This window comes from Lycium barbarum, chromosome 6 (genome assembly GCF_019175385.1).
Source record: "Lycium barbarum isolate Lr01 chromosome 6, ASM1917538v2, whole genome shotgun sequence".
Classification (NCBI taxonomy): Eukaryota; Viridiplantae; Streptophyta; class Magnoliopsida; order Solanales; family Solanaceae; genus Lycium; species Lycium barbarum.
Window position 1 is genome coordinate 84,937,035 of NC_083342.1, and position 71,933 is coordinate 85,008,967.

Genomic DNA, 71,933 nt, shown 5'->3' on the forward strand with positions numbered 1-71,933 from the left:
TGAGATTTCAAAACTGCAATTCTCAGTCTGTTTTCAAAGTTCAGCTGCACATAGTCTTCTAATGTTGGCTAAGGGAATTAATCTTACAGGTCTTATACAGTTCAAGCAGGAAGGAGTAGGGATTCACAAGTGAAGACTACATCTAGCAGTTATAATGATACACAATCAAAGGAGAATATGCAGAACTGCATCATACCCTTATGAGTTTTTCTAATCAAACTATGCCAATTCCAAACAAGACTCAGGAAATGCACTGTCACTGAGAATCAATACAAGATAAGACACTAAGTAAAGGTTCAGGAACAACCCAGCTAATCAATAAACAGGAAAAGCATCTTCATATTTTCAAACTTACAGCCCCCTTTCCAAAAAAAATTCAAGCACAAGTAATAGATTTTCAGTCTGCTCATTTATCATTTTCAGTCTCTCAGCCTTTAAAACAGGTTCTCAGTTTTAAATGTGACAAAACAGTCAAAGAAAAGTAAGGGAAACATTTTCACAAGTATTCTAGGTAAGGCATATGCACATACAATCTGCACTTAGTCTCAAGTCAATTTGAAGTTTTTCAAAGATCCAAGATGTAGTGCATCCTCCCAAATAACAGGAATCCACATGTCTTTATTGTTGACACCCAATTTTGGCCCTTCTTTTTTGTTTAATTAATTTCATTATGCTTCTCAGTCGTGAGAATTCCCCAAAAATGAGTTTGGAATATTTTCACTAATTATTACGCTATTTTTCGAGATATATTTCTCTAAAGTTAAGGAATTATAGTTTCTTAGAAATTACCAAAAAAAAAACATCATATTTTATAATTATAAATGACTAAACATCATTTTTTTTATAATTAAAATCACTCGAAAAAAAATAATGTTGATATTCGTATATCAATATTGGCATTGGCATTTTTCCTTTAATCCTACTTATTACCGTATTAATTATCTTTTGCTCTATTTTTTAAACTAAATACGTATATTATATTACTTGTATTGTAATTTATATAGGTGATGCAATCCAAACTGATCAAGACATGTTCCAGCCGTCCCGGCCATTCACTAGGAGTCAGGCTATGGTCCTTCATGGTTTTCACCTAGCTTTAGAGAAGGAGTTTGCGTTTCAGGAGCCGTGGACACTACCTAGCCTGGGGAAGCAGCCTATGGACTTATTTGTGCTAGCCTATGGACCCACTTTGGAGTCCCATGCGTGTGGCTAATGATTTGGAGCCCTGTGAGGCCATATTTTAAAAGCCGACTTGTGGCTATTATTTTAAAGACTAGGTGTAGACTTTACCTATATAAGCTACACTTAGAACTATTTCTTATTTTAGAACCTATCTTGACATATATGAATATTGCACTTTTTCTCTCTAGTTGAGACTTGTGATTTGGTGGACTCCAAATTGTACAACCTTGTTTCGATCATTCAATTTGCAAGAGATTGTTATTCTCTTGAGGATTGTTGCATAAGATAGGTGCCTTTGATCCTTTTGGAAGGTAACTAGGACTAGTTCTTCTAGTTATTGTTCAATTGTTTATCAATTGTGTCTTCTTTCTATCTTGTCTTTATTTTCTTGCATCATTTGGTATCAATAGCCAGTCATAGATTTGTCCCTACAAATCTAGTCCTTGTTTTGTATCAAACTTTATTTAACCAAAAAAAAAAAACTGTTTTAGACGAATTTCTTAGTGTTCTTAGGGTTAAACTTCTTGATAGTTGTTGTTTTGGATGAAATTCGTGTTACTTGGAGTATTTGGGTGTTCTTGATCTGTTGGTGAATTTGATTTTGTTTTGTGTTTGAAGACATGTGTTCTTGGATGTTCATATGTTCAAGAAAAAGTTCATGAACTATTATTTTAAAGTCTCCAATCGTGCCATTAGATTAGGTATCTTGGGTGATCCATGGTGATATTTGGAAACTAGGCATCAAGATGGTCATTTTGGTATATCATTTGAAGTGTTTTGAATACTTGTGTTCTTGAGTGTTCATAAATATTTTGTGAATGTTCATGTGTGTTCTTGATAATTTCAGATTTACTAACTTTGTTTGATCTAATTTTGGTGATAAGTTAAGCTTTCAAGGTGTTAGGGAGTGTGAAAGCTATTTGGGAAGTCAAAGGGACTAGTCAAGAGTTAATTCCCAAGGAGTTGGTGCATTGAACCCCTCCAAAACGTGGAGAAGGGGGCTGCACTCATTAGAAGAAGTAAAAAATCAGTTTGGGGTGTGTGAAAGGGTGTACACGCAAACAAATAGTCAAACCATTAATTGACACAAGTTCCCAAGTCAATTCTTGGGAAGACTAACAGTCACCTTGAGAAAAGAGCGTCCAAGTTCCTAATTACCTCTTGGGAAAATGAGAAGTCAAGTGTGCAAGTCCCTAGTCATCTGTTGGGAAGACAAGAAGCTACATTGAAACTTGTAGTAATTAAATTCCAAGACAAGTTGGTCAAAGGATATTAATTAGTAAGACTTAGGGGTCTGCCTTGCACGTTTTAAGGGGGGTTGGGAAGCTTCTTAATCCTTTCTTTGTGACATAACTTCTAGCTAGTATTCATTGAGTAATTACCTACTCAAAGTTTACTAGTTCTTGAGCGATAACTTCTTTCGTGCTAATTCTTTTTAAACTTTTCTCGTTTTGATTCATAGTGAATTGTTTGACTCAGTGCGCCACATTTAAAGGAGTCGTCCGACTATAGAGTCCCATAAACTCACTCTAATCTCGAAGAGGTAGCAGCCTCTTTTGTCTACTGAAGTGATCGAAAAGGGGTTGGTCAATTCCGAGAAAGCCAATTACAACAAGTCTGGGTGAACCAAACCTTTACATTATTGAGGGAACCGAGCGCCACCCAAATAAAGTAAGGGAGTGAGTAAGGTGATTTCTAACCTTAACCCATTTCTTTAAGCTTTGTTGTGCAGGTACAATGGCAGGAGATGAAATTGTTGCAGAGGCACAAGGAGGAGTGACTATAGCCGACCTTGTGGTAGCAATGAACAACATGACAACTCAGTTGACGGCTAAGATAGACGGAGTGGAAACAAGGATGCAAGCCCTTGAACAAGGGGGAGCACCATTGGTTCCAGGGGACACCAGTTCTAGTACAATACCACCAGAGCAATTTAATGATGTGGCCCATCGACAAAGAATGAGGGAAGAAGCTGCCCGTAATGCTCATGCTATGGGAATTCCTCAAGTTCCTAGAGTTCAAAATCCCATACTTCCGGATCCTCATATTCAAGTGCAAGTACCTCCTATGAGGGCAAGGAGAATTTTGGTCCAAGTTGATGAAAATGTTGAGGTCCATGACTTAGAACAAGCCGAAGATGAGTTTGATCAACAGTATGTTCGGAGAGCCCAAGAACAAAGGGGCCAAAGGAGATATAGAGGAAGAGGAGGTCGAGGAGCATATGTTGGGAGAAATATTGAGCATGACTATGGCAACCATAATGATTATCCGGATCTGGTCCGAGGGAATCAAGGTAGAAGGGATACTAATCTTAACAATGTCAAGATCACTATTCCACCATTTAAAGGAACTAGTGATCCGGACAAGTACATCGATTGGAAGATTCGGATTGAGAGAATATTTGACACAAATGAACTTTCGGAGGAGCGGAAAGCGGTTTATGCCATTGCCTCTTTTGAAGGTTATGCTTCTACATGGTGGGAATCAGAAAAGCGAGTTCGGAGAAGACATGGTTTACTGGAACATCTTACTTGGGGACAATTGAAACATGTCATGGATGCTAAGTATGTCACTGCCAAGCATCGTCAAGAGCAGCTCCGAAGGCTCTATGAATTGAAGCAGGGTTCTAAGACCATAGAAGAGTTCTATGATGAGTTTGAGAAAGCAAGAATGGCTCTTGATCTTGAAGACGACGAGGAGCAGCTTATCATCCGATTCAAAGCTGGGTTGAACCGAGAAATCTCATCTCAATTGAGGTTACTCACTTACTATACTCTTGATGAGGTGTTCCAATCGGCTACAGAGGCAGAAAAGGGGGTCAGGGAGAACAAGACATTCAGATTGAAAGGAAGTGCCAATACTACTCCGTGGAGTAGGGGTAAGGATTTGAAGAGTCCAAGTTCGAGTGCTAGCCGTGATGTTAAAAGGCCACTTGAAAAGAATCCAACCAAATCTGAACCAAAGGACTCCAGAGGTAAAGCTCAACTCAATTCTCCTGGTGCTTCATCTATTCAATGTCATAAATGTAGGGGATATGGGCATATAGCCAAAGAGTGTCCTACTTGGAGGACCATGCTTATTCTTGATGATGGCACTGTTCAAGAACAAGAAAGTGAACCAGAAGATGGCAATGAAAAAGAACTTGATCATGGTCTTGAGAAACCGGAAGGAGAAGAGGAGGATGATCTGCCCGAAATGTTTCTTGTGGTGCGGAGAAATTTGAGCACTATAAGCTTGGAAAATGAAGAAGATGTGCAAAGGGAGAATCTTTTTCATGCTAGGTGTAGGGTAAAGGGGAAGGTTTGTTCATTGATTGTGGATGGAGGAAGTTGTGCTAATGTTGCTAGCCAAACTTTGGTTGAGCAATTGAAACTGCCTACATTGAAACATTCCCGACCCTACCGATTACAATGGCTCAATGAGTGTGGTGAATTGCGAGTTACAAAGCAGGTTTTGGTTAAGTTCAAGATAGGAGCTTACCAAGATGAGGTAAAATGTGATGTGGTACCAATGCAGGCATGCCATTTACTTTTGGGAAGGCCGTGGCAATATGACAGAGCTGCGATTCATGATGGCCGAGTCAACACATATGCAGTTCAAAGTGAAGGTAAGTGATAGAAGATTATTGTCGGATGAAGGAGTTGAAGGAAGCGGTTAAAGGTAAGGCTAGTATTGTGACTGATCCTAAGTCCACATCACCACCGCTAGGTAACGAAAAGGTATGTGCAATCATGCAACCGGGAGAGTACTTTAAAGGTAACGATGAAAACAAAATGATGATTTTCCTAGTGCATAAAGGTATTCTCTTGAGTGATAGCGATGATTTGTCTAATGCTAATCAATTTTCAAGTTTTGTTGAGAATCTTTTGCAGGATTTTGTGGATGTATTTCCCGAGGAGATGCCAAGTGGACTGCCTCCCTTGAGAGGAATTGAGCATCAAATAGATTTTGTGCCCGGATCCCAAATTCCGAACAAACCAGCCTATAGGTGTAATCCGGAAGACACCAAGGAACTCCAAAGGCAGGTTGATGAGCTCTTAAGCAAGGGGTTGGTGCGGGAAAGTTTGAGTCCGTGCGCCGTTCCGGTCATACTTGTGCCAAAGAAAGACGGAACGTGGAGAATGTGTGTCGATTGTAGAGCTGTCAACAAGATCACGGTAAAGTATCATCATCCTATTCCTAGGTTAGACGACATGTTAGATGATTTAAGTGGTTCTTGTTGGTTTTCCAAAATTGATCTTAGGTCCGGCTACCATCAAATCCTGATGAAACCGGGTGATGAATGGAAGACCGCATTCAAGACCAAGTTTGGTCTCTATGAATGGTTAGTGATGCCATTTGGCCTCTCTAACGCACTAAGTACTTTCATGAGATTGATGAATCATGTGCTTAAACCATTCATAAATAGGTTTGTTGTGGTTTATTTTGATGACATTCTTGTGTATAGTAAAACTGTGGATGAACATGCTGATCACTTAAGGCAAGTCTTTGATGTTTTGAGAAAAGAGAAATTGTATGCTAATCTGAAAAAGTGTGCCTTTTGTGTTGAGCATGTTGTTTTTCTTGGTTTTGTTGTGAGTGCTAGTGGCGTTGAAATCGATGAGTCAAAAGTAGAAGCTATTAGAGATTGGCCTACCCCGTCTAGTGTTACTCAAGTGAGAAGTTTTCACGGGTTGGCTAGTTTTTATAGGAGGTTTGTGAAAGACTTTAGCACCATAGCAGCGCCTTTGACTGAGTTGATAAAGAAAGAACAACCGTTTGTTTGGGAAGAGTCCCAAGAGAGAGCATTTAAGGAGTTGAAACATAGGCTTAGTTATGCCTCATTGTTACAACTACCCGACTTTGGTAAGACCTTTGAGATTGAGTGTGATGCTTCAGGGGTCGGGATAGGTGGAGTACTAATGCAAGAGGGGAAGCCTATAGCTTATTTCAGTGAGAAACTTAAGGGGGCAGCTTTGAACTATTCGACATATGATAAAGAGTTGTTCGCCTTAGTGAGAGCTTTAGCCCATTGGCAGCATTACTTGTGGCCGAAAGAGTTTGTGATTAGAAGTGACCATGAGTCTTTGAAACATCTTAGAGGCCAAGAGAAGCTGAATAAGAGACATGCTAAGTGGGTTGAGTTCATGGAGGGTTTTCCCTATGTGATTCATTACAAGAGAGGCAAAGAGAATGTAGTGGTCGATGCCTTATCTAGAAAGTTTTCCCTAGCTACCACTTTGACTTCTATATTTTTAGGATTTGAGAGCATAAAGTCTATGTATGAGCATGATCCTAAATTTAAGAGCATTCGTGAGGATCTAGTGAGTGGGAAGCGGGTAGAAAAATATCAGTGGCATGATGGCTATCTTTTTAAGAAGGGGAGGGTGTGCATACCCATGTCCTCGTGGAGGGAGTTACTGATTCGTGAGGCACATTGTGGAGGTTTGATGGGTCATTTTGGGGTGGATAAGACCTTAGGTATTCTTGAGGAGCAGTTTTTTTGGCCTAAGATGAGGCGAGATGTGATGCAATTTTGTGGTGCTTGTTTGGAATGTAAGCGAGCTAAGTCTAGGTCCAGTCCTCATGGTTTGTATACCCCTTTACCAGTTCCTACTAGCCCGTGGATTGATATATCTATGGATTTTGTTATGGGTTTACCTCGTTCTAGGGCTGGTCATGATAGTATCTATGTTGTTGTGGATAGATTTTCTAAGATGGCTCATTTCATCCCGTGTAAAAAGTGTGATGATGCGCTGCATGTTGCTTCTTTGTTTATTGCTAATGTGTTGAAATTGCATGGCGTGCCACGTACCATTGTTAGTAACAGGGACACGAAATTCTTGAGTCATTTCTGGAGATGTTTGTGGGGTGCACTTGGCACCAAGTTGTTGTTTTCGACTTCTTGTCATCCTCAAACGGATGGACAAACTGAAGTTGTGAATCGTACTTTGGGAGCTCTACTTAGGGCGATGACCAAAGGGAAATCAGGAAATTGGGTTGATCAATTACCCATCATTGAGTTTGCTTATAACCGTACGGTGCATAGAATGATAGGGAAATCTCCTTTTGAGTGTGTGTATGGTTTTAACCCCTTGATTCCATTGGATTTAATCCCTTTGTCTCGAGATGCTATTTTGAATGTTGAAGGTACAAGCAGGGCAGATTCATTGCTTAAACTTCATGCTAAGGTGAGACAAAATCTGGAAAAGGCATATGCTAAGGTGGCGTCCAAGGCGAACAAGGGAAGAAAGAAGTTAGAGTTACAAAAGGGCGACTGGGTTTGGGTGCATTTCAGGAAAGATATATTCCCGAACCAAAGAAAAGGAAAGCTGTCCGCGCGAGGAGATGGACCATTTAAAGTGTTGGAAAAGATTAACGATAATGCCTACGTCATTGATCTTCCAAGTGAGTATAATGTTTCAAGCACTTTCAATGTTTCTGACCTAGTTCCTTGTGTTTCAGGTGATGCAGTCGAAGGTGAAGACACGGCGATTTCGAGGACGAAATCTTTCCAAGAAAGGGAGGATGATGCAGTCCAAACTGATCAAGACATGTTCCAGCCGTCCCGGCCATTCACTCGAGGTCAGGCTATGGTCCTTCATGGTTTTCACCTAGCTTTAGAGAAGGAGTTTGCGTTTCAGGAGCCGTGGACACTACCTAGCCTGGGGAAGCAGCCTATGGACTTATTTGTGCTAGCCCATGGACCCACTTTGGAGTCCCATGCGTGTGGCTAATGATTTGGAGCCCTGTGAGGCCATATTTTAAAAGCCGACTTGTGGATATTATTTTAAAGACTAGGTGTAGACTTTACCTATATAAGCTACACTTAGAACTATTTCTGATTTTAGAACCTATCTTGACATATATGAATATTGCACTTTTTCTCTCTAGTTGAGACTTGTGATTTGGTGGACTCCAAATTGTACAACCTTGTTTCGATCATTCAATTTGCAAGAGATTGTTATTCTCTTGAGGATTGTTGCATAAGATAGGTGCCTTTGATCCTTTTGGAAGGTAACTAGGACTAGTTCTTCTAGTTATTGTTCAATTGTTTATCAATTGTGTCTTCTTTCTATCTTGTCTTTATTTTCTTGCATCAATAGGTGTATATTTTTGGGAATTAATTAGGACAAAGAAGCATATTTTAATTAATTGATAGAAGTAAAAAGGGATTAGGAATTAATTCATCTACCCATAATATTGGGCCAATTCCCTTTTCCTCATAAACCGAAATCTGTGGCCCAAAAAGATCCAACCCAAAACCCCATCGACCCGGCCCAAATAAACCAACTCTTTTCTCTCCCAAGAGAAAACCTAACGACAGCATCCAAGCGTAACCCTAACGTCACCTCGCCGCCGCCACCCTTTACCCATCGGACCATCAGTTAAAGCTGATTTCGGCGTCACTGACGCCGCCTCCCATCAACCCCTGTCCCTTTCTCCCCTTTTCTTCGAGGAATAGCTCGTCCAAGTCAAATCAGCCCCCTAATCAAGAAGCACGCAAGGATCTTTGGGTTTCTAGGCCGATCTTCTAACAATCCATAGGATAAAGGCTCGTTTCAATCCGTTGGAGCCTAAAACCATGAAGAAACCACTAGATTCGGACCTCTAGCCTTCAAATCGCTCCGAAAAGGTGAAAATCTGTCACTTTTTTTGTTCATCATTTCATTATTATTATTTTTTTGAAATTTCAGAATTCTCCCTCCTTTTTATTCAAAATTCAAGGGCAAAATCCCCTGGAAGAAGCTGTGGAAACCCCCTCTGCGTTTGCCTATAAATACGGTTGTTTTAGATAGGTTTTGAGAAGGCTGATGATTCCCTTTGAGATAGGCTCAGAATTTAAAAGAAAACTTTTATTTACTCTAAAAAGTTGAATTGGAAAATACCTTTCTTTTTCATAAGTCTTCATAACTAAAAATCCATAGTTCTTTCTAAGTTCTCAGAAAATCCTTTTTTTAACTCTATGTTCTTTTTGGTTGTATAATTTTGGTTGCTCTCGGCTAAGCAAAAAAACTACTTCGAGCGGATTCGGAGACTCGATGACGACAATAGCCTCAGTTCGCTGTCCCGGAGAAGGTAATCACATTTGTCTTCTCTTCATCTTTAATTTTGTAGAAATCGAAATGTAGTCGTTTTGTTGTTCTCAGCATTCTTTGGAGTTCGCTTGTTTGAATCTGCCCATACTTTATTTGTTATAAATAAACATGAGATAGTCATGGCAATCTATTAGCGTTTAAAGAAAATGATCGTTGAACTTGCTGAATACATGAATAGTAGTGTCGCTTGTCTAAAAATCTGTTGTGGCATCCCTTAAGGGACTGTTTTATCATGTAAAATCAAGCATGTAAAATGGCTAAAATAAATCATAACGTCAAAACAAATGTCCTGATTCGTTGGTAGTTAATTCTACTCTATACACATAGGTTCGAATAATCATTTTGTTTCCGTTAGTTTGAATCTGTCTACATCCCGTAATCTTCTTTTTACCATTAAGGCTGTAGCTATAGATGGCTTGAATCATGTTTTATCCTTCGTTCATGTCTTCAAAACCAGTTCTAGTATGGATCAATATTAAGATGTTTGTGTCAAATAGCTGTTTTCTACTTTCATTTGGACATGAGCATGAAACATTATTTGTTTGAGGGCATTGAAAGGTTAGCATTGTCCTTGTTTTAGTTAGCTTAAATAAAATGGTTGATAACATAGCCGCTGCTAATACGATTTCCTAAAGCTCTACTATAAAATTCATTTAGACCTTATGACTAAAAATATCATGCCGTGACTCCGTCTAGAAACCTATAAATATGATGCCTTATAACTGAAAAGAAAAGGTTACTAAGTTCGATCAAATAAAAGGGTGATGTTTTGTTCGAGAGAAAAAGTCCTTATTTTTAAGGAAAAGTTACTGTTTTGATATAAAAAGGAAGCTACTGTTTTTTTTTTAACTAAAAAGCTACTGTTTTTAACTAGAAAGGCTACTGTTTTCCGGTTAAAAAGTTACTATTTTGGTTGGAACCAAGTAAACAGGACATTCATGCTCATGGTGATTTACTAATAATGTGCAGCTGTGGTTGTTATTTCCCGCTTGAGCAGATGCTTAATTAGTATTTAGAGAGCAACTGGCTTTATAAACTATGTGAAATAATGGAGTTGAGTTTATTCAATTGAAAATAATAGCTTTAACTTGTTTTGGGAGGATGGTGGATGTAAAAATTCTTTATCTAAGCATGATTGATGAGTTAAGAGTCCTGGGACCCTTTTATTTTTTTTGTCGTCCAATGTCTTTAGTTGAGGTACATCATTAGGATTTGATTTAAGTCCATAGAACTAATTTCTCTCAAGAGTTGTGGTTATAAGGTCTTCAAAAAAAAAATGTGAACCTGTGGGAACAATCAAATGGCCTGTTTATAATTCTCCAGTTGAGTCTTTTATAAGCCATGATTGCATCATGTTAGACTTAAGACCCGAACATGTTTGAGTTGGATCGTCAGTTTAAAAATGGGTGCATAAAACCATTTGAATCATGTTCCTCTTTGAAATCAGTATAATAGTAACAAGACAGCTGAAGAGAGGATGACGTAGACAAGAATCAACCTCTTCCCGGTGAGGTTTTGATGTATCGCAGAATCCGAAAAGCAGCACCGGTCGAGTTATGGTATCATTGTAGAACTAGTCTCGGGTACTTTTTCTTCCAAATCTCAAACGAAATGACCAGAATAAACAAGAATAGTTGTTCACGCGTTGAGTATTTCTTGAAGGGAGCAGTAGTTTGCTGTGCTACTTTGGAGGTTGTTGTGTGCGTGAAAATATGCTAATAAGGTTCTCTGCCCAACTTGCTTTTGTTTTGGCAAATACATACTTATAATTTTTGGGTTTTAGAACTTGGAGCCACAAATGCTTTAAGAACTTGAAAGGATCTCTTTTCCTTTTGTGAAGGTGTTTCTTTGTGTACTGGTTTGCTAATGGGATGATAAGTGTGTTGGCTTTTCTGATCACTCATATAGCATCATGGAAGTATTATAGATTTGGGAAGCCGAACATAATTTATTTTGAACCTATTTTGAAGTACCATAGCCTAGCATAACAATTAACTCTCATTTATTCACTAAAATGTTTGGTTTGGTTAGAATTGTTTGAACTCATTTGGTTGCCTATAATGGTTCTGTAAGTAAGAGACGTGCTACACGTAAAGGTGTGAAAATTGTTCAACTTTTAAATACTGTAGAGCTTAGGTTCGGCGCATAATGCGCATAAGTTAAATCATGGTGTGTTTGCTTTATTTTGAGACGTTTACTTAAGTCGGGTTGAACTCTTTCCAAAGTTGGCTGAATATTTGGTGCTAAATCTAGTAAATTATTTGTTCTTAATGGCATGTTTTACTCATTAGATTTTGGCATTATTATGATCAATTAAGGGTATCACTTATCCTTATCTTTATCCTGTTTTTTTTTAAGAGGAACCTTGGGAGCATTAGGAGTTATGGCAACTCCGGATTCTGCCCATATTAGAGAGCAGCCAGCAGCAGATTTATTTGCTCGTGTCTAGCTGTCTCCTACTTTCGCGTCAAGAGTCTCTGTCCTCCTTCCTCTCTTCAAATTTTTACACCTTTGTATCGGCTCATATACATGTTTATATTCTTGACTAACATTCTTTGGTATGTTTGTAGTGTATTTGTTTTCTGTTTGTGGGTGAACTAGTATGATAGTGAGTTTAAACGTTAGCTCCTTTTCCCCTTTTCGGGTATTAATCTTGACTTAGCTAGTACTTAGAATAGTGATCGTCAATTGCTCTTTTTGCTTTTGTTTATGCACCCTGCAGGTTATAAACATTTTTTTAACTAAGGATTAAAAACTTAAAGACTTCTTTTTATTAAAAATTTAGTTTACCCCCAATAGATTATTTCAGAATATTACTCAGCAGAGAAGAGATTTCCAAATGAGGAATGTCATGTCTCGAAAGAAACAGAGGAGTAGATTTTTTTATATATATAAGAAAAATGCAGATTTTTAGATCCCCAAAACACAGGCTTTAAAAGGTAAAAAATGCCTAATTTTTTATATCTCAAGTGCAGGAAGTTTTAGAGTTAAAACACACGCCTTTTAGGAGCTAAAACTCATTCTCTTATAAAACTTAGCTCCATTGCACCGGCTCAAATGGTTTTCAAAACATAAGGTCGAATCATTTTCTTTAGAAATACTAATTTTGAGCAGCTCAATCTGCAAGTTTAATAAAAGAACTCTATACGAGGGCTCAAGTATGGTGGCCCAAGCTATTTTACAAGACTGCAAGGTACATACTCTATTTTGTTTATACACATATATATATATATAATATCTTATTTTTTTATTTTTTTTCATCCAATCATCTTTACGCTATGTGTGTACTTATATATATCACGGTACTTATACATATTATTATATTTTCCATGACTATTTCTAAAATTATACCTTTTATACTATTTTTACATATGATAAACATATTCAATGTATATATTAGTTTCTCATAAAAAATATGTATTGTCATGCTCTATATTATATATATATATATACTGTCCTTAATAACCATATTTATACCTAATCTTCAAAAATACACATGTATTCTTTTGTAAACAATATACATGCCTAGTACATATAATTTTACAACTCGTATTAATTACTCTCCTTTACAATGAGTATGCCTACATACTATTATTTTTAAAAACACGTACCATACATATACTACCTTATTTCCATTGTTTTTTTTTTCTTGGTCGTCTTTACATTATATGCATCTATATAGTCTTCAATAACTATTTTTTAGTTACCCATGAATACATATCACATATATACGTTATTTTCTTATATATATATATATATATATATATATATATGTCTCCTTATTCTATATTATACATACTATTCTTATATAAAATAAACGTCATACATATTTCGTCACGCATATATTAGCATTAACTACTTCCTTTATAAATATGCATTTACTCACATAGTTATAATTACTTCAAAACCCCTTTTTTTTTATACAAATAGTTTTGAGAGAGTGGTTTCTTTCCTGCAATTCCTTAAATAAGTAATAATAAATAATCAAATAATCCCCTCTAGTGTTAATTAAGCTAAGTTTAAAGACTGTCTTCGGATAGGCTCTGAGGAATGCTTAACACATTCCCCTCGGGGTAAATAAAACCCCTACCTAGAATCTCACAGGTTTCAAAGACTAAAAAATGGAGTTTACTTTTTTATAAATGGTTTCCTAATATTTTCTAAAATTAGGTAGCGACTCTGAGAATTTTTCAAAACCAGAGAAAACGTAGCCTATAAGTTGTAAACTAGTTTTAATCCGTTGAAAATAGGGCATGACATACCAAAGGATCCAATAATCATTATATATGCAATGTCAACTCTGATCCAATACCAGTTTTAGGCTAAATGTTAATACTATGAAAGAATTCTGCCTAAGTGCAGGGTCTTAAGATGATAATTTTAGCTTAGTTTCATTCCTAGAATTTAAGCAAATAGGCCCAAACACCGATGTGGAATCAAGCAGGGTTCTATTGGGACACATAGAGTGATCCAGATAGACTTAACAACAGAGTTTTAAGCCATTTTAAACTAGTTTTAACCTGAAGCAGTTTCAAATACTAAATAAGCAGGTTTGTAAGTTTAACAAGCATTCCAGGCTTTAGTCAAGATATGTTGTGATGCGTTGGGAATTTTTTTCTAAAGTTTTTATATTTTTCGTACATTTTTTTATTATTTTATCTATTTATTATATATTTTTTGAATTAATAAACTTTAGCCATTTCTAGCCCCTCAAAATCACCTCAGCATATAGCAAGTATAATCAACAGAGTCTCTAGGACACCATAAGCTTGTTCTATGTCTAGAACTTGCACAAAAGAGCCACATATATAAGTAGGAACATATGAAGATCACAATGGGTGCATGAATGCTATCCTAAGCTAGGAATGAAATGTCAGGTGTAACATGGTTCAACAGTTGGCAAGGAGGAAGAATGCATATGAGACAATCTCATATTTCACAGGCAAATGACAAGGGGAGGTGCATCACAAAAGCAAGTATCACAGTCAATCTTTTAAACAGCCTTAGTCCTAGTTTAGATTTCCTACACCTAGTTTATCAGGTGATCATATTAGGTAAAGAGAACCAAGTAGTCCATAAGCAATATAAGTGCAAAATTAAGGTCATAGGTGACAAACCAATATGAGACAAGACAAATGGTTTGTAAGTCACAAGCAAATCAGAGGTGAAAAGGAACTTCAAGTAGGAAGAATGACAGGTTTCAAGAATTCCAAAACTGAGACAAAGTGGTTCATGGCACTATCCTAGGTGCAGGAGATGATTCAGTGGCAAGACTTGATTCAAACAAACAGACAAGGCTAGGTAACTAAACATTATAAGTAAATCAAGTGCAAACAGGATCACCTAAGCATGGTTTCAGTTTTAAGATTCATTTTAATCTACTAAGCAGTCATGTCAAACAAATAAACTGAATAAGCTATTAGCAATATCAGTGTAAGACACAAATGGCAACTTATGTGGACACTGCAGTCAAGTTACAAACAGGACATAGGGTAGGAACAGGATAAAATCACCAACAACACTAATCCTTTCTCTAGATCCATTAGTCTATTTTTTAGTCAAGAACACTAGTCCTTTCCCTGTAGTCTTGAAAATCAAATGTCAAAAATAAGAAGTTAAAGTACATTTTAGAAGTTCTCAGCATCAATAGGCTCCATTTAGTCTCTGATTTTTAGACTTAGGATGAAACAATCAGAATTACAAGTTTCAAGGTATATTATGGTCATAGTTTAGCATTCTAGGGTCAAAACAGGTTCATTTTTACAACTTTTAATCCTCAAAGGCCATACTTGGCTAGTCACCGTCTCAATCTCCAAAAGACAAATTCTGAGGAATGTCAAATTATAAATTGAAGCAAATAATAACATTCAGAGACAATTATCATCTAAAATAGATCACAATAGTCCTCAAACAGCACCTAGATGAACATAGTTTGGTCTAGATACTTAATTTCAAGGCAAGTTCCCATTTTCAGTCACATGGTTAGATAATTTTCCACAGACATCATATCAAACTACATAAAATTTAAGGCAGGGGACTTAGAGAGTGTATGACCTCTATCCTAGGTCATGAAGATGCACTAAGAACAAAACACATAGCAGATTATACCAGGATAGGATAAACAAGTTCATATTTTAGCTTATTTTTAAATAAAAGAGGGACAGAGTTGCATTTCAAAGAAGTTCTGCACCTTTAAAGCCATTTTCAAATTCTAACTATGCAAATCTCAGATGAGGCAAGAATAAATCCCCCATAAACTGATGAAAGCTCATTTTTAGCAGATATAGACCGCAATCTTTAATCAACTTCTCATAACACCTCCTAGGTTTCAAAATCTTTTTAAGACAAACACCAAATTCCATTTTTACTCCTATTAAACTACTCAAACAAGATAGCAAGTCCAGTCCAAGCTATTCAGTTTTCATTTAGAATAATATAAACACTTAAGCAGTCTTTCAAGACTTCAAATTAACAAAAACTAGATTATAGTGATGAGTTAAGATCATTTTCACAGAAGAAAGTTGTAAGTATGCCAACCCAAATCAAACTATCAAGCACTAGGCACTAGGGTATACCATTTTTTAGCAGTTTGACAACAAAGAAAGTAACATATCATAAACTCAAACCAAAAAGGCAGTTTCAACATATTGGATCTTCTGAGCAACACTTTTTTCAAGTTTTAAACAAAAAGCTTCATGACTTATTTTTGAAGGAAAGAAAACAGTTTTCAGTATATCAAACAAGTGTGCCCTCTTAAGCAACTAACAGAGAATCATACCAACTACACATGGGCAAAATAGAGTCTAGGAACAGAAATAAACATAGGAGTAATTCCCAGATTTCAGAACAACTGTGTCTTACTCACAAATCAAGCTAAATACTCCTATCCTATCAAAACAGTCTCCAAAAATCACCACTACTTCAACACACAAAGCTAAAATGAAAACATGATATTATGATATTACAGTTTCAAATACAAATCATAGCCAACTAAACTTCTTGTCATAGACATCTAACTAACTACCCTTAAAAATAAACTTTAAGAAAACTTAGACCCCCGTATTCAGTCATTTTCTTTCTATTCTTCAAACTAGTATGTTATAATATTTATTTAGCATAAAATTATCCAACACTTAGCTCATTTTATGACTTTGAATAGCAAAACAAACACAAAAATAACAATATTAAGCACTAGGTTGAGCATTCATGGCATTTCAAATGGTAAACAAGTTTTTAAAAAAGCATAATCAAGACTGGAAATAGGAAAAGAGGGTTAGAATGGGATTTACCTTTTATTGAGGCAACCTAAAGACCAAAATACGATTGAGACTTCAAACTTCAAATCACTAAACCCTTTTGATCCTCAAAAAATCCCCTTTCTTTTCTTTTTCTTCTTGTATATCTAGATATGTTGAATATATATATATTCTAAAAATTGTTTTTCATACATATATTTCTTGTATATATTTTATATTTTTTAGCCGATGCTTTTCTAATTTTCGCAAAAAGGTCCCTCTTCCAATTCCTCAACTTGATATTTATAGCTTTTTTCCAAATTAGGGAATCCTAGGATAGAATGGACACCTCATCCTAAGCCCCCCCCCCCCCCCCCCCCATAAAATGTTAAAATTGTACCCTATATCAGATAATTCAAAATTTTCCATACAGGACAACAAAATACAACTCATTTGTAGCCTAAAATCTATCCAAATAATCAAATAAAAATCTGAAAAAATCAAAATAGTACAAACAGCCTATATTCCAACGGTATTGTTGTACTAATTAGTACAATGGGATAAACTCCCCAATTCGTGTACCTTGATGTAGGAAATTTCCCCTAGGTTTGATTTTATGGTGCTAAGGTGCACAAGATGGCCAAGGGTTCGTGACCCTGCCCATGGCAACCTTAACCCAATCAAACCCGAGTAACATCCTAGTTCTAGGAATTAATTTAGATAGCAAAACAAATATTCGAAGGGAATTGAACCTGGAAACCATGAAAGCACATGGTTAAGGCCAACAACCCTCAAACAATTAGTGAAAATAAGCCCAAAATTGTCAAGAACCGAAGGTGCGAACCAAACCCTAACAATGTCGCCTCATCGCCTGAAAATGGGAAGGGTGACGGGCTGCGAAGAGAATGAATTGGGGGGGGGGGGGGGGGGGGGGTTGGCAGTTGCTAAGGCTATAGATCCTCTGTGTCTTACAGTAGCTAATAAAGCACGATATAAAAAGCTTTTACCAGTCCTGCCAGGACCGTCAATAAAGAATCCTCCTGGTTTATTCGCAAATACTCTGTCAAGATTTATATTGTAAGCCCTTTTTTGCTCAATGTTTAATTTGTTTTGCAATAATAGATCTTCAACATTAATAGTGATATTTCTTTCGTAATGAACATCTTTAGCTTCTTTTGTTGTTGAAGATGGTTTGATAAATTCTAGAATTAGTCCAAATTCATTAATATCATGGCCCATTGAATGAAGAATATCATTAATATTTCTTAACACTTTGAAACGGATTTCCCTTGCATTTAGGTCCAAAAACTTCTTGAAGTCTTCGGACATTGGGCTTTCAAACCTTTCCCATTATTCTCTGGGGTTAGTTGGATTACAATAGATCAACAACAGCAAATAATTGCCTTAAACTGGATGGCATTTGATAACTTGTAGCTTCAGACATGCATTCTACCAAATTACTATCACAAAGTAATAGTCCTCTTTTTTTCTGCAGCTTCTCTAAATGTATTATAATGCACTCCATTTACAGTTCGCAGATCTTCATATGATTTTGGCCCTCTTACATTCATTAAAAGCAGTCTAAGATAGTATCTTTCGCCTTCGGTTGGATGACATGTCACAACACGACCAATTACATTTCCTTGTTTACGACGTATCCACATTTTATTGTTGAACATACAAAGTGTTCTGGAAACTCACGATATAATAAAATTCAGGTCCATAGCATCTTTGTTTACTCTATTCATTAAAAAAAAACTCAGTTAACATTATTTTTTCAATCATGGGATTATTTACAATTTTACTAATATTGTCTATACTTTTGAAGGAAACAAATTGTTGTCCTTCAAGATGTAGTTGAAGATGGTATACACTTGGGAGTCATTTCACTGATAGGAAAAGTGAATATTCTCCATGCAGCCTCAGGTGGTGACACCCACTTGGCAGATTGGTATTCTTTTATTTCATCTATCTCCATGTCTGTGTCATTAGCATGTATATGAAATGCAATTTTATCATGTCCTTCGCAAATGTACTTATAAATGTACTTAACGACTTTAATATCAGAACAAATCTCTACATTCAAGACAATTGAACTTACAAAGTAAATATGAATTATAAGGAACAACCGATGAATTATCAAGAAAGTGTCCTCTAATTTTCACACTCCTTCCTGTGTTTCGTCTTCTATAAATTGGGTATGAATTCTTTCCTTTAGTTGTTTGTTTTGCAAACACTTTTGGATATTTATTTTTACAATAACCCTTTTTTCATACAGGAATTTGTTGTATTCAAATTACCACAAGGACCATGCATCACGTGTTCCATAACAAGTGAATATAGATAGTGGTTTGTTCTTTCATCAAGCAATTCAGCACATACAAATCGATTATATGCTTCAGGAGTTAGTAATTTGTATTTCTCATCAACTATAATAAGAAAATGAGCATGTGGTTTCAAATTCCACCATATACATATATGCTGCAACTTTACCAAATATATGTCTTTTTAGTATGTTGTTCTTTAATTCTTCTAATTTTGCTCTAAACACTCGACTAACCAAATCAGGTCTATTTTGTAGTTCATCTGTCGACAAAAGGTTTGCTTTTATTTCAGGCCGAGAAGGATTACATGTCATAGTCAAAAATATATCAGGTTTCCCAAAATGTTGCACTAATACAATAGCATCCATATACCGTCTACGCATATCTCTTGGGCCTCCTGTGAGGCTGAGTGGAAGTATTCGTTGTTTTCCTATATGTGAAGCTTCTCTTTCCCCACGTTGTAGAATATCTAAGATTCCTTGTAATATATCAACTCTGAATAAATCTAGATTAAAAGAAGGAAAGTCTAATCATTGGCTTTCAATTTTTATCCATTCATCCACTACGTATTGTTGGAATAATCTTCCTGAATGTAAGATTATATTTCATCAAATTAGTTTTCATCATCTCTAATTTGAAGTTTGTAACAATAATATTCACGACAAGAAATAGTGTCTCTTTTTCGTTTGCCTTCTTGCATAACCTCGGTTTCCATATCAAGCAGCCCATCAATTGAGCACATATTCATTACACTCGGCAATTGTTCTTTCTCACAATATATTCACATTGATGTATTATTAGAATGCTTAATTTTCTTAATACCACAATGCCATCCATTTTGACCATATGGGAACAACAATGGATATTGCAATGGATCATAACAATCGTAATAATAATTTACTAACTGACTTCTATCACTTTTTGTATATATTCGAATGTGTGGCATAGGAATAGAGTTATTAATATCTTGTTCTACCCATATCCCCGCAACTTCTTGTACATTTGGTAAGTTATATATACATTGATCTAAACCAACATCACACTTAAGTGCAATGTAAAAATCAGATAGTTGTGGAACACCTATTAAAGATTTCAAAAACATAGAGTACGGATTAATTTTTAATATATCCATCAAACATCTCACAATATATTCGTTCAGTTTATTTGAACATGCCATTCAATTTCTTACTTCATTTTCACTATCAAAGAATTATAACTGGAGGTTTTTTCCTTTTTTATCAGTAGGAATCAAGTCATTTATGAAATGATACATCTGCCCTTGAACTCGAAAGGTATAAATACTATTATTCCTTTTTGCTAAATATTTGTCATAATTTACTCCAAGGGAGGTAAAAACAAATATGTTATTGTATGTTCTAATGTAAGTTCAAAAATGTTTTGATTCCTCAGTATTTCCCAAATAAAGATTTTTTAATTCTGTTTGAATTTCATGTGAAGTTAAATGAACAGAACCATTGCTCCAACAAAATCCAGGTGGTTCATATTCAAATTTTTTTGCCCCACCAAATTGACGTTTTGGTACATCTTTTAATTTAACATAAGTGACTTCTGCTTGCATATTACTTGAGCTGCCAGGTTCTGTGAAACCATACCTTGCATATGCAAACTCTAGAATGAGCAGATATTAATCTAGAAAAAGTGTAAGTAATATTGTTTTTAATAGAATTTTTTAAACAAATCTTGAGTTCACCTACGCTAATACTTTGTAAGTGATATTTTCAATAAAATATTATATTTATGTAATGAGAGTTTGGTTCTCTACTTGTTCCTGATAGAAGCGATGAGTCTCTCGTAATAAGAGAACTCTGTTCGACAGAAACATTAGCAGTACCAGAAGATGATGCATTAGTTGAATCATTATTGATTGAACTTTCAGAGAAGCGTCGTCTTTTCAATTCAGCTCTTTTTGCTCGACGTTGTGCCAAAAGGGCCTCTTTTTCATCAGGTGGTATCAATCTATATAATTCGCGTCTCCTAGAATTTTTGTCAAAATTTGTTTTTGCAAAGGTCTACGCATTTTAGGATTTATACTACCTGACATTCTGCGGCTGGAATATTTTATGAAGACTTGAAAAAGCAATAAACTCAAAATTTAGTCACATATTTCATATCAATCAGTAATATATTAATGGATGGCATGTAAGTAAAATTTCACTGGACATACATGACAATCAAAAAAGAAAGTGTGGCATAGATATAGATGTCGGCTATTTCATAATACGAAGAAGTTAATAGGCAAAAATAGAAAAAGAAAGTAAGTAGATGAGCGGTACTTACCACACAATGAAATATTACAGATATCCACGAACAAAGAGATGTTACAACGAAGAGCAGAAACTGTAAAGGAAATGAAACAAAAGATTATGAAAAAGGTATAAATAATAGACAACTATATTCAAAGAAAGATAACAAAATGAGGCAGACAGACAAGTAACACTTTTTGATAAAAAGAGTAGTAATGGAGAAGATGCAATGGAAGTAATAGGTGGTATTGTTCATCCAGCATCTGAGATTAACCAGCCAGTTGGGCTGCTTTGGCTATTCTTTTTTTATTGAAAAGAAGTCGGATGTCTACTCCCAATCTCACAACTACATTGTAAATGTAATACAATGTGTTTTTTAAGTTGAAAGGTGTATTATTTATCCTAGACAAATCTCTGTTGTTAAGGCATTGTTATATAATCATAATGTGAAAGGGATAAAGTAATGATTTTTAAGTACTGCCAGTAGAAACACAACATATTGCCAATTAAGAAATATGGTTTTTTATGCTTTAGCATGCAAGCTTGATTTTCATTGATATAACATTCATTTATTTTAAGCGACTTAATTAGGATCCATATATATAAGAGACTTTTGGGAGGAACATCAAAGTTGACTTACTAATAAGAACATACTCATATTTTTTGTTACATATGAACCAATACCAATAGGTTTTTTGTCATGGTTTATATTATCTTTATTTATTTACTTGCAGTCTATAAGTAAGTCAAGCAAGACAATGACATGTCTTGTGGTAGAAAAAGAGCGCTCTGCAAATTTGGTCACTTCTTTAGTCAATAAAAGAATTTTGATTTGTTTTTTTGGGATAAGTTTGATGTTAAAGTATTATCTCGGTTTGATACTACCATATTTTAGAGAAAAAAAAAATATTTATAGAATGCACTGAGTAATTCGAAGTGCAAAAAATCAATATACACAAGATGATTTTGGAGTACTACTCGATTTAAAGGAAAAATTGAATAGTAAGCTAATACCAAAAGTTACTCGTGCATTCGAAAAATCATCTCTACAATCCAATAGAAAAGGTACCACCAGATTATTTATGTACAAGAAAATATCTAGCTCCCTGAGTTTGGGAAGTTCGGAGAGAAACCACAAAGCAAGGAAACAAAGGTAAATGATAAAAAAATAAAGAGAAATTTTGGGAAAAATATGAAAGATGAGCAAACACAAAGTTGTAACCTGCAATATAATCCATAACTTTTTACAACATTTCAAACTACAAATATCAGTTGCGACTCACCTCACCTTATTATCAATTTATATACAAACGTTCTTGCCACAAAACTAATTTTAACACTGTATTTCAAGATTAGACACTGGTTTTTCTTTTTTTCTTTTTTTATAGAGAAATCTATGTTTATCTCATGAGATTCAGCCATGAAGATCAGATAGAAGTTGAAAGATTTTGATGAAGATTAGATAGAAGTTGGAAGATTTTGATGAAGATTAAACAAAAATCGAGAGAAACATAAAGGGATTGAATGAAAGTGCTTACCTAAAGTGGAAGACCCCGATGAGAATGGTTTTTGATCTGTTGCAGAGTATGGAAGTGTTCTGATAAAAGCGATGGAAACCAATGGATAGGGATAATTTATTTATGTTAGGACCGCTGATTCTAGAAAAGTCATATGTATTTGTCGTGGTGAGATAGTCTCTAGAAAAGTCTTATGTATTTGTAGAGGTGAGATAGTCTCTAGAAAAGTCCTATGTATTTGTAGAAGTGAGATAGCTACGCGGAGAGACTGTATTTGATATTTAATAATAAGATTTATAATTGTAATGAAATGACTGAAATGCCTTTGGTCATTCCATTGTTTGCTCCTCTCTAGTAGAAATAAAAATAGAAATAGTAGCATGGAACGGAGACACCTGTGGTTGAATTTTCACTTAGACACATCAATTAAGACTAGCACCTATTGAGCACTCAGATTACATTAAATTTGTTTCAATTTAACACTTTTTTGACAATCAGCTAAAATTACAAATTGTCTGCAATACACTTGCGGGTGATGTGGCATGATGACTAATTAAAAGAGAACATGTGGCATTTGGGTGCAGAATAATAATTTAAAAATAAATTATAAGAAAAAAGAAAAAAATTATTTTCAGCAAAAAAATAAATGAAAATACCTATTTTCTAACCCCACCTATCCCTCCCCTTCTTCCCCTTTTCTGCCGGAGCTCCGTGGGCGAGCCACCTGAGCTCCAGTCAATCATAAATAACTGAAGTATCAACGAAACCATAGCGAATAATTAGGAAAAATTAGCGGCGATCAAAAGATTCTTATTATTCATGTATCTTGTGATCAGAGAATTCAATAATAATAGCACATTGACTTGAGATAAGGATTTTTTTTCCCTTCATATGTAATGGTGAAGCCGAAGTCAGCGCAGAACCCCAGAAAAGGGGATTGATCTGAAATCCATGCCAGTGAGATTTATCACTATGCACAAGTGTATTTTAGATGCTTTCTAAATTAAGGACGTGGAGTGGAGTGGGGTTTTGTTATGGATTTTCTCACGCCAAGAAAATACACAACGGAGAAAAACATGATGAAGAACAACCTATTTGTGAGATACAAAGGTAATGGAAGTGCATCTAATGCTTTGATAGAGGAATCTTTGTGGGTTTGAGGGGTTCGTCGGAAGGGTAAAAGGGCTTTACGGGTCGCCGGTGAATGTCCATTGTGAAAGTTTCTGGCATCGGAATTACAAAGGAGAGAAGGGGAATTTGATAAGTATTGTTAGTAAGAAAGAAGAGAAGGAGACGGTTAGGATGGTGGTGGCGTTGTGGTGGTTTATGGTAGAGGAACTATTGGAAGGAAGGAGAAGGAAGAAGAAAAAAAAAAGTAAAATTGTAAAATTTAAGTCCTTCACGCGCCTGTTTTGTGTGAAAATTACACAACCTGCCAACTCAACAAAGATTGTCTAAATGACACAGTCTGACCCTAGCACAAGTGTCTAAATGAAACAAGATTTAGTTGAGGTGTCTAAGTGAAAAAAACTGTCAACCACAAGTGTCTCCCGATAGATTCGGCCTTAAATAATTGCAGAATTTAAATGGTTTGTAACTCAACTCCATTAGTATTTGGAATCAAAGGAAGTGTCAAGCTTTTTTGTTCAAAGAGAAATTATAAAAAAAAAAAAAAAAAAATTACTTACACCGTAATTGTGACACGCCACATATCATCTTCTAGAGTTTGATTAGTCCAAATCATATCTTAAATTTTTGAGAAAGAATGGCAAACCATATATTTATTTATAACCATACATCATGTTTGTGTCGCACTTCTAACTTAAGGATCAAATCATTCTTCATCCTTGTAAAAGTTACAAAACCAACTTAAATTGACAAACAAATTGGAATATTTATTTTGATTTCACTTAGAGAAATTAAAATTCTAACAACATTATTCTATTAATCTTTGGAGAAACTTCAACTCATTCAGTATATAAACTTTTAAAGGGTTCTAGTAAATCTTTTACAGTTGGACCATAATGGATCCACTATTGACAAAACCAATTAGGAATGCCCTATTTATAAACATTGGCACATATTTTTATAAACCATGAATGTTTTCTATTAGGATTTTCATATAAAAAGACTTTATTAAAGTCTTCAACATAATCCCAATAGTTAAATTTAACTGGGATTTTATGTTCAAGATGGATATAATCCTTTTCCTTTAAAGTACCTATTCCCCATTCATTTGGAGAGAAAAAAAAATTATAATGATTTTAGAAAAGTTATAAACTTTTTTGCTCGTAGCAGGATAAAAATGTTGAAATTCTGTTGATCCTAAAGATGAAAGAACCAGCTCATAATTCATATAGTATTTATAAGTGATTGTAGCATATGATCCTACATCAAAATACATTTGCATTATTTGCAAAGGTTCATCTCTCCACTGGAGGTCTTCATTTTCTATGAGAATTATTAATTCTCTGTTGTCATTCTGTTCATATGAATAGGTGTCCTCATGATCATCATCGGTGAGGGCATTAGAATATGATGGTGGCATATTATCCTTCTTCTGCTGGACTTCTATAAAAGCCAAATATTCTTCATATGTAATTTGCTTCCTACTATTACGGGAAGATCCTGCAATATTATCAGCTATTAGCTTTTTGTTTCCCATTTGGGACAGTGCCTCGACCTGTTTCTTTGGATGTGGTTCCTCTACCTCCCCTTCCTCTATTAGAGTTAGGGCTAGATTGTGGCCTTATCCTGCCAATAAGATGAATAAGAGTTATGAACTCATATATTCTTTGGTGAGAAAATCAGGGAGACTATTATCTGACCCTTTTTTATAATGAATTTCGAAATCAAATGGGGCTAATAATGTCTGGCATCTTGCAAACATTTGTTTAGATATTCAAAAATGTTAAATATATCACGAATTCACAATGATTCAATGAATGTGAGATTTTTGTTACTAATCTTTTCTTCTTCCAATAATTCAGTTACTAATATATTCTCTTAAATTGAATCCTTCCTTTTCCTAATCTGAAACACTTCATACATCATCCAAGTGAAATTGGCAAGACCGACATATTATCGGTAGTTCTGTAAGTTACATGATAGATTACTTTTATTTTGAATTTGATTCTGTTTTGTTATTTGAAATTGCCGAAGCCGACTTATTATCGGCGTTCGTTAGTGACATTTATATGAAATTACTAATTTATGTAAGAAGAGGTTGAAGGAGAAATGAGGACTCCATGAGAATTCTGATTTCTAGGTCTTTGCTATTTCTGTTGATGCCTCTATTTTTTTGGAGACAGGCGAATGGAGGAAGTATTGCATTTGGTTTGACTGAAGCTTCGAAAAGAGGCATTGGCTATGAGCATACTCAAGTGTTGAGTTGCAGGATGAGATTCTTGAGAATAACCTCTTGCATGATTTGATAAATAGTTGCATAAAATGATTTTAGAAAAGTTATAAACTTTTTTGCTAGTAGCAGGGTAAAAATGTTGAAATTCTGCTGATCCTAAAGATGAAAGAACTAGCTCATAATTCATATAGTATTTATAAGTGATTGCAGCATATGATCCTGCATCAAAATACCTTTGCATTATTTGCCAAGGTTCATCTCTCCATTGGAGGTCTTCATTTTCTATGAGAATTAATTCTCTGTTATCATTCTGTTCATATGAATTAGTGTCCTCATGATTATCATCGGTGAGGGCATTGGAATATGATGGTGTCATATTATCCTTCTTCTGTTGGGCTTCTATAAAAGCCAAATATTCTTCATATGTAATTTGCTCCTGCTATTACTCGAATATCCTGCAATATTATCAACTATTAGCTTTTTGTTTCCCATTTGGGCTAGAATAGTGCCTCGACCTGTTCCTTTAGATGTGGTTCCTCTATCTCCCCTTCCTTTATTAGAGTTAGGGCTAGATTGCGGTCTCATCCTGCAAATAAGATGAATAAGAGTTATGAACTCAAATATTCTCTGGTGAGAAAATCAGGGAAAATATTATCTAACCCTTTTTTATAATGAATTTCGAAATCAAATGAGGCTAATGCCTGCCATCTTGCAAACATTTGTTTAGAAACATCATGTTTACAAGTATTTATTAAACATAAATTTAGCCGCTTGGCGATCAGTTTTTATTAAAAACTTTTGATTACATAAATCTCCTTGAAATTTAAGAACACATTTTACTATAGCAAGAATTTCTCTAGCCACAGTAGCATAATTTTTCTGGCTATTATTCCATTTACCAGAATAAAATTGGACCAAATATTCTTGCTTCCCTTCTGGGGAATATTGTTTCAATATCCCTCCATAGCCAATATCAGAGGCATCTGTTTCAATAATTTTTTGCCAACTAGGATTGGCCAATGTAAGACAAGGAAGGTTATTAACCTTCTCTTTGATTTTGTGAACTGCTTGGGTATGATCATCAGTCCATGGTTTAGAAATCTTTTTTAATCTATCATATAAAATAGATGTATCTTTTGTCAAATCTTTATAAAATGGGGAAATATCATTTAAGCTTCCAAGAAATTGTTGAAGCTGAGTTTTATCAGTAATAATATCAGGAAATTTAGAAGAAAATTCAATACTCTATTAATTGGAATAATTCTTCCCTTTTCAATGTTATGACCTAAAAATCTGACTTTTGTTTGGAAAAGAGACATTTTTTGTATAGATATAACCAAACCATTTTGAATAATAATTTTCTTGAATATATTAAGATACTTAAAATGCATTTCTATAGTATTTGAGAATACTAGAATGTCATCTATATAAACAATAATAAAATTGCTATAAGACATAAAAATATCATTCATAATTTTTGAAATTCTGAAGGGGCATTTTTTAATCCAAATGGCAAAACATTCCATTCGAATTGCCCAATATGGACATTAAAAGCAGTTTTGTATTTATCTGCTTCGACAATTTGAATTTGCTAATATCCCGATTTTAGATCAGATTTAGAAAATATAATAGCATTATGGAGACGTTCCAGTAAATCCTTTTTATTAGGAATCGGATATCGAATCCATTTTAAAACATTATTAAGGGGCTTATAATTAATAACTAATCTAGGAACTCCACGTTCCTGTTCAGCATGTTTATTAATATAAAAAGTTGTGCATGACCATGGAGATTTTGAAGATCTTATAAGACCCTTTTGTAAAAGAGAAGAAATCTCATTTTTACATAATTCTAAATAGTCAGAATTCATTTAACATGGTCTTGCTTTAGTAGGGATATTATTTTCAGAAAAAGAGTCTTCATATGGAAGAGTATCAATATGTTTTTTCCTATCCCAAAAAGCATTAGGATGATCACTACAAATTTGTAATGAAAATGATTTTTTATAAAATCTATTTTTCCTTGTAATTTAGGATTTTGCAAAATCTCGTCAATATTAAGAGTATATATTTCTTGTTTTAGAAAATTGACTTGTTGATGTTTATTCATCAACCTATCTTTGATTTCATTTATAATCCGTGAAAATGGTTCAGTTATAAACTGAAATTCAATTGTTTTTCCTTCAAAGGTTTCTATAATACCTTTGTATCCCATTTCTAGATAGGAAATATTTTTTGAAAAAACGAGGTTCCCAAAATCATTTGATTGGAAATATCTTTTACCAATACAAAACTCTCTGGTGTATAGACTCTGTCTTGACAAATATAAACTTTTGGTAATTTAAAGGTAATTCCCATTTTCTATCAATTAGCAAATCTAAGACGATGGGTAGTTTTATAAAAATATTTTGAAGGAATTAATCCTTCTTGGATACAATTTAAATCAGCTCCGCTATCAACTAAAGCAGTAAATTCTTTTTTGAAATTATAATCAATTAAAAGAGTAACTTTTATAAAAAAAACTTTTGCGAAGTAATAAATTCCAGAGTTTTCAGAAATTTTCCTTCTTTACTGTTACTTCCTTCCGCAGATATATGTTCTGCAATATTATCTGCAGGGATTTCCATAACTTATTTCCCCCTATCCTCGATTCTAGATATTCTCTCATCTAAAATCATATTATGTTGTTTAAGGGTGGAATCTCCTGTTTGATATTATCAATCTCTTTTTCCAAATCTTGGGTTGCGGCTGGAGTAGTTATAATATTTCTCCGTTATTGAAGAAGTTTTTTAACTTCTGACATGGTGTATGGACCTGGTGATTCTTATATCTGAATACCAGTCTGAATTTCTAGCTTCTTGGGTGCTGCATTCACCTTATCACTAATTTGGGACCTAAGTAATAAATCCACAAGGTTATTACCATCTAAAACATTGATATTAGTATCTTGGAATTGGGAGAAGAGATTATAAAAAACATCCTCTTCTTTATTACCCTTGCTAGTGCATGGCTGTCCCATTTGACATGGTGCACATTCTTCATCTGAACTGGTAGAGGTATAATCCTCATTCTCAAGAATTCTAAGATCTTCATTTGATGAAGAGTCCTCCGAATTATCAGACTCAGGACCAGAATCTTCCGGTTCTGAATTTAATAAAATCTTGTATAAAGATTCTTTTAGGTCATCATCAATATCAAGGTTCTTAATCTTTTCCTTAACTTTGCAATTTTTGTAAAAATGACCAACACTGCCACACTTATAACAGGCTTTTGGATTTAACATAATCCTTTCTTTTCTTGAACTCTTTTTTCCGCTTTGCTTTCTTTTTGCAAGCGTTTCTCTTTCCATACTTGGAAATCTTTCTTCTTTGTCTTGCGCCTATGAGGTGCCTTGGTTTGTGGAATATCCATACCAAATTGTCCACAAAATTCTCCTAATTGTTGTCTTTCATTCAGACCATGTCTCTTAATTTGCCGATTCAGCTTGATCTCATTGCATAAGGCTGAACCTTCCTACATACATGTTCCTATTAACTTTCCATAAGTATAATTATCATAAGTGATACTAGCTTCCCCTTTCCTAAGAGCTTTTCTAACTCTTTCCGCAAAAAACGCGGGTAATCCATCTATAAATTTTGATTTCCAATGAGTGTCATCGCACTCAGGTAATTCCATAACCCGACAAAGGAATACATCCTTATACCACTTAAATGAGGTAAGGGTTTTGCATCTTAAATTATGAAGCATGCTCCTAATGGTCTCATAATTATCCGACCATCTTCCTGAAAAATGCTCTATAATATTAATAACCAATGAATAAACAACATTTGGAACTAGAACTGGTGCTTGAGAAGTTCCTTGCTCCCTTTTTACAGCATTCAGAATATTACCACGCTGTTCTTGGGTTAAATAATTATCCCACCAACCTTTTAATTGGCCAGTAAAACCAACAATAATCATATCTGCTATAGTTCGCTCATTATTTTTATTAACCTTACTTATTGTATTATACATCAACATTCTATGTATGGTATAATAAATCTGACTTTCACTATAATCATATATGTTGCATTCATAGATTTCTTTACCACTATAACTATTGGTAATAATATGCTCATGCACCTCTAATAAGACATCTTAAGGAGTAGGCCTAGGATAATAGTGCATCCTTTGAGCAGGTATATTAGCATAATATTCATCTATTTTATTAATATCCGCTGCAACCTTGACCTTGTAATCCATATTAGGAAAATTATCATCATCCTCTGCTATCAAAGGACTAATATTTAAATTTTTAAATTTCTCATCAAGCATTTGCTCTAATTTTGAAAAAAGTTTTAATTTAAAATCTTTCATTTCAGATGGGGACTATAAACTTGGAGTACCAACAACTTCCTGCTTTTTTCCCTTATTAAGGGTAGAATCATGTAATTTTTCTATATGAGAAAATAGTCGGTCAATTCTATCATGTAGTGAAAGAATTTGTTCACCCAAAATATTCATGTAAATATTAGCATAGTTTTGTTGCTTTAACATATTATTAATATGTATAGCAGTAACTTGTAAAGTATCATTTTTAAATAATTTTGAAAAAGCTGCAAAATAAAGAACTTTGTCATCCTTTCCAATTTGAAAAGATTGTTGTGGAGGAAATATAGTATGAATAATCTCTCCACGAGTCAATTTATATTCTCGTTCTAAAATCGAAATATAATTTCTTGCGTACTTAGTCCATGAACCAAGGGACAAACAATATGATTGTATTGACTTTGGAAAGATCCTTATAGAAGTCTTCTTGGAAAAATGTTTTCTCATCATTATTAAAACTTTGGAAAAACCATTTTCTAAATGGTTCCCATATGGGCATATAAAATTCATTACTAATTTTTTCTCTTGCGGGTGATCCCCGACTAAAATCAATTTTTTGGACTTGATCCATTAAATATCATTAAAATCCACGTCAGACGCTGTTAATTTAGTGTCTTGAATACCATTGACAATATTATCTTGATCAATTTTAAGACTACTGATTCTATTATTATCAGTTTCTCTAATTTGAGAAGTAGAAGCTCTAGATGGAGACTGAGCAATATAATCAACTGGTGAAGTATAAGAATGACATGAAGAATTTGATCTAGTTAGTCTAGATATGGTGCTGATGATATGACTTTCAGCTTTATCTAATAAAGATGGAGGTTCATCAAATCTTAATTTAATAGTCCCACTTAGGGCTTGCTCAATTTCAGAAATATCAGTATTTATATTATTTTGAGGAGGTGCTGCTCTTTCTATGACCCACTCTTTGGGAAAATCAATTTCATCCCATTTGATAGGTCTTCGAGTAACAACTTTGGATTTGTCAAAATTAGTCTCTATTAAAATAGTTTCATTTTTTAAATCCATAATTTTACACATAGGATTCATAGTATATAATGGTTTAAAATATATTCTATAACATATACATATACCTTTGTACCAGGCATATAATCATAGCCATGTAATTTAACACTTAATATTAAAACGTCTAAAGAATTATCATCCTATAAAGATACCTGCAAATTAGGATAAGCATTAAAATATACAGGGCCATAAGCCAAACTGGTTTGAACTGTTCTTATGAGGGATTTTTTCCAATTTCGGTTCCTACCATCTTGTAAAGCTGCTATAAAGCTTTCCGGTAAACCTCTTAATGTAAGTGGTTTAAATGCAACTTGTACTAACCCAATATGCATAAATCTATGAGTTTCCCTATAATGGGCTAAATCATTTTCAGATAATAACCTAAAAGTAGCATGGTCACTATTAACTGTAATTGTTTCTTCTGTGGTTTTTACCACTTGTTTGAGACCTAATTTTTCAAAAGTACCCATTTAATAGATTAATCTGGACTGAATTTTAGGGGTAGTCCACTTATTTAAGCAGGTCCAATTGCCTACTCATTCTTTCATTATTAATAATATAATAAATATATACGCTTTGTTACCGAAAGAAAAAAATCATGATTTTTGATAGTTTTGAGAGTAATAGCCTGTTTGGCCAAGCTTCTAAAATCAGCTTATTTTAAAAAGTACTTTTTTTTAAAAGTATTTTTCAAAAAAACACTTTTGGCGAAAAACAGTTTGTGTTTGGTCAATTAATTAAAAAAATACTTTTGAGCAGTCATTAGTGTTTGACCAAACTTTTAAAAAGTGCTTCTATTTGTATTTTTCTCAAAAATACTTTTCAAAAAAGTGCTTTTGGGCAAAAATTGTTTTTTTAGCTTCTGAAAAACTGCTTCTGCTACTCTCCGGAAACACTTATTTTCTCTCAAAAGCTTGGCCAAACACCTCACTTTTTTTTTCTTCAAATAAGCACTTATTGAAAAAATAAGTACCTTTGGGGGAAAAATAAATTTGACCAAACAGGCTATAAGATATGAATAAAAAAATAGGAGGAGAGAGCGTGTCATGTTTAAAGTTGATAAAGGAATTGATTTTTTGAGCTTTTTTTCCCCATAGATTTTAAAGGAAGAAATGAGTTTTGACCAAATCGTAAACTATAATAGTATAAATATAACATATAGGTAAAGAATTTTATACAATAGGGTGCAAAATAGAAAAATCGAACTACTGCATCTGATTCATAATAAATGTCCATTTAGCCTTTTTATTTCGATTCAAATAAGTGTCTATTTATATAATCAAGAAGAAATTAATTTTATTTTTCTAGATTTATCCTTATTAAGTGTTAAGTGACCGATGTCAATGTGTTACATTAGTTGTCATATGCAAATTTTAATTAAGAATAATTTAGTTAAAATATCTATTTTTAAAAAGATGTAGTAAAAGCTATATAACATGATTTTAGAATTTCACTGCACAACCATTATTTAGGTGACCCAAAAAAAAAAAAAAAAGTATATGTTGAGAATAAAAAATTATTTCCATATTAAAGGTGAGTGCCTAAAAAAAAAAGGTTTCCTTTAAAAACGCCGTGGCAGCCATTAACTAACGAGTACTCTTAAACCCTAAACCCTAGCTGTGTTTGATAAAGTGAGAGAGAGAGAGAGAGAGGAAAAGAAGAAAAGGCAAAAATTGAAGGAAAGAAAGGCATGTCAAGGCCTCATTTGTTGCAAGAGAAAGACTACTCAGCTCTAAAAGAGCTTTTCAGCCACCATATTGAGTCCTTTGATCACATGCTTGATAATGGACTTGAAACCATGCTTTTGAATATCAAACCTGTTCAAGTTGTTGATTCCTATTCGAAGCTCAAGCTTAGAAATATCCTTTTTTTTTTTTTTTGTTCTTTACAGTTTTTTATTCTTGCCTGCGTTTATTCACCGATTCCTTTTTTATTTTCTCAAGAAAGCTGAAAATTTAATATTAAAGATTGCATTTTTAGGTATGTAAATTGAAAGCCTTAGGCCTTTTGAATTTAGGATACACTTTGCTGCTGCTATGAGTTGATTTTTCTCTGTTTGTGGTCACGTAGAAAGAGAAACATGATTATTGAAACCGAAAGTTTTCCTTTAAAGATTTGGAAGCATATTGGAGTAGGGATAGCATGATTGCATATATACCTGTGGTTCTACATTTAAATTGGAGGGACCCCAAATGAGATGGGACTTGTTTCATTTGTCAAACAGGATACTGAGCAGCTAGAGATTTTTAACTATCTTATTTTCGTTTCCATCGTGTAATTGAAGACCTAAGCATTGTGTATTGAATCATGTTGAAGTTAGGATATAATTTTCTATCATCAGTATTTGAAAACCAAAAAAATATTTTATTTGAGATATATTTCAGAATTGGAGAAGATAGCAGCATACTAAGTATCAATTTATAGTAGGAAAACAGAGGGACTGTGAAAGAGATGGACTCTTGGTAGTGAGTATGACATGATAAATTCTGAAGAAAGGTTCATTCTCTGCGGTCATTTGCTTGTCAGAACGTATTGAAAACAGTTTGGTAGTGCTTCCTGCATGGGATAAAGTTTCAAATGTTTGAGGTAGCCTTAGCTGTGATTTTAATTAGTACAGGAATGAGGTAAGTGCTGTGTGTATGCTTCTTTTGTTACTTATCATCAATCTTAAGTTCCATCATTTGTTTAATAGTTTTTCTTAACCTGAGAATACTATGGTTCGGCAAACCTGAGATATTCCCCCCTCAAAAGGAACGCACTTCCAAGACCATGCATGATGCTTTGTATCCGTTTGAGGTTAGATTTTATGTTCACGTAGTTTTGTTAGTGGATATCCAGGCCTGCATCTAATTTATGGTCTTTTGTGTTTGTCAAACAGTGTAGACAAGCTAAACTTTCATATACAGGAAAGTTTTTGGTGGATATCTGTTTCCAGTATGAGGATGGAGCTGTGATCAGGGAGAAATTTAATTTTGGGCAGTTCCCTATCATGTTGAAGGTGATTTTTATATTTCCCTAAATTTCAGCTAATTTCTGCTGAAAATGTTGCAAGTTAAGAAAAAGAAAAAAGACATGATGGGATAGTTACCAAAAAAAAAAAAGGAATTCAATGGTGGACCCCTTAAAAGTGATTCTGATCATGTATCCTAGCGTATACATGTGTTTTAATCCGGCATCTATATGTTGCAGAGGTTTAAGTAAGCGCTCAATTGTAGAATCATCAATAGGAAATGTGTTGCCTCCATTTTTCCCTTTTAATGACAGTACTATTGTTAGTGCTTGCATGACCTTTATTTGTTCATTTTTCCTCTTTAGTCAAAGCTATGTCACTTGAGAGCTACTGATGACTCCAAAAAGTTAATTGCTCACAAGGAAGAGCCATCAGAAATGGGCGGGTGAGAGCTGAAATTCTAATGATCAATCTATTTATCCTCACTCTACCCAGCTCCTTTTTTCTGTTGGTTCTGGGAGTCCTGCCTTTTCCATTAGGAATTGTAAAACTTGTGAAGAATCTATCATATTTTTGTAACTTAGAGATAATTTTTGGGCTTATTCACAGATATTTTGTTCTTAAAGGGCTTGAGAGAGTCATTCGGCTTATAATTTTGCCAAAGAGAAACTATGTGAGTCTTCCTTTCTTATTTATTCTTCGGCTATGGCGAAGTTTTAACACTTGGATGACAATATCACTGGTTTCTCTATGTTTACTCCACTGTAATTTTCTTTTCGTGTGATTCATTGGTTTCATTTATCATTTTATCCCCAGCCAATGAGTATGGCACGGAATTCATTTCGTGATAGGCGAGAAGGATATTCTGATAAAGCTGTCGTCATAAGGTTCTTTCTCTACACTCTTACTGATGACCAGTTCATGTAGCTAGTTGCATTTGGTTCTGCATTGGTGCTTGTTTATGAAGAGATGCTATCTTGCTTGTGATAGTTTCTAAAGACCATGGAGTACATGTCTCCCAAAATAAATATGGTCTCCGAAAAAGGGTATTCTCAAGAACATTGTGTACTAGAAATATTTTATTAGAGATTCTTGTGCTGACAAATAGCATAAAAAAGAAAGCAAGCTATGTGCTATGACTAACGCCAGTAAGACATCTGAAAACAGATAAAAGTTTCCAGCTATTTAAAACATCAAGTAAAATAACAGGGAAGGATGAAGGAAGGGGTGGGAGCATGAAGAGGTGAGATCCTATTCTGTCATGCTGAGAGGGTTGGTTGAATTCTTAGTCTTTCCTCTTGTGATAGGGTTCCAATAGTAACTACTTAATAATTCCATCTGCAGTGATTGTCTTGACCCGGGACTGCCTAAAATAGTTCTTCATAAGTACTAAAAAATTGTTTTACATTTATTTTGAGACCAAGGAAAAGTTCCTTTAGGAGTTGTATATTTTACCAATAACCAATCAGTACAGCGTAAATCTTTTATATATCAATCAAAATTACAAAAGCTGATTTGAGGCTGCCTGATTGACCATATTGGTTTTTTCTGGCTCACTGGAGGATAGAGGGATTTGGATAAGTTTGATGCTTTCTTAATACTTCTCTCAGGAAGAATCTTTGCTTATTTACTTGGCAAAATAAACTAGGATAAAATAAATGTCAAAATGTTTTTCCTGTCTATTTTATGATACTGCTTCGGTTCTTAATTCGTTGGGCTCACATGTATTTTGGCACAAAACTAATCCCTCTAATTGGATTTCAGATGTGTAAGAGAAGATCAGTCTGCAGTCTCACTTAAATTGTATTATCTGAACAATGGAAGTGCAAGACTTGGATTCTGGTAACTAAAACTACGCATGATTGAACTGTCTTCTTGTATGATGTCTGAAACATCCTTCTTGCTATCTGCTTGCAGGATACAAGGAAGGGAATACTTGCTTCCTGTTGGTATCATATTAAAGGTAAGCTGGTATGCTCTAGTCTTGTTAGATTTCTCTTTGAGAGACTAGAATTTTTTAATATAATCCAATATGTGAAACTTGCAATCAAGTTTTACATAAAAACGCGGAGCTATCAATTATAACTATCCTTTGAAGTAATGGAAAAGTAACTAGGAATCATGGCAATTTGCCGAGTGCGATCTGACATCCAGGTGATTATGACGTTCTAATCTGCAACAATTGGAGGAATCTTAGTTGTTAACTATTCAGTATTCTAGAACATAAGGATTAACATAGCCTATTTTGATTTATGAAAGTTCTAACAATAATAATAATATTATTCCGTAGTGATTGTTAATATTCTTTTATATTCATTTCAAGTTGAACGGTAAGTATTTTTTTTTTTTTTTGGGCATTTTGAAATTCTTTTTATTACAATTCTATCTCTGATTCTATGTGAATTTGGTCTCCTTATATAGTGTTGGGCAATCCTCACTTTATGAGCTTGCTTTCGGGGTCGAGTTAGGCGAAAAGTCTTCTTTACCATCTCAATGTCTAATTGTTCAATAGAATGGTTAGTTATAACTAAGAGACAATATACGGGATGTAAATGACACTTAAACTTGATCACTGCTTTTCATGAACTGTAAATACCTACCAGCACTTCTTTTTTTATGCTGGTTCTGTTTGTAATAATATTTTAACCATATTAAAATAAAAATAATGAGACATAATATGCTGGTTAAATTGTGCTACAGATGTAAATTTTCAAAATTAACCAGCTATATCATTCTATGATTCTATCAGAAGATGTAGTGCTGGCAGAGGATTATCTATAAAGTCGGTTACATTATTGTTAAGGCAGCATCAGGAGGCTGACTTAAAAACTATTGTAATGTATTTAGTTTTAACACAAGTTTTTCCTTTGAACTCTGGGTTTGGTTTGCATAGTAGATTCATCCAGCTACGCTTGTTTATTCTGCTAGATTTCTTACTGCATTTATCTGTCCCCAGGCCCTTGTGGACACCACTGATCACGAGATATACGTCAATTTAACATGTTGCTACAATGAAGAATGTGACCGTGTAAAGGGATCAGTTGGAACCCAGCTTGTCGGTGAACGAGCAAAAATTATTCTGGATGAAGTTCAGGCTTTATCTCTTTTTACCCGCGCACAGTGCCTGCAGCATATTGGTACTTGTTCCGTTTACTATCATGGTTAACTGTGATCTTATTACATGACTGTCGATTCCATATGATCAATCTTCCACTTTTCAGGGGAGCATTTCCAACCTGTTATGACTGGAATGCAAAATGATAGTTACAAAACTGTAAGTGTTATCTTGGTTGTACTTGACATGATTATAGTCAGAAGTCAGAACAGACATCTTTTTCTGGATAAGATACCCTGACATCACATCCTCTCCTCTCTCTCTCTCTCTCTCTCTCTCTCTCTCTCTCTCTCTCTCTCTCTCTCTCTTATCAGGTTGCTGATGCTGTGCTGAGAGACTACATATTTGTCCATCTGGATAACAATCATGATAAATTCAATCTATTTATGTTAGTTTTTTCTTTGGCAATTATCTTGTGATTTTATGCTAACTCTTCCACCTAGTTGTATTTTTGGCTATTAATATACTGATACTCCTGCTTTATTTAGCTTTATGTTGCAGAAGCTTTTTTCTCTGATAGATCAGACGTCTGTCCTAGACAATCCAGACTCTCTGCAAAATCAAGAAGTTTTGCTGCCGGGTCACTTAATTACCATATATCTTAAGGTTCAAACTGTGAAATTACCTTTTTGAGGAATAAATTTCTTGTGACATTGAATGTGATGGTGACATTGAATGTGATGCTTATATATTAAGTGCCTCATAGAAATGTATATAAATATTGTCATTCTTCACTGTGCTTAAAAAATCTTATATGCAGGATCAATTAAGTGGAGAGTTAAGTGATTATTCAATCATTCAACTATACCTCAAACACAAAATAGTTGGCTATTGCTATATGAATCATCTGTATACAATTATGCTCTATTCAGGCCCATTTCAGTTCAGTCCAGTACTGTGCGGTTTTTTAAGTAGCGAGTTAGGCAACATACAAGTGCTAAAGTTGTCAGCGACTGCTCATGGTTGCAGTACATGATATGGATGAATATTTTCTTTTCCTTGCACAAGGCACTTAAAAAAGTATGCGTGATGGTTTTAACTTTTAAGGACAATTGGCTACTCTCGACTGTCTTAGGTTTTGTGTAGTAACTGTTTGAATTTTGGGTGTAATATGGGATTATCAAAGAAATGGATGGATACTTATAATTCTTTAGCTCCTTGGAGCTATAACACAGTGTACAGTTAGACATCACTTCCTTAGTACTCTTTACTCGATTAAAAAAGCACTTTAAAGATCTTCTATTACATTCTGAGCTAGCAAGAGATTTCTTGCGAATTTTCTATTCTGTTTGGCACATGTTGGGTCATGCCTCTATTTACAAGACTGCATTACATCATGGTCTGGTTTGAAGATTGGAAAGGAAGATACAGAATTCTGAATAGTTTTCCACATTTCCTCATGTGCTGATGTTGTCAAAGTAGAGGAATAGGACATAAATTTGAGTGCTCCGCTGGTCCTGTTCATAATTCCAATTTTTAATGCTTAGACTTCTTGTATCTTAGGTATAAAGAAGGGGGTCAGAAAATTAGCACATTTCATGAACTTCTTCAGTTTCTACTTGGATTGTTTTTAGATCTTTTCACACTTCATACTTTGATTTTTACTTTTGCTTCTTCTGTCCTTCCACTTTCTTGGTGCTTTTATTTCCATTATTCATTCTCTTTTACTTGTTAGAAAAACATGAGGATGAGGATCATTCCCTTGATATTTATGAAACTAGTTGCATAAATTAAAGACTTGAGATGTCTTAACTTGTTTAAGTTCTTTTAACTTTTATATGCTCAAAATATAATTTCATTTAATTATTAATATGTTAATCTGATTGTATATGTTAAAATATATCTATAACATCGTCTAAAATAGTTGGCACCTGAATCTTTCAACATGTTGTCATTTGAGTTTATCATTTATTTGAGTCCTGATATATGCCATCTAATGGTTGGAAAGTTTCAGATCAAGTCTGGTTGATTTTGTGTTATAATTCGTGAAGCATTTTATGTGGCACATAGTATATTAAGTTTATATTCTAATTCTATTGTCGTATCTAATGTCTTTCTCGCTTGAGATATCCAATTTTATATATCAAGCAGCCTTTATAGCTCCAGACCATCATTGATCAGAAGGTCTTTTTTTCCCATTCGTGATTGTTATCTGCGTGTTTGCAGTACTGCGTTGATTGTATTAGCTTACAATCAATTTTTTTTTTCACGGAATTTGCAATCTTGATTTTGTCTTGACGTTCTCTAACACATTTACAGGAAAAGCTACAAGATTGGCTGCTTAGATTACAACGGTTACTTCAAGAAGAAACTGATGGTGAAAAAAAGAAGTTTGAGCTAAGTAGCTGTATGTTCCATTTACCTATTCAATCCATCTTAGTTTATATCATTTTCATAGATAGCTGTACATGGCTATGCTACGCCATTGTACGGTGGGGGCACCATCCGTGACATTTTGCTTCGCCCTATTTCTGGAAAAGCCATAACTTTAGGAGAGTCCAAATAACGAAACATTGGAAACTTGATTTCAAGGGCTAGAATTTTCATTTAGCATGTCAAAATTTGTCATAGATTGAGAATTTTGCTTTGTTGAAGTGGAGTAATTGTTCCGTGATAGAAAATGTCGCTCCCACTCTAATTACAAATTATGACCCAAGGACCAGACAGAAGACAGGCCCCACTATGATATCTCGGGAAGTTCTAGTTGACCTATTTAAGTCACTAGCTTCTTGCTATCTAGCGTGCCTATGCCTTAGTATACAGGGAATCTTTGTCCTACTTAGAATAGGATGGTTGTAAAGTAGGAATCAAGCTGAGTCTACTGCTTTGATCTTCACTGTTGACTTAAAAATGTCTTCTTTTGTGCTAAAGTACTCTTCGTCGCAGAATATTTCTCCCTGCAATCATTACTGATGCAAATATGACAATTGACGTGAGATTTTCATGCAAAACACTCGAAACTAACTTATTTTCAAGTTAAACATATATGGAATAAAGAAGATATTTCTTACTCGTCAAGTATATGTATTGTCCTAATATTATTTTTGAGTGGGTGTGGTCACACTAGTAAGAAGTAATTAATGTTCTGTTGCAAACCAATTCATTTCTGGTAGTAAGATTTTCAGTAATACTCTTCATCTTGTATTTTACGGTTTTACCTCTCAGGAAAACCTTTGCTAGTTAGAGGCAGAGGGGCATAAGTGAATTAGTGACTAAAAGCTACTTGCTTTTCTGTTAGTTTAATATTGCAAACAGAAGTACTAAAGTTCAGAATATTTGAGCTTCCCTTTTATTTTTCTTTAAATTATCTCAATTTTCAAAGATCAAATCCGGGCATACTGGATTCTAGAACTCGAGTAGAATTTGGGATTGACTTCATCTGCTTTTATGGCATATTGCAGTGGCAGACGTCAAGAAGGCTATTGAAAAAAATGGTCCCAAACAGATGGGCTTGGCTATTGAGAACATGTTAAAGACTGGGAGATTGGTTACACAATCAGGACTTGATTTACAGCAGGTATTTGGCTATGTAGCTTTTATGTGAAACACGAATAACTCTTTATTTGAAAAACTGTGAAGCACCAATAACTAGGAATCACATTGCAACAGATGCTTATTCTTCCTACCAGTCTTTTTCTTAAACTTCTTTGTCTTCTGAAAGGAAAGCTAGATTAGTATTCTCTATTTCATCTGATAACTACCATAAGATGTCATATAGCCTATAGGAGCGTAGACCTATCAAAAATAAAAAATGACAACATACAAGAGTACAACAACAACAACATACCCAGTTTAATCCCACAAGTGGGGTCTGGGGAAAGTCAACAATACAAGATAACTAACAGAAAGTGAACAGTTAATAATAGGAAAAAGGTTCTCAAGGAAGGAAAGCTAACTACTATTGCCAATCTAAAAAAAAAAAAGGAAGGAAAAGCTAACTAAAAAAAAGGGCAGCCCGGTGCACTAAGCTCCCGCTATGCGCGGGGTCCGGGGAAGGGCCGGACCACAAGAGTATTGTACGCAGCCTTACCTTGCTTTTCTGCAAGAGGCTATTTCCACGGTTCGAACCCGTGACCTCCTGGTCACATGGCAGCAACTTTACCAGTTACGCCAAGGCTCCCCTTCAAGGAAAAGCTAACTAAACTAACGGAAAATGAAAAAAAAAATCAATTGAATCACATCTGAAAATTCTGTTCTGTTCTGCCCCAAAGCTAACATACAGTCAATGCTGTATTAAAGAAGCTGCACCAAGTAGATTGGAGTACCAGTTTCCTCAGGGTTTTGGTCAGTGGGGAGAGCACAGTGGGTTAGGGGATGAGTTTGAACCAGTCCACTGTCAAAATCCTGATATATAAGTGGAGAAGGGTAGAAGGTGGGTCCGTTATCAACCGAGTTTCGAACCGTGCGCCACTGACACTCAGGGATTTCTCGGTTATGAAAATAAGAGGTAGGTTAGAATACCATAGTGAACAAGAACAACGTGCGCTGAAAGATATTGAATGTTTAGCGGTTTTCTACTTTTCTGTGTGTCTTTGTAAATCTTTACTCAACAATTTATGAGAATAGGGGTTTATCTTTAATATTAGTGGCAAAACTGAAACTGTCTTTTCCCTTAATGATAAATCAGTAGGGTTTATTATTGAGAAATGTTTTTTTTTTCATTCTAAAAGAAAGAACTGTATTCTAAGTGCACCAAATAATAGTTACTAGTTACTACATATGTGCAGACAGATTTTACTGCGAATTGCAATTTTGGCTTCTCTGATATTATACTTAGGTTAACATTATTTTATAGAAGGCACACCTTTACAATCATCTTCTCATGCGTATCTTCACTTGGCTGTTTTTTGGTTAGAGAGCTGGTATGACTGTCATGGCAGAAAGGTTAAATTTCCTCCGTTTCCTTTCACATTTTCGAGCGGTTCATCGAGGTGCCTCATTTGCTGGTCTTCGTACTACAAGTGTGCGGAAATTGTTGCCTGAGTATGTTGTCTTTTTGTCTGCGGGCCAATTGCTTTATTTTCACAAAAAATCACTTAAGTTTCTATTCATATTTCCTGGCACTTCCCGCTATTTTTCAGATCTTGGGGTTTCCTTTGTCCTGTTCATACACCTGATGGGGAGCCATGTGGTTTGCTTAATCATATGACTGCAGCTTGCCGTAAGTTCTTTTGTCTTGTGATATCAGTTGTTTCACCAACCTAAATTTGTGGATGTAATCTTGTTTTTACTCTTTTTTCCGTTAACTATGAAAGTTGCTCTTGCTCTCACTGTCCAAGGAACATTTATTTTCTTGCCCAGCTTGAGATGTTACAATGTCCCTTATGTTCTGCGTTAACAATAAATTATCTCCCCATCTTATTGATTCTTTGAGAGGTGAAATCCAGTCACTACTTTTTAGCAGAGTTTATATTTCTCCACTTAATACAATCATTCTGTCACCAGGCATAACATCATACTATGATTTGAAGGGCAATGTTAAAGACTTTTTCAAAATACGGATGTCCATATTGAATGTGCTGATTGCAATTGGAATGACACCATCATCACCAAAGCTTGTGCAAGCCGGTCCGCCTGAAGTGCTGTCTGTCCTACTGGATGGTCGTATCGTGGGCTCTATGCCATCGGATTTAGTTGAAAAAGCTGTTGCCCACTTGCGGAGATTAAAATTGTCATCAACATCAACGGTTTGTTCCTGATTGACTAAATCTAGCAAAGATCTTTTGCTTAGTGACTTATTATGCACTTACTGCACAGTAGATTCCAGTTGATTTGGAGGTTGGATACATCCCTTTGAGCATGAATGGAGCATATCCTGGCCTATATCTGTTCACATCTCCTTCTAGGTTTGTTCGTCCTGTAAGAAGTATCTCTGTACCTGCTGAAGAGGGCAATGATCTGGAACTCATTGGACCCTTTGAACAGGTGGGTTCTATGTATCTTGCTTTTTCCTTATGCCAAATTATATCCTTTTGTAGTAACAAACATGAATATCATGAACTTCATTACTAATGAGAACCTCTGATATAATGATTGCAAGGTTGTGTATTTGTAATGTAATGTGCAGGTGTATATGGAGATAAGCTGCCCGGATGGCGGAGATGGAGGAAGGAAACATTTATTCCCTGCCACACATCGAGAAATTCATCCAACTAATATTTTGAGTGTTGTTGGCAATCTTACACCTTGGTCTGATCATAATCAGAGTCCACGTAATATGTATCAGTGTCAGGTATTGAGTTAGTTTGAAATGATTTGTGGATAATGTTATATAGACTGCTGAGGCTTACGTTATTATATCTCAATGTTTCATCTATTGTGCAGATGGGTAAACAAACAATGGGTTTCTCCTCACAAGCATTAAATTGTCGTGCTGATCAAAAGTTATATCACCTTCAGGTTTGTCCTGATTATTATTTGCAATTCGATGTGTTCATGAGTGAGTTGTTGCCAGCCCTCAAGTTGAGTACAATGTCATACTTATTTGAAAGAGTTTTTGAAGTGTTCTGTTGAATTGTATGGAGAATTTGGTGCTTGAGTCAGCACTTTTCTGTAGTTTTCTTGTGGAAGGGATGTAGAGGCCCGAGGGCAAGCGATGTATGGGATTAGTGAAAGGAATTGCAATATGCTGTTTCATACAGCAGTGTATGGGAACGGAAGAAATAATGAAAGCATGGATGGATTATGGTGTAGTAGCTATGCTTTGAATTATGTCATATTTGAAATTGATACGTATGTTCTTGCTCTTGCATCTGGTGAAATGGAGTGTGACCAAAACTTAAATTACTTTTTCTCAAAAAAAGAGTATGACCAAGTGGTGTTTGCTATAGTGAATTGATTATTTGATGTGTTAAGCATCTACGGTATTATTTCTTTTTATCTTGTAAAAGTGCATAGCAAGCAAGCATTCAGCTGAAAGATTCTTTGGGATGGTGGGTAAGGTGGATCATCTTCGAATCAGATAGTTTTATGAGAGTTATCACTCAGTGTACGTTTAACTTATTCAATAAAACATTCTTTACGGTGTTGTTTTTGCATTGTTGAGTTACCTGTGGGAAAGTCTAGTTTCGCAGGTAGTTTTCTCCATTGACTTTACGGACTCGAATTTTTTAAAGCTGAGTTATAATTTTTTGTTGGGTGAGGTCTCTCTGTGGTCATTTCTAAGTAATTATGTGCCTTAAACTGGCTGTCATTTTCTTGTAACAGCTGTAACTGTTAAGATTTAAGAACTTATGTTGATAGTGTGTTCGTTTTTGAGATATTGTTTTATACCTTCTCTCTGATTTCTTTTGGGGGAAAATGGATCTTTACAGACTCCTCAAACTCCAATTGTGCGCACAAAAGCTTATGAGAAGTACTGCGTTGATGACTATCCATTAGGAACAAATGCAATTGTGGCAGTTTTGGCTTATTCAGGGTAAGAGTTCTGTACTGTGCCTCGTCTTTTTCTATCTGCGGAAACATAAAATACATATCTTCATGTTATGCAGATATGACATGGAGGATGCTATGGTCTTAAATAAATCATCTGTGGATCGTGGTTTGTGTCATGGGCATATATACCAGGTATCATTTTACCTTTTAACCTTTTAATAACCTGTTTGGGCTTTGGATTGATCCAAAAACGACTTTCTTGTGCAACCTATGTTTTTCCATACAATTTCATCTACTGAACTATGATTTTCCTCTTGGCGCTACATTGGTGGAGTCTTAAGTTTTTGAGCACCAAAGTTTTATCTATGACAAATTTTTGGAAGGATGATAAGATATTTGGGTCTTTAGGTAAAATGAGAGGAAAAACTATTGGGCTATTTTACAAGAGTAAAGCATCGATCTCTCAAATCTTCTTCTCATCAATTCAAAACCTTCTTTCTGAGACCACAAACAACACCATGAAGTTTGATACTTGATGGTCTTTTTGTTTGTGGTCTTTAGTCAGAGGGTTGGAGAATGGAAAACAGATTTATCTCTGTTCTTTTTCTTATTTTGGGTTTTTAAGTTCTTATGTATTTGATCCCTCCCTTGCTAAACTGCTTATCCTACTACTCCCTGTGGAGGCAAGTTTTCTGATCTTTTATGTGGACATCTTTTATTGACCAATGTGTGATCTTCTGATTTGCAGACAGAAACAATTGACTTGACTGAGCAAAGCGCCAAATCTGATCGTGCTCAGAGATTGTTTAGAAGAAGCAATTTGGATAAGTCATCTCATCAGCTGATTGATTCTGATGGTCTTCCATACGTGGGTCAGGTAATAGGATGTCTTTTCTTTTTTCTATTTTTTGGTGAGTCAAATTGCACCTGAACCAACATGAACATTTGATTGCAGAGGATTAATCCAAATGAGCCATATTGTACCATTTACAATGAAATAACGAGTCAGACAACTAGTATGAAGTTGAAGGGTTCGGAGCCTGTCGTTGTTGATTATGTTGCTGTCGATGTGAAAAATAAAACGCATCTCCAGAAGGTGAGCAATTCCTAGATGTATTTGACTTTGAGAAGGTACATCTCTGTTGTTTCTTTTCTGGGTTTCCAATCCACTTTGCTATTGTTATCCTCTTTGTATGGATATATAAACTGGTATAGTTCTTTTATCTTTTGCTTTCTATTTCTCTTGAATTTCGATTTGTATATACATTGGCCAAGAACTTTTACTATCTGATGCTTTATTATCATAGTCGTAGCAACTCAAAGCTAACTGTTTTTGGTAAGTAAGGGTAATTTCAGAAGATGCTCCTATTATGCTAGAGGTACTTGCGAACTGTATAGGGAAAAGTTCCCTATTACAGAACTCCATTCGATCATCTGTGTCAGTAGCAACACGTGTGTACTACAAAAAAACCTCAGACAGCAAAGTCCTATAGAATTGTAGCTTATACACAAAAAGGGTCCTATAGAACTTTATGATTGAATTTTCTTTTCCTTTTAAAGTTACAGAGTTCCTTTCATTCCGTGTTGTTCACATAATAGTTTGTAGAGTGATATCCCAGGTTTTGTGGCTTCTGCCCGTTCTGCAGCTTCTTAGAAACTGTTTCAGAATTCTAGGCATGGTCTATCTCTTATACCAAATAGATTCAGCATCGACTGCCAGAGCTTATAAGTTACTTTACAGTGGTTGAAGTGTTGAATTGCATCCTCTCCTGTGTCTTTATGTAAGAAACAGCGATTAATATGTATACATTTCCTTAGTATTAAATTCAGCAATCAAATTATCTCCCTAAGCTGCTTTCTAGACCAGAAAGGTTCACTTTCTTGAGTGCTTTGTTGCCGGTACAGTAGAAGCTGGAAAGTGCCTATTCCCCCTTTACATCTCAAAGTTGTGCTTGTCATTTTGAAGAGCCATGGTCTAGAGTTGGCGTAAAACACACTCCATGTACCCCGTCATACATACACGATATTTATTACTCCCTCCGTCCCAATTTATGTTGATTCTTTCCTTTTTAATATGTCCCGAAAAGAATGTCACCTTTCTATAATTAGAAACAACTTAACTTTAAAATTCCCACCCTTAATGAAATGATTTATAGACACACAAATGTCTAAGATTTGTTTTAGACCACAAATTTCAAAAGTCGTCCTTTGTTTCTTAAACTTTGTGCCAAGTCAAATGGTGCCACATAAATTGGGACTGAGGGAGTACTACTTTTAGATGCACATTATTTTTCGCTATACGTTATCTGGGGGGAGGTGATTAGATAGGAGATGACACTACTTCAGCTGACTGAGGACATGACCTTAGATAGGAAGATTTGGAGATCGAGGATTGTGATAGAAGGTTAGTAGGTAGTTGAGTTTTGTCGGGCTGTGGGTGTGAGAGGTGGGGGGCTAGCCTTTCCAGCTCCTCTTCTCCTTTTCTTAGTAGTAGTATTTAGGTATCACATAGATTATTAGCCTTATCTGTGTATTACTATGTGTTGCTCCATTTGTGTTATATCTTGATATTTTGTTGTTTTAATTTTCTTGCAATCCTGCATTAACTACCCTCCCCAGACCCCACTTGTGGGATTACACTGGGTATGTTGTTGTTGTTGTTACATTGATTTAGCACCTGTGATGTCTATGAAATATTTGGCATGCAAGTTAATTAAAAAAATTGATCTAGATCCATAAGTTTGGCAATGAATCGAAAGAAATCCTGATTAACGCCAACCTTTACGAAGCAGGGACCGTATACAAACTGGATTCAACTAGATCAATATAAACTTCAAACTATATTGCAAAGTAAGATCTGCTTAGATCTCATCATGATCTTAGAGTTCCGAAGCAAACCCATATGCTCTTGGCTTAAATACATCTTTCATCCTGGTTGAATTTCTGAAAGCGTGTGTTTATGAGTAATGCCCTTCATGTCTAATGGTTGATTTAAGAACTGTTGAGACGCAAAATAAAGTTTTGTGGTGTTAGGATAAAGCTTCCGGCAGGTGGAACATTAACCTAAAATCTTTTGAACAAAGGAGGGGAGAGTGTAAGTGAATAATTTAGTCAATGAAGCTTCCAAAGGTGGATACCTCCCATAATAAAATTTACAGAAAACCTGATAATGAAATAGTCCGTTCGTAATCGTATAATGCTGCTGATTTGCTTAAAAAGTGAATAACATCTGTATTTCTTCCTTATTTGTTTGCTATCATAGCTTACACTGGCCTTCAACCTCTTTAGATGTCGATCTGAATTGCTTCTTCTGGTCAATACAATTTTCTCCTTCAATTAGTTCAAACAACTTCGTTATTCCTCGTTCTTTTTGCAACCACTGCTACATAAGATTTTCCAACACTTTGTACTTGGGGTTTCGGTATCATATTAAGAGCGCAACATGTGATGTGTGAGTTAGATGCACATCACTGGTTCGAACCCTGCCACAAACAAAATCTTGGTTTTTTTTAAGTAGAGAAGGGCAGAAGGGGCATGTACCCGTTATCTGCCGAGTTTCGGATCCTGCTCCATTGGTCCTTGGGGATTTCTCGGCTTTAAAGAAAAAAACTCCCAACACTTAAATGGTTGTCCTATCTGAGTCCAGTAGTTATATCTAGAACTCCAAGAGCTATAGTGTCTTCTGCCACCTCAGAGGCATATTATCATCAGCCAGCAGTTGCTATAGTCCCATATTGTAGGGCACTCAGATTCTGTATCAAGTTGATTCTTCTTGTCTGATTCAGATTCTTCCCAGATGCATTGTCATCCATCTTCTTGAAGACCCTTCCTACATCCTATTGGGTTCGTCTATGCTAGTTCTCATCCAGGATTATCGATGCCTCTTTTCCTCGAGTCCCTTGCTTTCGTTAGGTGAAAGAGATGAAAGTAGTTTTCATGAACTAAATGGGATTAATCTTTGGTGTAAAATTCAGTATCTTCAAATGTATAATATAGAGTTACACCTGGTTAGGGGATGGGAAGAGAAACGTGACGGAGCATAGGAATGGCACTTTTACTTTCCTTAGCCCCTTTGCTTTAAGATAGTAGTGTTGATTCACCTTGGCAAGTTGTTAATACCTATGCTGGAGAACGGATTTTGGAGTTGTTAGTTGGAAACAACTGGATGGCTGAACAGCATCCTGTTGGTTATTAGCTAACAACTTGGAAGACAACTGGTAAGGAGAGTGACATCAGTGTTTAAACTGTTTTTCCTGGTTGCTTTCTGTGATAACGTCTGGGTTTAAATTCCCCTAGATTGATTTGAGAACCTAACTTTTGACTTTGAAGTGGCCCATTGACTTCGATTCTTTCCTTGCTTCTGAGATTACTGATCTAACCATGGTACATAACTTAATGCTGTCCTCCCCCTCCCCTACCCAACTCCTCGAATTTATGCCTTCTCAATCTTTCTATAGAATATTATAGTGGATATCAGCAGCTTGTTAGTTATGAGAACTAGGAGGAGAATCACTTGATTTTGACCAGGAGTTGCATTTTATACCAAGTCCTTTAAAAGGCAAAACGGGAACCTACAGGACAAACCCTTTAGTGATTGACACGTCTGTGAATGAAACTTCTTGAGCTATGGATTACTTCAATTGTTTCTAGGGGTGTGTTCGGTATGGAGGAAAACATATTTTTCCCATGTTCGGGACAATAAATTCCACAAGAGGCATTCCGCATTGATTGTGTCCTCCCGACCCTCCAACACATCTCATCCTCACCTCCCGTAGTATTTGTCTAGATTATATACAAATGCTTTTAGGATGATATTTTTTGCTTATGTACCGAACACAAGAAAATAGGTAAGAACCCCACTTATTTTCCTTTGAAAAGCATTTTCCGCCATACCGGACACACCCTTGGTCTCTGATGTAATTGTACTGAACGTAGTGGTCCACCCTTCCCTGACAGGGTAAAAAAGAAAAACCAAAGCATAGCCTCTAGCCACCAACAGTCCATACTCATGAACTCAATGTTAGTTTTTATTTAGCATTGGTCTAGCATATATCACAAGTCTACGAAGTCTCTGTTGTTTGCTATAAGTTCTTCGTATTATTGCTGTTTCAATGTCTCTTTATTTCATTGTATTAAGGTAAGTCAATGTTTTCTTGGGGATTCATGTCTGCCTTGGAAGTTTCACAATTTTCATGTTCTTCAGGGCATTTTTGGGTACTATTCACTATTTGTCTTCTAAAGTATGGGATGGTTCCGGTGATGCAGCAGTTGAATGTTTATTGTGCCTGTCAAATTTTGCTACTATTGTTACTTCTCAGTTTTTTTTTTTGGGGGTTGTAATAACAAAAACTTTGTAGTTCATGATGGACAGTTGGACACATCCTCACTCTAAGCCCAAAAAAAAAAAAACTTACTCTGGTGTCATGACTTCAAAAAGCTTCATTCTTTCTGGGCAGGCGAACATACGATTTAGGAAGTCCAGGAATCCTGTAATTGGTGATAAATTTAGCAGCAGACATGGGCAGAAGGGTGTTTGCTCTCAATTATGGCCTGATATCGATATGCCCTTCTCAGGAGTTACAGGAATGAGGCCAGATCTTATTATTAATCCTCACGCTTTCCCTTCAAGGATGACGATTGCTATGCTGTTGGAGTCGATTGCTGCTAAGGTATGTCTGTTTTTGACTTCCGCCGCGTATGGTGTTATTTATTTCAAGCAAAAGTATCTGGCTACATGAAAAGCAAGTGATTATGTTGTAGCTCTCCAGATAATGATATCTCCAACTAGTTTCTGTAGTAGTTTATATTTAGTCTATTGGGTGATGGTTTTATATGCTGAAGACGTCTCTTGTTTATGGAGAATTTTTCATGTAGCTTGACATGGATTATTATATACGCTGAAGACTTTTTATATATATGCAATCTCCAACAGGGAGGTGCTTTACGTGGGAAGTTTGTTGATGCAACACCGTTTTCTAACACAGTGAAGGAAGGAGAATCAGAATCCAGTTCGCTGGTGGATGAACTTGGTTCCATGTTAGCGGCTTGTGGCTTCAATTACCATGGCGTTGAGGTACTATATAGTGGAGTATATGGGACAGAACTGACTTGTGAAATATTTATTGGGCCTGTTTATTATCAGCGTCTGCGACACATGGTTTCCGATAAATTTCAGGTTAGTATCACCTTGATGTTAGAACAAATAATCCTGATTATTCATCCTGCCCCTTTTGACCCTTTTACGCTGATTTATGTTCTCATCAGGGGTAGCAAACATGGACTCTGTTTGATGAATAACTGTTTAAATAACCACCTCCTGTGCTCGAGTCTGATGTGAACTGTTAAGTTTGAAAATTGGAAGCTAAAACATGATAAGAATCCGATGTTTGTGCTCAACATTGACTTCCAAATGAGACCAAGATCACTAAATGCTTCCTCTACCGAGTTTTCTTTCCTGTTTGAATGTTTCATGTTTAGTGTTTCTTATGACTCCGGGGTTGACAGATTTCATGCTAATGGGTCTCTTTACTGGTCTATCTTCTTCAACTTTAAATGGGATAATATTTACTGTGTAAAATCAAAGTTTATCCAGTGGAATCCGTCTCTCTTTAGTCCCACCATTTCACAGCGCCCCCCCCCCCCCCCCCCCCCCAAAAAAAAAAAAAAACCACACCCCAAAAAAAAAAAAACCGCTGAAAAAAAACAAAAAGGAAAAAAAGGGAAGGACAAAAACAATTACCCCACAGGTTATGTTTTGATAAATTGGACTTCTAAATATTCTTTACTTAACATGTCCTCATTCCTTGTCAGGTTAAATTGGATACTGAAATTGGCTTGTTTTGCTGTACAGGTCCGTTCTACTGGAATAGTAGACCAGGTGACTCGGCAGCCCATCAAGGGGAGAAAGCGTGGTGGAGGTGTCCGCTTTGGAGAAATGGAACGAGATTCACTCCTTGCTCATGGAGCAGCATACTTGCTGCATGATAGACTCCATACAAGCTCAGATCATCACATTGCAGATGTGTGCTCTCAATGTGGAAGTGTCCTAACATCATCATTGATCCAGGCACCGCCAAAACGAGCAGTGCAAGAGATTTTTGGTCTGCCGCCCGGTAGAGAACCCAAAAAGGTGACTTGTCTTGCTTGCTGTTCAAGTAAAGGAATGGAGACTGTTGCAATGCCGTATGTGTTTAAATATCTAGCGGCTGAATTGGCAGCCATGAACATCAAGATGACCCTCAAACTAAGTAATGAGGCTGGAGTACACGATTCTGGCAGTTGAAATATTCTAATGTCTAGAAGCAAGCAGAAGCTTGATGTCCATTACATCTGTAACTGTACTCTCCCAATCTGCAATATGTCCAAAAAAGGTTTGCAGCATGAGATTACTTGATTCTAGCAATGTTGATTTGGTTTTGACATCAAAAGACCAGTTTCCTAGTAGGTTACTGAGAAAGAAATTGTGCTGCAAATAAGATCTCAATAGTGCAGGAGGGGCAAGCTATGGAGATCTCTCATCAGTAAGAATCCCTAGCTGTACAAGTTTGTTGTCTGGCTCAAGTGGTGCAATGACCTTCCTGGCGTTACGAAGACGGCTTGGAGTGTAGAACAAAATATAGAACTATGTGCTTTATACTTTCTTTGTTATAGCCTTTTTGTACATTGTAGGGACTCTATGGTATCATTGTTGAGGCTCTCTTGCAGCCAATATTTTTGTTTGTCTCAGTAAACTTCAAATTGTTACTTTCATGAGATTAATTTTTTTTTATTTTTTGGTCACACAGTAGCTTTTTTTCCATATGTTCTTTTCGAAAGCAATCCTCTTATCGGTTGTGAACAAAAGCTAAATCAAGGGTAAATTCATATATTGTGTTGGAAGTTTACATAAAACTGCAAGTTATAAAAATGATTAAACATCAAACTATTATTTTGAAATACAGACTGGTAAAAGAAAAGAAGCGCTGGAATTTTGAGCCTCTAGCATCACAGCATGCTATCTGTTCTAGCTGGTAATCTCTTAAAGAAGTTGCTGGGAACAGAAGGCATCTTGCTTCTGAACCTGGGATGCCTTAGCATGTATAGTCCAGCAACTAAAGCCACTACTCTGAAGGGAGTCACATAAAGCATAACTGCTGTGAAAAGACTGAACATGATAAACAAACTGGTTGCTCTTGGATCTCTCCAGCTTAGCACTCCCTGCAGCCTCTCCCCTTGTGTTGCTACGTCCCCGACCACGGTCTGAATCCTCCCGGCCACACTTCTGAGCCTATCGTACCTCATTCGAGCAATGTCTTGGGGCCTAGACGTTGGGAATGTGTCGAATTCTTCATCAAGCTCATCAGGGTGTACATGTTCTGCCCATGAAAGCTTAGTGTCCATGTGAGGAGGGTGCCTTGGCCGGAACCGATAGTTCCATAGTCCAATGAGGAACATGTAGAGAAACAGAGTTGGCAGAATCAACTCCGGATACCAGATCAGTATCAAGAAGAGGATGTGAACCAAGACTGATGTGACTGGATTTTTCCAGTGACAAACATCACCAAACCATCGATTAACAGAGATTATGCTCGAAAGAAGTGACATGATCCTAAAGAAATTAGCCTTGCTTCTTCTCATACTCCACATGTGGGAATCAACATCTAACATGTACTCTACAATTTCTTTCCTGAGTGGTGGTTCCGCTCTAGCAAGCCTAACAGCAACAATGCTCATAGCTTGGTATCTCAAGTTGTCTACTTGGTTGACAGTGAAGGGATGAAGGTAGTGCATTTTGGGAAGCAAAGGGAGGCCATAAGTATGTAACATGTTGGCTAAAGAGAGGCTTGTGAATCTCACTGCCAATTGAAGTTCCCCCATTTTCTTAACCCCTGATGGGTGCAGAACAAGAAGGGGATAAGAATGAGTGTAAATTCTATGAGATTCCAACGTTGATAATCTTATACGCACCTTCCCAATTCGCGAGTCTCGTGCTGCTCCAATCCCTGGCTTCTCAACTCCTAAGTGGCAGTTATCAAAGACTCCCAATGTGATAACTGTGCAAGGATCATAAACTTCCCATGTGTATTGCTCATTCCATTTGGGGCTGAAAGTGTCAAGAATGGTTCTTGTCCTTACCCATTTCTGACCATATTTTGCCACACAATAGGCATCTGTGCTTCCTCTGCTATCCTTCATCTTCATTGGAAGAAGCCCTTCTGCACCTAATATGCCAACTTCCAATATTCCCACTGGTGGCTTCCACAGTTGTCTTGCTGTTGGCCTTTGATCACTTATGTACATGGCTGATTCATCCAGCACATGATATCCACCTTCTAGACATACTCTCAGGTGAACTCTGCTTGAAAACTTGAGCTCTTTCCTCCTGTCAACTTCCAAGGAACCAAAACCAAACTTCTCAAGGTTGAACCACCGAGAATGGACAGGCCGGTGGTCAAGCCTCTTGTCGAATGTGTTCAGTGGGAAACTTATCCTTCCAAGAATCTCATCTTTCATAGGGTGAACATGGTCCTCAATGCTGAGGACTAGATCCTCCTCAAAAGGCTCAGCAGCTACAAAAACCAAATCTTCATTCCACATTGGATTTGCTGTTCGAGCAGGACATATATTGGTCTTGAGCACCTGATTTCCCACCTGAGCTTTCACAAAAACTTCAGGTAGGCGGCTCTGGTCATTCGGGATGATATCTTGAGCTTCAATAACATTTACTCTCAGGTACCAAAGTTTTGGAGAGACGTAAACTTTGGACCTGACACTCATAACTCCCTCTCCATGAACAAAGGCAGCATCTGCATGCCAAGCATCTGAAAATGCTTCATCGGCTTGTGTTCCCATCCAAACAGCAAGCATGATTTCCCCTCTTACTTTCCCTTCTCCTCGTCGATCCTCCAGTCTGTACCATTGAGGAGCCAAGGGACTATCAGGAGGAACTCTTGTTGGGACCTCATTCAAGTCAAAAACCACCCTTCCAAGATTATCATCTCTTCCCATCATATCTTTATCCTTCACGTACACTTCAAGAACTGAAGACTGAATTCGATCTTTAGAGAAAGCAAATACCTGGTTCCACTCAGGATTCATTTTCTTATCAAAATGTTTTGTCCTTCCTTTGTAATTCCCTAGCTTCACTTCCACATATGGATCACAGCTACCGGTGAGGACACTTGGTTGAAGATCTTTGGACTTAACAACTCGAACATAAAGATAAAACATCTGCTCCACAAGGTCGTATGTGCTTGCATGTCTATCACTATTCATCCATCCTCTTCCTCCATATCCTCCGCCACGTGGCCACTGCTGACCAAGCTGAGTATTCGTGTCCTTCAGCTCATACTCATCGTTAGGGTGGTTATGCATCGTTCGGGGGTGGTCTACTTGATGCTGCATTGGTGGTTGGACACCCAGGTGGCTATGGATAGGTCGGTGGTGCTCTACTTGATGCTGCATTTTCGGTTGTACAGGTGGGTGGCTATGAATAGCTTGGGGGTGGTCTGCTTGATGGTGCATTGGTGGTTGGAAACCTGGTCTCTTCCTTATTGATATGACTGGCTGCTGCATAGCTTGATGCTTGAAAATGAATTGAGATCTTTCTTCAATGTGCTGAACTGATTCTGTGGCCTGCTCACTTGGAGTAAGATGACCGGGTTTTTCTACTACAGCAAAGCTAGAAGACTGATCAGCCGCAGAAATTGCAGCGTTTTCAGTTTTTAGTACTTCTGAACTATTACTAGCTTTAGGAGTATCAAGAGCAGAAACTTCAGGGGCAGGAAGTGAACTTGGTGGATTATCTAAATTTTCTGGATTTTCTATGGAAGGAATATTTGGAGGACTAGAAGATTTTGGGGTTGGCTGGATAGAAGATTTTTGAGGATATAAATTTGGATCAGATTGTGGTGAAATGTATATTTTGAGGCCGATCTCTCCTTTAACAAATGAGGAAAACCATTTCCTTTCAAGTTGGAATCTTTGATAAACTTCTTCCCCTTTCTTGACTATATTTGAGCAAGGAATTCTCACCCTTCCAAGAAAGTTTCTTCCCGGAATAGGCCTTCTCTCATGATACACGGAAACTTCAATGTATTTGTATCGATGGTTTTTTATATCATCAAGATGGAAGATAAGTTTATGGTTCCAATTGGGGTTGAGATTCTTTGGGACTGTTCTAGTTTTGCTAAGTTGGTTATCAAAATCAACTTCTACAAATGGACTTGCTGATCCTTCACCATCTTTGGGCATAAGATCATGAGCATCTATTACTTCTACTATGAGCCTCATTCTTCCTCCCTTTTTGTTCCTGTTTTTGCTCCTGGCTGAAGCTACTAAGAAATAACTCTTTTCAAGATATCTAAGCCTCAATTCTCAAGCAACCAGATTCTAATATTTAACAAAGATAGTAAGCTAAAGGAAGGAAATAACTTTGTATTTTTTGTGTGCAGTATAGTATCAAGGTGCATTCTACAAGAAAAGAATGATTTGATGAAGAAGCTGTTCAATAGTTCTGGAAGAAAGATTCTATGAAACCGAATAGAGGGAAAGGAATATATTTTTCGCAAAGTAGAAAATAAACTAGCAGTTCAAGGTGACATGCAAAGAAAAGAAGAGAAGGAAATAAAAGGAGAAAAATGAATATGTTAATGTCTGCTTGAACATGAAGACTATAGTCTTTCAGTGAAGAAACCAAAAGCGGTCCACTTCCATGTAAGTTCAGGTTCAAATAAATTTTTTTAACTTATATGCACAGTGTGTTTACACCATCATGTTAAGGTGATCTACGTTTACCCCAAATTTAGGTAATCAATTAAATTTGAGAGTGAGGTATAGGATATGTGGTTGAACTTTAATCTATTTGATTGAAAAGGATATATATGGATATTCTATGAGCAAGTGAATAATAGTTTGCACTAAATATATGTACTTAATAATATATGAATATTGTTTAATTGAATAAAGCTAAAGAAGAACACACTAAATCCGGACCAAAATCAGAGAATGAGAGGGGGAGATTTTATATATTTTGCTATTACAATGTTCTAGAACTGAAGAATCCAACCCTTGAAAGTAGGGTAATGGCCCCTATTTATAGTTTTGCCTTATGGGCCTCATACAACATAAAGCTCTTTTGAATAAAGAAAAATCCTAAAAAGGATAAGGTTGGGTCATACGATCTGACACCCGTACGACAGGCAGTACAATGTGGCAGAACGGTCTTGACGCGTGGCAATTGTGTAATGGATCACCCGGACCAACGGCCACGAACAACCGGGCCAACGGCCACGACCAACTGGACCAACGGCCACGACCAGCCGGACCAACGATCTTCTTCGCTTTCTTCGAATCAAGCACTTCTCCGGTCCGAAAGAAAGTCTTCATGCTCGTGCTTGTTTCTCTCTTCCCTCGATCTCCGGTCTCACCGGTCTAGCATACATCCGATTTTTACCGTATACAACCTACAATCAGGGGGCGGAGTACAAGCTGAGATATGGGTTCGGATAAGTTTTGCTCAAACAGTGTATTTGTGTAAGAAATTCATTAAAATATATATGTACAAATATTAAATTTAGAACTCATTTATTAGCACTTGAAGTTGTTCTGAGTTCCAGAACTTATAACGTTGAAATCGGGGCTCCGCCTCCGCGGTTACAACAACTTGTAATTGTCTAATGTGATACATAGATAGTGTAAACTATTTACAGTGTCTATGTACTCAAATTAAATCCTTCAAATATTTTGTAACAACAGTCCAAGTTACCTGTTATATTGTTCCCTATTGTTCAAAAGTAACCCAGGAGATCTTGGCTAAGAGCGACTGTTGAGACTCTTTTACTGTCAAACATACACTTTTAAATTAACGTATACTATGTTGGTTAATTTGTTCCACACTTCTTTCTTTTTTAGCTTTTATTTGTTACTTTAAGCTAGAAATTGAGAACATTCTAGATGTAGATCCAATGTTTATTCTTTTCTTATTTTGTATTTTTGCTTTTAAAATTTTGAGAATAATTATTATAGCACTAGTAAGAAAAGATATACATGAAAAAAAAAAAAAGTTTGCAGTCTCGGGAGTTATGATTACCCCAACGAGTAAGGGCCCGTTTAGCTTAGCTTAAAAAAATGCAATTATAAGTTGAAAACAGCTTATAAGCCAAAAAAAAAAATAAGTTAGGCTACCCAACTTATTTTTTTGGACTTATTTTAAGCAGAAAATGTCTTATAAACTGATCAGTCAAACACTCAAAAAAGCTAAAAACAGCTTTCAGCAACTTCTAAGCTAAGCCAAACGGGCTCTAAGTTTAACTGCTTTTAGCTCAAGCCTTGCCTTTCTAAAGGCAAGAGCTAAACTTAGGTACACTAATTCTAACCCTTCTAATAATGAGTTTAACTTTTATGTAGTACAAAAAATATATACTATTAGATCATCTAAAAGTTAACAGATAACCGTCCATAATAAATACTGAAATCAGTAATTTGAATACATGACCTGCTACAACATGTTAATATACATTGCTAGTACAAAAAATTCTTCGGACTGATAGTGTATATAGGTCAAATCGTGCAACAATTGGCAAAACGAAGAGAAAAAGAAATAGAAAACTAAAAGAGAGAATTTAAAAAGGAAAAAAGGAGGGAGAGCTCCTTAAGTTTGAAAGCGAATGTAGAGCTAAAAGGAAAATGCCTTACTTGGATCTTGTGATCTTTTAAGGCATTCCATTCTTCTTAATATATGAGTAGAAGCATGTGAGGATCCAAAGATGTCACATATTCAACTGAAGCAAAAAGGATAAAGCAGACACAGAGTTTGGGGGCTATGTATTGTAAGCACAGCCCAAAGATGCCTTTTACTGCTTTATTCTTTTCTTGATTACTTAATTCCATAATTACTACCCATTCTTTAGACTAGAAAAAGTTGCATTTCCTTTAAGAGTTCATCTAGGTTTTTCAACCATAATTTATGCTTAGTGATGTCTTGGTAATTACTTGCACATCTAATTGTTCTCTCTAGTTAAACTGAAATAATTATGTGAGGATAAACTATTTACGATCAATCTTTTGCTATCTGAGTTCATGAACTAAGTATGGTTAGGGACATCATTATTAGTTGCGTTTGTATTAATTTTGTGGGCCAAAATTTATAGCAAAATTTACAAATACAATAGTTAAACTAATATTTAATATTAGAATTCAGTACTATTTAAAATACTAAAATAATAAGTACTACTATTTGTATACGCAAGACGGAAACCTCACTATCACTTCATTGCAGGGAGCAGCTAGCTCAACTTTGCTTTAATGGGAAACCCCATCTTAATTTTATATAAGTTATGTAAATTCAACAGCTTTATTAAATACTTTTATATGATTAAAACATTTCATTACAATATAAACAATAATATTTAAACTAAATGTAACTTATTAGCGGAGGCGAATCCAGAATTTTAAGTAGCTATCGGATTTTTTAATTTCTTTTACCTTTGGTTCGTTGCAGCTTAGCGCCTATGGGTTTTTTTTATTTCTTTTATCTTTTGGGACTTGGGTAATTAGAAATAAAGGGGAAAAAATTCATTAGATGCAATATAAAAAAGAAACACGTTTTTTACGTTTGAGTAATTAGAATTATAGAAGCAACAGGATTTCGAATAATATAAAAAAGAAAGTTAAAAGGCTACTTTAGAAAATAAAAGCATAGAACGTGCGGGGGCTCAGGTGCGATCCCGAGATCTTGAGGAAATAAACAAAGCTCCTAACCAGTGCTTCACTCGGCCTAGTTTGACCATGTGTTCCTTCAGGTAATATTAGATATATTTTCATAATTAGACACATAATATATCGAGTTTAGTCGAATGACCATGTGTTCACGTGACCCAAAATTAATACATAAATACGCCTCTGCTTATTAGTGTGCAGACAAGATAAATTTGTTTTTAAGCAAGTCAGGCAATACTAGAGTTGAGCTTGTCATCGCTCACATTCAACCCGAATTTATTATACTAGTCGTAGAAAGGGCAGTTTAGTCTTTTCACCCCATCGGTCCTAACCATAATTCGGAAGTTACTTAGAAGTCTTAACTAACTTTAGGAAATGGTTAAGGGTGAGTTAGTTGAATTATTTAAGTGTAGAGATTCAGTATATAATGTGTAAGCGTGTACAGTGGCTGATCCAGGATCTTAGAGAAGCGAGTTCAATATAAAATAACATTACCAATAATAAGGATAGTATTGGTCAGTAAAATTTGTCCAAAACAGCTTATTTTTGGGTTGATTTTGTGTGTGTGGGGGGGGGGGGGGGGGGGGGGAGGGGGGTTTCATAATACTACCACAAAATAAACAATTTCTAAAGATTGCGGGGCATTCCCTTTTTTTTTTTTCCAAAAAATTGGGAAAGAACTTTTAAAACGTTTAACAAAGACCAATTACTTTAACTAAAATGTTTACAATTATCTATTTAATTTTACAATGTTATTTCAACGAAGTGTACAATTTGTTAAACTTTTAACAAAAGAATCTATGTACCAAATAGAAATTTGACAAAATCTAAAATCTCATTCTTATTGATAAAGATCAAATTTGTTAATTTACAAATAAAAGACAACACAGATAAATAAATAAATAAAGAGTTATAACTTAAAATAATAATTTCAATGTAACATAAATTAAATTTAAGATGAACTAACAAATTGCACTTGCATATTTGAGCAAAAATAGCTTAAGAGTTCACGTTGTAGAAAATTTTGATCTTTTGAAGTGAAATTGACTTAGAATAACTGCAGATAGATTTGAGAAAAGAGATCAATTATAAAATAAAAACAAAGTAAGAAAATAGATATAAAAAGTAAACCACACTAGGGAAATAGGCTAATAATATATAAGGCTACTAGCTCTCATTACAGTTAGTTTTTTTTTTAAAGGCTATTGATTAGGACTTAGCATTACGTGAACATGTGCAGTACACACGGTGACAGAACAAAAAAAAGCCGAGCAGTTGCTGCAACTGGAGTTGAACTGAAGACCTTTCTTTAAAGTTGAACCCGCTAAGCCATCTTTCCTATGCTTCATCTCGGTTCAAGTGGATTCAAAGTATACATCTATGAACATTCATCAGAATTTTCAATTAAGTGGGTTCATTTGAATCCTCTTGACACTCCGCCCCTAAGCCTAAGCGTTTATCATTCTAATTCAATTCAATGAAATGAGATTGAACATTTCTCTCTCTATTTTTCTGCCTTCTTCTTCTTCTCCTCGACCTATGCTTCTTCTTCTTTCTATCAATACTAGTTTAGGGTTCATATGATTGTTGAATCCTCAGATTATTTTATGGTATCATAGCTTACAAGTTAGCAAAGCTGACTTATATTGCAATTCCGCAAATTTCTCAAATTCAATCAAAGTGTGCTTGACAGTTCTTGAGGATCTGTAAAAATGGTTGTTAATGACGAAAATACAACTCGGAATGGAACTCAGATTCCGATTCCAATCAATGCAACAGGTTTGAGTACATGACAATCGAGCACCATTCATCCCCTGTTCTTGAGTCCTGGTGATGTAAGTGGTGTTCAACTCATTTCTTTTCAACTTACTGGTATTGGGAATTATTTAATTTTGTATATATCAATGAGAATTGCTTTGTTAGGAAGAAATAAGATGGGAATAGTGGATGGGAGTTCTGGAAAGGATAAATTCCCTTTTGAAATGGAAAATCATTGGAGGAGGGTGAATGTGATTGTTTTGTATTGGATTATGGGGTTTGTTGCCAAGAATGGTAGGGGGAATTATGCTTGCATCTGAAGCACATGCTGTGTGGGAAGATCTGCGTGAAAGATTCACTAAGGTAGATGGATCCACAGTTTCCAATCTTCATAAAGAGATAACAACTTTGTCTCAAGGAACTGCTTTAGTGTCCACATATTTCTAAGACTTAGTGATTTTTGGGTATATTTTCAAGCATTGGTGCCAACTCCATGTTGTAATTGTGAAAGATCAAAAGATTTTATAATACATCTTCAAAAACTGAAGCTATTTCAATTTCTCGTGGGTCTTAATGACTCATACAGTCAAGCCATGAGTCAAATCTTGATGATGATACCACTTCCTTCAATCAGGCATATTCAATGGTTATGAGTGATGAAAGTCAGAAGTCTGTTGCTGCAACTTCTGGAACTCTAGGGGAAAATTCCTGCAGCAAATGCAGGAAATTATGAATCATCTACATTATACTCAAGAATTGGAACTGGAATTGGTGGTAATCCAAAAGTTTAAGAAGAATTATAATCTTCCGTGTGAGTTTTGTAAACTCAAAGGGCATACAAAAGAAAACTGCTGGAAGATCATTGGCTATCCTGCAGATTTTGAAGGCTAGAAAGAAAGAAGGAACAACGTACAATCCTTATGCTAGTAATAATAACACAAATGTTGCTTACATTGTGCTGTTGGAAGATAATGCAGAATCCAATGTCAATACTCATGTTGGAGAATCAAACTCTGTACAATCAGAGATTAGCATGCATCAGTTGAATTAGATGTGAAGCCAATGCAGTAGATATTGGCTGTGCTTTATTAGCTTCTAATAGACAGAGTGGCTGGATTATAGACACAGGAGCGACAAATCATATGGTGTCTGATTTTGAACTGTTAACTAAGTCATTGGTTACACAACCTTTAAATCCCAAGAAAGTTTTATTTCCAAATGGAGATACAACCTTGGTTAAACATATTAGCAGTAGTTGTATAGCAAAAGGAAACACTATCACTGATGTCTTTCACATTCCCTAATTTAAGTTCAATCTATTATCAGTGTCAAAGTTGACTAAGGAACTGCAGTGCTCAGTAAATTTCTTTCCTGATTTTTGTGTCTTCTAGGATCTCTTCAGTGGTAAGGTGAAAGCGATTGGTAAAGAGAATTGAGGATTGTATATCTTGATGGATTCTAATGCCAGGAAGGATGGAAGTGTCATACTAGCTACTCAAGAAGTTGAAGAAAACAACATCTCAATGTCAAAGACTGAAGATATTGAGTTGTGGCATATAAGGTTTGGGCATGTTTCCACTACCATTCTTAGGAAGAGTCATGATATAGTTGATTAGTTGAATAATGCAATGTATGTCCTTGTGCTAAACAAACAAGGTTGTCATTTCTTACAAGTACAATTTCTTCTATATATTGTTTTGATCAGTTGCATATGGATTTGTGGTGTCCTTACAAAGTACCAACTGTTGATGGCAATATATTCTTTTTTTACAATTTTTAATGACTAGTCTAGAATGACATGGGTGTTCTTGTTGAAATTAAAGTCTGATGTATGTGTTATTATTCAGCAATTTCTCAAGTTTGTTAAAACACAGTTTGATAAAGTTGTGAAGGTAGTTAGAATAGATAATGGAACTGAGTTGTTAATTTAGTGTGTGCTAGCGTATTTTCTGAGTTTGGGATGATTCATCAAAAATCATGTGCCTATACTCCTCAGCAGAATGGAGTGGCTGAGAGAAAGCATAGGCACATACTAGAAATTACCAGAACTGTTAAATTTCAAGCAGAAATTCCTATCAAACTAAGGGGCCATTGTGTGATTGCATCAATCTACTTGATCAATAGGCTACCTAGTCCAGTACTAGGCAATAAAACACCTTGTGAGAAACTATTTGGTAAGACGCCTTCACTTCAACACTTAAAAGTGCTAGGTTATCTTTGCTATGCTAAGGTTGTGCAAGAAACTGATAAGTTGATGGCTAGAACAAGAACTGTTGTTCATATGAGATATGCTGAAACTCAAAAAGGTTATGTTTTCTATGATTTGGTCAGTAAACAATATTTTATCTGTTGAATTGTCACTTTTAAGGAGCCTTTCTCTTCAAGAACAATCCAAATACCACAAACACTTCTTTTTTTCTTAGATTCCAACATAAACAACTTTCTAGATCTTATCATAGAGTCCAGTACTATTCAACAAGAGGCAGTTACTCAAAGAAATACTTCTCAACAACCAGCTTCAGTACCAAATATACCAGTGCCAAATAAAACCATAAACACTGATCAAATACTATTTGAGTCAATATTCAAGAAGTACATGAACCAATGAACCATGAATAAATACCCCAAGAACCAGTAAATCAACATCCTGTAGAACCTAATATACCTCAGAATGACACAAGAAAAATCTGGGAGAGGTAGAAAACCTCCCATATGGATGCAGGACTACATTTCTCTCAACACACAAGGGAATGTTCCTTATTCCATGTCAAACTACATATCTTACCAGCTTTGAAAGCACCATATAGGGCATATGTAGCAACTACATCCTCTATAGTTGAACCTCTCACCTATTAGAGGTTAGTAAAGACTCTAAGTAAGTAGAAGCAACGAAAGCAGAAATTGAGGCTTTACAGTCCAATAACACATGGGAAATGGTGTCCTTACCAGAAAGTAAGACCCATATTGGGTGCAAATGGATTTATAAAGCAAGATATAAGGCAACAGGAGAAATATAGAGGTTTAAAGCCAGACTTTATGGCTAAAGGATATAGTCAAAAGGAAGGCATTGACTATAAGGAAACATTCTCTCCAGTAATAAAGATGAAAACTGTAAGAACAGTCTTGGCTACAGCAGCAAGGAAAAAGTGGCATATACATCAAATGGATGTATACAATGTCTTTTTACAAGGTGATCTTAATGATGAAATTTACATGGTACTGCCTCAAGGATTTTCAAGTCGAGGCGAGAAGAATCCCGTGTGTAGACTTATCAAATCCTTGTATGGATTGAAACAAACCCCAAAGCAATGTAATGCTAAACTAGAGGAAGCGCTTAAGATTAAATTTGATTCTTCATTATACATCAAGAAAACAACTGAAGGGGTAAAACTTGTATTAGTGTATGTAGATGACATGCTTATAACATGTGACAACTTGAAACTCATTGAAGAAACCAAATCCACTCTACAACTGGCATTTAAAATGAAAGACCTAGTAGAACTAAGATACTTATTAGGTATTGAATTTGCAAGACCTGAGAAAGGAATTCTAATGCATCAAAGAAAGTATTCCTTTTAATTGATCTCTGAGACTGGTTTAAGTGCTGCTAAACTTGTTTCTACTCATCTGGACACAAATCAGAAGTTAACTATTAAAGAGTATGATGATTACAACAAGAACAAGTCTAAAGCAGATGATCAGCTTACTTATCAAAGTCAGTATCAAAAGTTGATAGGTAAACTTTTGTATCTAACTATGACCAGGCCTGATATTGCATTTACTGTGCAAACTTTGAGCCAAGTTCTACAGCAACCAAAGAGGACACATATGGAAGCTTCTATCAGAATAGTTAAGTATGTGAAAAATCATCCAGAACAAGGTGTCTTATTGTCAAGCAGTAAAAATGAAACAATCACAACCTACTGTGATGCAGATTGAGCTGCTTGCCCATATTCAAGAAGGTCTGTTACAGGATATTTGAGAAGATCGGTGATTCACTAGTTTGTTGGAAATAAAAAAAAAAAAAAAAAACACTATTTCAAGAAGTTCTGCAGAAGCTGAGTATAGAAGTATTGCTTCTACAGTAGCAGAATTTTTTTTTGATTGTTGGGGTTGATTAAAGAGATCGGAGAAGTTCAGTTGCCAGTGAACATTTCAGTGACAGTAAAGCAGCTAAGCAAATTGTTGCTAATCTAGTCTATCATGAAAGAACAAAATACATTGAGATAGATTGCCATTTCATAAGGGAGAAAATTCTACAAGGCATGATCTCTACTACCTATATTGCTACTAAGGAACAACCACCTGACATTCTTACGAAGGGACTCAGTAGAGCACAAAATGATCATCTATGTTCCAAGATTGGAACATGTAATATTTTTGTAGTACCTAGCTTGAGGGGGAGTATTGAGGATAGTAGAATAAAACAGAAAGGGTAGTTTAGTCTTTTTACTCTACCAGTCTGAATCATAATTAGGAAGTTAGTTAGAAGTCTTAACTAACTTTAGGAAATGGTGAAGGGTGAGTTAGTTGATGATTAAGTGTAGAGATTTAGTATATAATGTGTAAAGGGTCGTTTGGTTGGAAACAAGTTATCCTAGGATAAGTAGTTATTACGGGATTAGTTATTCCACCCTCCCACTGGGATAAAATAACACTACAATCCCGGAATAACTAATCCCGGAATTAGTTATACTTTATCTCAACCAAACATGGGATAAATTCATCTCAAATACAATCCCGAAATTATTTATCCTTATCTCTTGTACCAAACGAGCCCTAAGTGTGTATCATTCTAATTCAACTCAATGAAATAAGATTGAATTTTTCTCTCTCTATTTTTCTGCCTCCTCCTCCTCCTCCTTCTTCTTCTTCTTTCTATCAATATTAGTCTAGGGTTCATATGATTGCTAAATCCTCAGATTATTTCACGTATAAAGGGTTTTTTTTTAACCCGTTATCAATTAACAATCCTACCAATCCTAAACCTTTACAATAATTTATTGAAATTTGTTTGTAATGATATTCGGACCCCAAAGAGTCTCCCTCATAAATTTCTCTCCGCCTTCGTAAATACTTATCTTTTATGAAAAAGAAGAATTATTTCGAAGAGTCTCCCCTCTTCAATTTTTTTTTTTTTTTTTTTAAAAAAAGTCACCCTCTTCAATGAGGTTGCTACCGAGGAATTCTGATATTTTTCTTCTAATTTTATTTTTATGTTGATAGTTTTTAAAATAAAATACCATTAATTTATCTCAAGGATATTATATTGTGAATATTTTATATAATGTAAATATTCCATCAATGAGTGTTATATTTACTGTTTATACATTTAGTATACCAAATATACAATATAATCCCTGTAACTAAAAAAAAATAAAGATACACACACACACACATATATAAGGCTAGTATATGGTTTATCAGTTATCACATATACCACTGAAAAAGAAAAATACACAATGACAACAATCCAATTTGTAATATGTAAATATAATATCTGTAATATTGTATTTGAATTCCAAAAAGGAAAAAAAAGGAAAATTATGTTCGTATAAAAAGTAAATAAGAAACAAAGACACTAGAAAAGGGAAATGGCAAAAAAATCTAATAAAAAAAGAAAAACACTAGAAAAGTAAACTAATTAATACAGCCGTTTCTAGCGTTTTTTTATGGGTTAATTGGTTGAGGGGATTTATGATAAAGTATGGCTATTATTGAAATATTAGTTTTTGTGCTAAAACATGTACTCTCTCTGTCCCAAAAAGATTGTCCTCATTTCCTTTTTAGTTTGTCCTAAAAAGATTATCCCTTTTCTATATTTAAAAATAATTTAACTTTATGAGATGATTTACAGCCACACAAATATCTAAGGCTTGTTTTGGACCACACATTTCAAAAAATTTCCTTTATTTCTTAAACTTTGTGCTAAGTCAAAAGAGGATAATCTTTTTAAAATGAAAGGAGTAGTTTTTAATATTGTATAGTTATGTGAGGTTCTCTAATTTTTATCATTAACTCAAATCAATCCTATGTTAACCGAGTTATTGTCCATAAAAGTTTAAAGATTTGGACTAGCTCTGGGTCCACCAGACTAGGTGCTATAAAAAGTTTGGCCCAAGAATTATGTAAAGGGAAAACAACATCAAATACCTCTAAAATATAAAATAATTGTTCGCTCACCCCATGCCCCTCCTAAACTAATTCTCTTCTTATCTAACTGGCCAAAACTATTTACCCGATGTATCCCCTCGCTCAAAATCTTTCCTCCATGATATCATCGCGATTTATTTATATATCATGGAGGACTAAGAGAAGGACTGAAGCAGTCCTCCATGATACTATCTCTGTATATTTATATACTACGATGGTACCATAGTCCTGAGGAATGTCTCATTGAAGTACTAAAACAGTCCTCTATGATATCATCACAGTTTATGTATATAAGATGATGGTATCATAGAGGTTTTTTCCGAGAAAAGTGTCTTTTTGAATAAATGAACATGATCATCCATAATACCATTTCAATATATTTATATACCATGATGGTATCATGAAAGACTAAGAGAAGGACTGAAGCAGTCTTGTATGATATCATCTTAATATATTTATATACCATGTTAGTATCATAATTTTGGGGACATCTCGGGTAAATAGTTTTGATTTTTTCTGGGGGTACGAAAGTAATGGAGATATGAGCGAATAATTATTTTAGTTTGCGAGGGCACACTCATTCGTATCCCTTATGTAAACTCAAATTTAGCCTAATAGTTAGGCAATTGGAGGGCATTTACCCACACTATGATATACTGAACTAATAACATGGATGATATTGAAGTAATTGTAAGGTTTACCCTTCAAATGGATTGGTTTTTAAGCCATAAATTTTTTAGAGCGCGGACATAACTTGTGGATATTATGATGCGTAATTTATGGCTCTCTAGACATAAGTTTTATTTTAGAAGGCACAAATTAAAGACCAGCCCATTTGAAGGGAAAAAATTAAAGACCAACACAAAATAGGGACCAATGACCCGATGATTTTCACGAATATTCACTTTTAGGAATATACAACAGTAGTATATGTATATACTCCTTAGTAAGAGAGAGCAAGAATGTATATAAGCAGGTAAGGCGCAATTGACGATGGCCATAGTAAAAACTCAAGTTTTCCGGTGCCAGACATATCATCAAACACGTTGAGCGCATGGTCCACTTCAGATTTTCCTGTTTAATTTTGCACTAATTAGCTTGTAACAAAGACAAAATTCGTCAAAAAGACATACGTAATACTCGTGCGATTTCTAGCACAAACACTGACATGCATGTAAAATTCTGGAAATACATTATTCAAAACGAATAGGAATTAACATCTCCACTCGAAACTGTGATAACAAAGAAAAGAATTGAAGTGCAATTAAAAAAATTGCACAAAAGAACTCTGAACCAGATACTGAGATACAGACCAATCAGCATAAGATTTCATATTTTGAAAGAGTAAAACATAGAGATAAGCATTGAAAAAGGTTCAACACTCACCAAGACATCTTGAAAGGGGGTAGAGGAGAGAGCAGAGTCCAGTAGTTTCTTCTCATTGAATTCAAAAAGAAAAATCCAATCCGCAGTTTGATACCTTCTATTATTTGGTCCACATCTGAAAATTCTCAAATTTCAATTTCAAAACCCAAGATAAAAATTTCGAATTCCATAATGAAAATAGCAAGTAAGAGAAATTACCAAGATGCAACACTTAAAGGAATCAAAAGTAACCATAAATGACTAAATACTAAATAGAGATGCAGATACAGAAGAAGCACAAAAAACACAAGGAAAGTGAGAAAGAGAAGCAACTTTGGAATAGGCTATCAGGAAGAAGAAGATGAAGATTTTAGATGAGACCAAATTTGTGAAATCTATTGGAGCATTAGACTCCCCAATTTGCCCTGGGTCCTTCTCAACTAACTTCTCTTATATGCCATTGGTATTTGGCAGAACTGCAAATTCTCATTGGCATTTGACACTGCAAATTGTCATTGCATTTGACCAAATCACTGTCCTGGAGTTTAGTTTCATATTTTAAATACCGAGGACAAAAAGTTTCAAACTCCATAATATTATCCTGAAGTATCACTTGTATAAGTTTCATACTCCGAGATAGTCTTGTTGGGTTTTTTGATATTGGTGAATGGGAAACGATGGAATGAAAAGTGAAGGGAATATAAAAGGTCTCTTTTGCTTTGGGAAATGTAAAAGGTTCCTTGTGCTTTGGTTAAAGCATCTGTCCCACATAGGAAAAAGAGAGGTGTACATATTACATTACACCTTCTCTAGTTGCTAAAAGGGTTGAGGGGGAAAGGACCCCACGCGCCGTCGTCGTCGCTCGCTCGGCTCGGCTTCGGCTTCGGCTTCGGCTTTGAATTTGGTCTGATTGATTGATAATCTTTTTGGACCAAAATTCTTTTAAATTTTAATTTAATTATTAATTAATTAATTATTTCCAAATTCTGACCCGTTAGTGACCCGGATCCACAATTCCAGTTCATATTCAGATTATTACTTACGAATTTTCTGAAATCCTCTATTCTTCTACTCTTCTTAAAAGTTTTCTTTTCTGTGTGATATATTGCCATTGAGTGGTTCGCCGCTACCAGAATTTGGAGTACTACTATTTTGGTAAGATAATCGTTCTATCCTGGGAGGGGATATTCCATCAACCTCGAGTACTGTGAGGGGAATAATTTCCTTAAGGACACACTTTGAACTAAGTGGGCTCGATTATGTTCTGAATATATTTTTTCTAACACTGTTTCTGTTCATTTGTCCATTTTCTGTAATTTACTGGTTTTAAGTTTTTACAGATTGTGTAATCTGCTTTTACTAAGTGTTTTATAGATTCAGAAACTTTATTTAGACTTATACAGATTATTTTTAAACAACAATCTTAAGGAAATTATTATATAATATTATAATCTGTATTCTGTTTAAGGAGATTAAAACTTTTGTAGTTTTCTACTCCATATGAATATTAGTATTCTGACTTGAAGATATAAAAACTTCGTTGGAATACCAAAGTTCATAAGTATACTGCGATTTGAAGAAATAAAATCTTCATCGTTTAAGTTTGTGATTTAATTGCTATTCTAGTTTTATTAACTAAAACAGTTTGTCGATTTGACAGTGACAAAGAAAGAATGGCAATTGAGACTGAAACTCCCTCTGCGACTGGAACTCCTTCTGTGAACATTGCACCAGCGGTCACGCCTACAACCCGTGCCGCTGTGCCACCGGCTGAGAAACCTGCGAAGTTCACCGGTGCCAACTTTAAAGGATGGCAGCAGAGAATGTTCTTTTGGCTTACCACCCTTGGTATGCAAAAGTTCACCAGTGAGGACCCTCCCGTGCCTGCCGCCGACATGCCTGACAATCAGAAGTTCATGGTTACTGAGGCTTGGAAACAGGCTGATTTTTTGTGCAAAGGCTACATTTTGAGTGCCTTAGAAGATGATTTGTACAACGTCTACAGTGCAGTAGAGACCTCCAAAGAATTATGGAGTGCACTGGAAAAGAAGTACAAAACTGAAGATGCTTGCTTGAAGAAGTTTGTGGTTGCCAAATTCCTAGACTACAAAATGGTGGATGGAAAAACTGTTGGAACCCAAGTTCAAGAGCTTCAACTTATCTTCCATGACCTTATTGCTGAAGGTATGGTAGTGAATGAAGCATTCCAAGTGGCTGCAATGATTGAGAAGTTGCCACCCTCATGGAAAGATTTCAAGAATTATCTTAAGCACAAGAGAAAGGAAATGAAATTGGAGGATCTTGTGATTCGTCTCAAGATCGAGGAAGATAACAAAACCGCTGATAAGAGGTACCGTAAGAGTTCACCAATTGAAGGGGCAAGTGTCGTTGAAGATGCTGCTCCGAAAAAGAACAACAAAAGGAAGAGGCGTTCTGGAAAGGAGAAGTATCCTAACAAGAAAAAGTTCAAGGGCAATTGTTACAATTATGGTAAAGCAGGCCATAAAGCTCCCGACTGTCGTGCCCCCAAGAAGGACAAAGAGAAAAACAAGGGTCAGGCAAACATGGTGGAAGATGTTGATGACCTATGTGCAATGTTGTCCGAGTGCAACCTGGTTGGCAACCCAAAGGAGTGGTGGCTTGATTCTGGCGCCACTCGACATGTGTGTGCCGTTAAGGAAGCATTTATAACTTACACTCCCGCTGGACCTGACGAGGAGCTATACATGGGAAATACTGCAACAGCCAAAGTTGAAGGATATGGAAAGGTTCTGTTGAAGATGACATCCGGCAAAGTGCTGACTCTCAACAACGTCATGCATGTTCCATCAATTAGGAAGAACCTAGTTTCAGCCGCACTACTCGTGAAAAATAGGTTTAAGTGCGTGCTGGTTAGTGATAAATTTGTACTTAGTAAGAATGATATGTTTGTAGGAAAGGGCTACCTCACCGAGGGCCTTTTCAAACTTAATGTAATGGTTGTTGCCAGTATTAATGGAAAATCTGCTTCTTCTTACTTATTGGAGTCAAATAATTTATGGCATGTTCGTTTAGGACATGTCAATTACAAAACCTTGCGGAAAATGATTAATCTTGAAATATTGCCTAAATTTGAGTATAATATATCTAAATGTCAAATATGTGTTGAATCAAAGTTTGTT

General features: G+C 35.5%; 4 protein-coding genes and 3 long non-coding RNA genes across 11 annotated transcripts in view; 4 read left to right on the forward strand and 3 right to left on the reverse strand.

Moving 5' to 3' along the window:
• The first annotated feature begins 4,217 nt into the window (after positions 1 to 4,217).
• Positions 4,218 to 4,797, forward strand: LOC132599772 (uncharacterized). The gene has a single exon (XM_060312990.1). The coding sequence runs from the start codon at positions 4,255 to 4,257 to the stop codon at positions 4,795 to 4,797; it is 543 nt and encodes a 180-aa protein (XP_060168973.1). The 5' UTR covers positions 4,218 to 4,254.
• A 3,615-nt stretch (positions 4,798 to 8,412) lies between these two features.
• Positions 8,413 to 11,911, forward strand: LOC132644491 (uncharacterized). The gene is made up of 2 exons (XR_009583863.1): positions 8,413 to 9,240; positions 11,619 to 11,911. It is a non-coding gene; the product is annotated as an uncharacterized LOC132644491 (long non-coding RNA).
• A 6,303-nt stretch (positions 11,912 to 18,214) lies between these two features.
• On the reverse strand, positions 18,215 to 22,790 carry LOC132644490 (uncharacterized). Its single transcript, XR_009583862.1, has 3 exons — positions 22,622 to 22,790; positions 21,118 to 21,177; positions 18,215 to 18,475 (listed from the first exon to the last, which is right to left on the reverse strand). It is a non-coding gene; the product is annotated as an uncharacterized LOC132644490 (long non-coding RNA).
• A 10,143-nt stretch (positions 22,791 to 32,933) lies between these two features.
• LOC132644492 (DNA-directed RNA polymerase I subunit 2) lies at positions 32,934 to 52,548 on the forward strand. 4 transcript variants are annotated; one of them, XR_009583864.1, is made up of 28 exons: positions 32,934 to 33,219; positions 34,074 to 34,156; positions 34,239 to 34,358; positions 34,676 to 34,755; positions 34,920 to 34,983; positions 35,127 to 35,197; positions 36,075 to 36,152; positions 36,228 to 36,273; positions 37,267 to 37,447; positions 37,532 to 37,584; positions 37,740 to 37,813; positions 37,914 to 38,031; positions 39,685 to 39,772; positions 40,827 to 40,942; positions 42,281 to 42,408; positions 42,507 to 42,586; positions 42,871 to 43,112; positions 43,186 to 43,350; positions 43,493 to 43,657; positions 43,750 to 43,824; positions 44,739 to 44,842; positions 44,916 to 44,991; positions 45,548 to 45,676; positions 45,755 to 45,895; positions 50,256 to 50,468; positions 50,732 to 50,974; positions 51,650 to 52,169; positions 52,291 to 52,548. XR_009583864.1 is itself a non-coding variant. In XM_060361085.1 (27 exons), the coding sequence occupies exons 1-27, from the start codon at positions 33,051 to 33,053 to the stop codon at positions 52,079 to 52,081; spliced, it is 3,534 nt and encodes a 1,177-aa protein (XP_060217068.1). In that variant the 5' UTR covers positions 32,934 to 33,050; the 3' UTR covers positions 52,082 to 52,548. The 4 variants fall into 4 exon arrangements, 3 of the variants coding, with proteins under 3 accessions (XP_060217068.1, XP_060217069.1, XP_060217070.1); XM_060361085.1 differs by having other exon boundaries at positions 51,650 to 52,548; XM_060361086.1 differs by lacking the exons at positions 34,676 to 34,755; positions 34,920 to 34,983 and having other exon boundaries at positions 51,650 to 52,548.
• A 130-nt stretch (positions 52,549 to 52,678) lies between these two features.
• On the reverse strand, positions 52,679 to 56,486 carry LOC132644493 (FT-interacting protein 1). The gene has a single exon (XM_060361088.1). The coding sequence runs from the start codon at positions 56,068 to 56,070 to the stop codon at positions 52,783 to 52,785; it is 3,288 nt and encodes a 1,095-aa protein (XP_060217071.1). The 5' UTR covers positions 56,071 to 56,486; the 3' UTR covers positions 52,679 to 52,782.
• A 4,220-nt stretch (positions 56,487 to 60,706) lies between these two features.
• Positions 60,707 to 63,123, forward strand: LOC132644496 (uncharacterized). Its single transcript, XR_009583865.1, has 2 exons — positions 60,707 to 61,331; positions 62,646 to 63,123. It is a non-coding gene; the product is annotated as an uncharacterized LOC132644496 (long non-coding RNA).
• A 4,907-nt stretch (positions 63,124 to 68,030) lies between these two features.
• The window catches only part of LOC132599773 (uncharacterized), an 8,061-nt gene continuing 4,158 nt past the window's right edge, over positions 68,031 to 71,933 (reverse strand). Inside the window, exons 1-3 of one of the 2 annotated variants that reach the window (XR_009567004.1) lie at positions 68,992 to 69,410; positions 68,794 to 68,908; positions 68,031 to 68,481 (exon numbers count right to left, since the gene is read on the reverse strand). Coding sequence is in view for 1 of the 2 variants with exons in the window: in XM_060312991.1 (XP_060168974.1) it covers positions 68,299 to 68,481; positions 68,794 to 68,908 (298 nt within the window). In the remaining variant the exon portion in view is untranslated. Of the gene's footprint in view, positions 68,482 to 68,793; positions 68,909 to 68,991; positions 69,411 to 71,933 lie in introns of those variants that run through there. The other variant, XM_060312991.1, reaches the window with a different exon arrangement.

Excerpts from the sequence above, each read along its gene's own strand:
- LOC132644493 (XM_060361088.1), bottom strand. The coding sequence starts at position 56,070 with ATGAGGCTCATAGTAGAAGTAATAGATGCTCATGATCTTATGCCCAAA.
- LOC132599772 (XM_060312990.1), top strand. The coding sequence starts at position 4,255 with ATGCTTATTCTTGATGATGGCACTGTTCAAGAACAAGAAAGTGAACCA.
- LOC132644492 (XM_060361085.1), top strand. The coding sequence starts at position 33,051 with ATGTCAAGGCCTCATTTGTTGCAAGAGAAAGACTACTCAGCTCTAAAA. Across the intron at positions 34,756-34,919 it reads GAGCCATCAGAAATGGGCGG|ATATTTTGTTCTTAAAGGGC; the intron begins GTGAGAGCTGAA and ends GCTTATTCACAG. Across the intron at positions 44,992-45,547 it reads GTCATGGGCATATATACCAG|ACAGAAACAATTGACTTGAC; the intron begins GTATCATTTTAC and ends TCTGATTTGCAG.